This window comes from Haemaphysalis longicornis, unplaced genomic scaffold (genome assembly GCF_048455015.1).
Source record: "Haemaphysalis longicornis isolate Haplotype H1 unplaced genomic scaffold, Haemaphysalis longicornis Haplotype H1 scaffold_7, whole genome shotgun sequence".
NCBI lineage: Eukaryota > Metazoa > Arthropoda > Arachnida > Ixodida > Ixodidae > Haemaphysalis > Haemaphysalis longicornis.
The window spans coordinates 66,292,935-66,364,823 of record NW_027526422.1 but is presented as its reverse complement, the minus strand read 5'-3'; the positions used below and the strand labels follow the sequence as shown (position 1 = coordinate 66,364,823).

The 71,889-nt window shown below is 46.0% G+C and overlaps 1 protein-coding gene and 1 pseudogene across 3 annotated transcripts in view; one reads left to right on the top strand and one right to left on the bottom strand.

Annotated features, from left to right (window-relative positions):
- Positions 1-9,260, top strand: part of LOC144144422 (uncharacterized) — a 21,200-nt pseudogene extending 11,940 nt beyond the window's left edge. The window contains exons 8-14 of the transcript XR_013317249.1: positions 287-359; positions 2,256-2,301; positions 3,940-3,959; positions 4,758-4,830; positions 6,380-6,483; positions 8,201-8,257; positions 9,084-9,260. The product of XR_013317249.1 is annotated as an uncharacterized LOC144144422 (transcript). The remainder of the gene's footprint in view (positions 1-286; positions 360-2,255; positions 2,302-3,939; positions 3,960-4,757; positions 4,831-6,379; positions 6,484-8,200; positions 8,258-9,083) is intronic.
- An 11,473-nt stretch (positions 9,261-20,733) lies between these two features.
- Hira (histone cell cycle regulator-like protein) lies at positions 20,734-68,211 on the bottom strand. 2 transcript variants are annotated; one of them, XM_077677639.1, is made up of 23 exons: positions 68,043-68,211; positions 67,202-67,264; positions 64,307-64,508; positions 60,927-61,021; positions 58,451-58,546; positions 50,961-51,043; positions 50,788-50,865; positions 50,098-50,265; positions 47,913-47,960; positions 47,746-47,802; positions 46,781-46,851; positions 40,534-40,639; positions 38,631-38,945; positions 36,264-36,352; positions 33,006-33,162; positions 30,312-30,412; positions 29,697-29,868; positions 26,585-26,704; positions 25,783-25,946; positions 23,894-24,355; positions 22,787-22,950; positions 21,730-21,815; positions 20,734-21,008 (listed from the first exon to the last, which is right to left on the bottom strand). In XM_077677639.1, exons 1-23 carry the CDS (start codon positions 68,077-68,079, stop codon positions 20,874-20,876), a joined length of 3,069 nt encoding a protein of 1,022 aa, XP_077533765.1. In that variant the 5' UTR covers positions 68,080-68,211; the 3' UTR covers positions 20,734-20,873. The 2 variants fall into 2 exon arrangements, with proteins under 2 accessions (XP_077533765.1, XP_077533766.1); XM_077677640.1 differs by having other exon boundaries at positions 36,264-36,334.
- Between the last annotated feature and the right edge of the window lie 3,678 nt (positions 68,212-71,889).

Sequence of the window (71,889 nt, the reverse complement as noted above, 5' to 3'; positions counted from 1 at the left end):
CCTTTCTTGGTGACAAGTTATTCCCTCTCTCTCGCGACCCCGCGCGAAAGTCAATCTGTCACTGAAACTAAGTGTAGCACCCAAGTTGCGTAAGAAAAATGCATGTTATAAATAGTTGCCTGATAAAATGAAGGACATACGGGCCTTGATAGCTTATATTGCCAGCTGTCAGTTCTCTCTCTCTCCATATCTATCTATCTATCTATCTATCTATCTATCTATCTATCTATCTATCTATCTATCTATCTATCTATCGTTCTCTCTCTCTCTCTCTCTCTCTTTGCAGAAAGCTGCAAGAATGCTCTCACGACCAATAACACGTACGACAAGTGTAATCACATTTGCGGATTACCCTGCGAGTAAGTTGAAAAGGTTTTGTTATGACTCAAACATGCGGCACGCGAAATCACCGCTTAGGGCCTTAGTGTTTCTTTCTTGGCCTCTGGGTGACCGAAATTTCTACTCCCGAACAGTATCGCCTGTTTAGAACTTTTCAAGCAACGGTGAACTCCACCAACAACAGACTATGCGCACTATTCGGCTGGCATGTGCGTAGAAAGGATATGGTCTATAGACACAATGGGCTTTATTCTCTCGGCTACATCGATGAAAGACCGCTCGATTAGGTGTCGGGAAGGAAAACAATGCGCCCTACCGCATAGCCGCTGCTCTGCGCACCTTTCCAAAGGGAGATATTTTCAGCTGCTTCCCCTCGACACCTTTTAGATGCGAAGCAGCTTATGGTCGCGTATGTTCCCTCCGTCGTTGTGCGGCCGCCGTTGTGCAGCGTCCACACCCCCACTGCGCATGCGCATCCTCCTCCCCATTCTCTCCTCTCTGAAGCTCCTCTCCTCTCCGGGATTGCGCAACGAATGGCAACACCTGCGGCTCCGCTCGATAATGCGAAGCAGCTTAGGGTTAGAGGCGCGACGGTAGCCGCTGCATATTCCGCTGCGGGCGCCACTGTAGCTCCGCGGTATAAATAACGCGCGCGCGCGGTCCGCTCCCCTAATTCTCCTCCTGCTTCGCATACTACGCAGGGTTCCCCTACGGGAAGATGGTGAAATTTTTTTTGAATAATACGAAAGACAACGACATTTCCGGAAAAACATGTGCATTTTCACCTCACCCTTTTCACGTTCCTTGGAATGTGAGCCCCACATAGACGAAAGAGGTGCCAGCGCAGACAATGTTGAGATCTAATATGAGACTGAAACCCGCCGAGATTTCGCTTTGTTGGTTGGTCAAAAAACGTTCGTCGAGACCCCGAGGGCGTTTTGTATTACGCGGAAGCTTTCGTTCGCTCTTCATGCGGCACCAAATGAGCGTTACTCCGGAGGAACACAATATTGAGTACACCCGCTGAATGTTCATTGAATCGAATATTGGTTGCTATAAAGAACGAAATTCGCTAGATGGGTTTTGGTAGAGCAGTTTTTCAAGGACAGCGTTTAAGCGAATACTTTCGTGTTACACTTACGCGAGATCTTTTACGCTCCCATGGCCTTAACCCGAAAAAACATTCGAGTTGAGGAATGCAAATACAGTCGAACATCGTTATAAATGAGTAGTATCGGCACAGCAAATTAGTTCTTTATATCCAATATTCGTTGTAACAGTAGAGGTAAAAATCGGCTCTAACAAATCGAAAATCTGGCTCACGCAAAAATACTTGATACAAAAATGCATTTTTACAGGCTTCGAATCCGCTATAAAAAAGGTAACCCTTATTTTTCTCCTTGCTGAATTTCAACCTCTATGAACCGGAACATGAGTACGTGAAATTACAACAGAACAAAGTTCACTTGACAAACCAGGCCTGCGTCCTTATTTATTTGATAAAGGATGTGATCTTCGTCTGGTGCCTATCTCCCACCACAGCGGAGGATGAAGTTTTTCACAGTGTTCCCGAACAAAGGGGCCTTTATACTTCTGCAGTTTCCGAATACAGTTATTATTTTTTTTTTCAAGTAGCTTCTCAGACTCCTGGTCAAATATTTCTTGGTTATATCCGAAACCGCGCGCGGCTCTCACGGTTTCAGTTTCGTTATAAAAGAATAAGTGTCATTGAAATAAAGCGTGACTAACCAAAGTTTCTATTTAGTTTGCTATAGCCGATAATTCGCTACATCAGTGTTCGTTATAACGTTATAACGAGGTTCAACTGTATCACTCAGCGATGCTGAATGTTGACGACTCTGCGCTGCATGCAGTTGCTCTTGCTGCTCGCCTCTGATTTTCTTTTTCTTTTCCAGGCAGATTCTCTACGACGTCCGCATATCTGGAATTTCGGACGAACAGGTGCGGATTTCCTGTACCCATCTCCCCCCCCCCCCCCAACATACAAAAATATAAATAAAACGCTACCAACAACAGTATAAAGCGCAGAGAGACGTTATGGAATTGAAGGATTAAACGTTGCGTGAGTCTGCACGGGCAGCCAATGGACTTGGATGAAGCCATACGGGATTTTCTAGACAACACGGAATTCAACCGTGCCGGGCTGCGTTCAGGGCCGAGCGTGACATGAAAAAGGACGAAAATGGAACTCAATATATGAACTGCAGCCAGAAGCGTTACTGTTGGAGGCTTATTAAAGGTACTGAGAACTAACCATTATCGTCTGAAAAATCCTGCAAGGAAAACGACGCCGCTTAACCGCACTTCGCTAGTCCTCCGAAACTCAGTCGGCACAAGTGATTATACTTTGCATTTTTAGATGCGACGCATCTCTTGCTCTGAGGCATGTCCCTCCTGCGTCGGCGCCGGCGGCGTCCGCACGCCACCTGCGCATGCGCGACCCTCCTCCGCGCTTCTCTCCGACAGCTGTGCGCAACACTCTCACTCCGTCTCATTATCATAAACAACAGCTGCGTGCGCGCGCTCCGCTCGCTTCGCTCCGCTCCCGTAGCGCAAGCGCGCGCATGCGCGACTCTCCTCCGCTGTATCCTCTCCTTCAGGCGCTGTGAATAAATTGAACCCCCCGATGCGTCGCATCACACCAGGGTTCCCTCGCGGGAAGATGGGCGTAATTTTTAAATGCAGAGCATTTCTTTAACTCACGATGTCACCCGGCGTTGGCGTGCCTCGGCGTCCCAACAGCCGTTCCAGGTGCGCCCTCTCCCCCACTCCTCCTCTCCCGCATCACGCAACCCTCCTCGCTCTCAACAACAGGTCCGCGCCCCTCCCCCTACACTATATAAAAAAATAATACTTACCGGCGCCTGGTTTCGATCCCACGACCCTGCGGGCGGAACGCAAGGTACATGGTGCTCTACCCACTGCGCCACTAAGCCGACACAGAATGGAAGGCTACGAACGCGCCTTATATCCTTGACTCATTCAAACTACGTCAAGAAGATACTGATACAACGCATTCACTACCTGTGGACGGAACGCGAGGTACATGGTGCTCTTCCCACTGCGCCACAAAACCGACACACAAGGGGAGGCTACGAACGCGCCTTATATCCTTGACTCATTCAAACTACGTCAAGAAGCTGCTGATACAACGCATTCACTACCACCAACTCCCCAAACACTAAACGTTAACGCAATACACCCACCCCCCATGCGACGCATTTACTCGAGTCCCCCTCGCGGGGAGATGGGCCCTTTAGTTTTTTTGTCTGTTCCTACGTCTACAATGAAAATTCCCAAAAGGGACAGCGAGTCACGACGTTTTCTAATGATCCACCTGGTTCGTGCATGCTAAGCTCACTTTTCTTAAGTGAGTGAGTGAGTGAGTGAGTGAGTGAGTGAGTGAGTGAGTGAGTGAGTGAGTGAGTGAGTGAGTGAGTGAGTGAGTGAGTGAGTGAGTGAGTGAGTGAGTGAGTGAGTGAGTGAGTGAGTGAGTTGGCGCCTGCGCCAATACAGTTGCGCTGATTTCTCGCACGGAAAGCCCGAATCGGGCTCAAATATATTTCGCGAGCGTAAAAGTTCGCGACGCGCTAATCTGTGTGCTTTTTTTTATTATTTTCAGGGGCCCCAACAGACCAGAAGGCAAGGAAGAAAACAAAGGGACCTTTCACTCAGGCCTCGTTACTAAAATCGATGCGTGCAATCACCCCCCTCCCGCCTCTCACAAAGACCTCTCCTTTAACCCACATCACATAATATCGCCACAAAAAACAGTGGACTGGAATAACAATATTAATTCGTTATTACGTACTAGTTTCATACTTGATAATGTGCAGTTATTTGTATCATAATCAGTGACGTTCCGTAGAGGCAAAAAAAAAAAAACAAGAAAGTAAAGAAGGCCGTGTCAAGAGTGCCGTCCAACGGTATTATAAGCACTGCACTATATCGACGACCACCGGCATTTTGTGACAAAATTGCCGCGCCTGGCACTACATCGCCCCAGATAACGTAAAGCTAGGCAACCTAACCTAAACATAACACAAGATAACCTAACGCACACAAAAAAATCAGTTAAAATACCAAAACTAACCTAAGGTATAAAAATTCCAGTTTAGAGAGAAAAAAAAGGCAAAAGCTGGTCTCGAACCTCCGTCCTTTGGATTACGAAGCTAAGACTGATCCTGTACACTGCAACGAAATACGTTTTGACGGTGCTAGCCTAGTATTAATAATTCGAATGTCGTCGGACGGCACTCTATACACTGGGAATAAGGAAACGCGAGCACTGGCTCAGTTAGGCACTTGTTATGGCCCGGCTTCCTTCTTGCCTTCCTCGCTCGATGCATTTATCAGTCTCCCTTGCGTCCTCTTTTTCGTCCCTCCTTGGAGTGCAGGGAGACGTTCACGCTGAAGCTACGCTTCCGGTCGGACATCGAGGAACTGGTGTTATACCAACCATCACTAACAGTTGAGTGCATTCGACTGTTGAGTACGCTTAAACTCACCCAATATGGTGCTTTTCGCACCTTGTTTTTAAACAGAAGTTCAGTACATTTTCGTGCTATTCTTTCTTTTTTTCCCGGTAAATGTTTCGTCAGGCAGTCACATTCTGGATGTCCTTTGCGAATGTTGTGGTCCTTACGTCGAACATGACCTGTCCTTTCATCTTTTTCTAATACTTTCTTGATTACGGGAGCTAATGCGTTTATTTGGTTACGCGAGCCAATGCGTTTTAAAAGATAAAAAGCAGCGTTTTTTTTTTTTTTTCAAATAACACAGCCTGAAATCCCACTCTGGTTGAACTGTTATTTCTTATGATTTTCGGGGTGTTTGGGCTGTCGTGATTGTCACGTCATTTATCCAGGAAGGGTTTAGTAGGTTTATTGGTGTTACGTTTTTTTTTTTTTTTGCCAGACAAGCTAATTAAGTGGAAGCGAATGAATGCATCACTGATTTAATTAGGGACGAATTACATAAAAAAAGTAGAACGACAGCAGCCGTTTACTTGGTACACTTCAGCAGGCCACAGGAAAGGTAATTGGTCGTATCAACGCCTCACGTCCAAAGAGTAACGTTTTCCCGGTCTTGGACCTGAAACAAAACTAGCAAAGTCAAGTTGCCCTCCAGCGCTCAGCCTTATTACTGCGCCGATGTGGACTGCGCAAAACAATTCCTGTTGTACCCTTCGCCGTAAGAATTCCCTCAAAATAAACTTTCCTAAGCTGATACGCAGCCATTCGGAATCAATTTCGACCAGCACGTTACTCGCTTCTTGCCATAGATTGGGGGCAGCGTGTGGTCAAAAAACCCCCAATTGCCACGGCAGTCTTTTAACTGCGGATATTGGACCAAGATTGGACAAAACGAGCATACACACTGAGGGAGATTGACCAAGATTGTCCCTACCAAAAAAACTCCAGCGTTCGCCGTAATCGTGGCAAAACTTGCTCAGAACGAGAAAGATATGTCATAGCGTACGCCCACCAAGGTGATGTCCAATGATTATCAATTCCAGAAAATTGAAGAAAGCTTACACTTACAGCAACAATGACAGACTAAACGTCGTTGCAGCAGTAAAGAAGCAAATCGGCTGCGATCGTGGACTTAAACTGTCGTGATGGTCGTGAAGGTTGCGTACAGCTCCAGCATTCGCCTTAATTGTGGAAACACTTGCTCAGAATGAGAAAGATACGTCATAGAGTACGCCCCTCCAAGGCGATGTCCAATGATGACCACTCCAAAAAAAAAAAAAAACTGAAGGAAGCTCACACTTAAAGCAACAATGATGGAGCAAAGGTAGTTGCGGCAGCGAAGAAGAAGCAAATCATTGAGAGTATTGATAAGGTGGCGGCTACCGCTACATACTCGCTGAAGTGCCTTCGCAGTTTTCGGTTTAGGGCCTCTCGAACCAAACTAATCTATCTATCTATCTCTTGCATTCAGCGATATTCCCGGGAATAAAAGAATGGTTCACATTCATTACAATAATGTTATTATCTGCGTACTTCCCTTGCAGAGGATCGAACTGTTGGCGTACGCCGGAGGCTACCTGGGCATCTGGTTGGGGGTGTCTGCCCTCGCCTTCCTCCTGGACTTACACGGGACTGTCAAGAGGCACAAGTGAGTGTCTGACTTCGTTCCCCTCACGTCTAGGTCACGACAGTGAACGACCCAGTCTATTTATCGTGGCCATGCAGGCAAAATACAAGCTCGCGGTTCATTAAAAGGGATGTTTTGTAGCCATAACAACAGTAGCAGTTTTATTGCGTACTTCTAACAAATGATCGAGATAATACAGAAATGAAATAATCGAGATAACTGAAATTCGAAATAACCGAAATTGGGGATAAAGAAGCGAACCGCGATCAGAAAAACGAAAGCAGGTTCAAAAGTGTGAGAATGAACCTAAACTTTTAATTCTTATTTGTGATCCAGTTATAAACTTTGTTTCTATTCCTTTCTTCCCCAAATTTGCTTCTTTATGACGTGTTTTTGTGAAACTTGAGTAAAACCATGTATCATTCCAGCTGTACTTATGTGCCTTGTCTGATGTGCCTTGTAACGGCGTCCTGCGCATTTGTCAAGCTGTTCAAGCAGCTTTTAGCCAGGCAATCGTCCAGTTTATTCTGGGGAAAATAAACCTGAATTGAAATTGAATTGAATTGAAAGTGGCGACTCCCCAGCCACTCTACCGGCGATTTTCTATTACGTCACAGAATCTCGTTTGTGCGATTTATAGCCTCCGACCTAACTTACCGCCAAAAAATGTGATCGGGAGATTGTTGTGGGGCCTCTAGTTCCGCTTGATTGTATCACTAGAATGCGAACGCTGACCAAAAAAACGGATTCAGTGCCGGCCTATAACACGTTACTCATGCCCATATTACGTCACTGTGGCGCGAAATTTGAAAATTATTCAATATTTCTTCCGTTTTTTCGGGTAAAAAACGTCTTTCGTTGCTGCAATAGAGCTGAGTGAGCTACCAAAGTCTAGTTCCTCCAAATTGAACAACGTCGTATGTTGTCTTCATGGCCCCTTTCAGACTTTTACGGCCAACAGCCGTTAATACTTAGTAGTAAAATAGCTACAGATTTGAAAACTTGAAAAGATAAATTCTCAATGCCGCCTGGTCTCACTAACTCCAATACTGTCGTATGTCCGTACATTTTACCTCGTGGATAGCTTAAGAGGAATACAAGTTATGCTGCCCATTGGATAAATTATTGTGCCAATTAACTTATGATGTTGTCATTGCACTTACCCGAGCTTTGCAAATGCTGCAGCCGCAGTACACGGGTTGAACACAAAATGTATCTTAATATAACAGCTTTCTCCAGTTGGAACGCCTTCGAAAAAAAGCAATTACAGTGAATCGATATTGGTCGCTGTACAATACACAAGATAACTTCTGAAAATATTAGGATATTTTCCCGTTTTCATGATTATAAAAAAATTTGCTCTTTCCACTCATTAATATACTTTTCTTTCAAATGGCACAAGTTTCGTCCCATTTGGTTTAGTGGTTGCAGGAAACTCTGGATTTTGCGCACCAGGTTACGAATGAGAAGAAGTGACCAGCCGAAACTAACCCCTGTATTCTGGAACCCTGGTCCACGCCAGTAGCCAGTCAAGGAGATCCTTGAAAGCCATTTTCGCATAGAAAGGCATTGCGGTATCCTTTACAGTCGGGTAGAGGAAACACATGAATTGGAGGACAGACTCGAAATACGGCTCAATGTCAAGGAATTAAGTCTCACGGTTATAATTATTAGCGTGGTCAAGAGTTCCCAAGTGTCTACCATGTTGGCATGAAAAATGTTTATGCTACCTCCGCAGGAAGGAAATTGGGAAACTTCTTGGTGACGCCTGGGCTAAGAAGTTGCGAAGCTTCGGGTAAGTTCTCGTGGCCTTTGTGCTACGTTTAAATTATCACTGAATTATCGATTCCATGTCAAGTGCCCCTCTTTTTTGCGTACAGTCAAATATCTACGTTTTAGTCAAGCACAGCCCAGCTTTTACTCCATAAAAAAAAGTCCAGCTTTTGACATTCTCGATACACAAAGCCAACCTCGAAAGTGCCGAGTTAGGACCACCATCTAAGCTATAGGCTGGACGTGGAAGGCTGCACGTACGCTTTACGACATCTCGCAGAAATATATTAGCTAAAGAAGCATCGAGCAATGCGATTTTGTTAGCATTGGCTTCGCAGGCTTTCCAGATCTTTATCTTGTATACGCGAAATAAATGACCCAAGGCTGGCGTACCTCGCAGTGAAGCTTTCAGCGTCCAGGGAAGACAAAGCAGAGACGAAGAACTGTAAGTGTGGATGCGGGTTTTTCGTGATAGATGTTAACTTTATACGGGCATGGAACAGAATTAGTCCTAAAAAAACAGCCAAATCTCAGGCAAAGTACAATGGTAGTGTACATATAATCTGGATATAGAAACTCGTAGTGTGCGGAATAACGGGAATTAATTAGAAGGTCGAAATTATTGTGGGTTTAATACTGCTTGCACACTGCTACTTCCAGAATTGAAGCATTTGCTGCCACGCTTGCACTGGTGAAGAACCCATTGCTCGAACTGGTAGTCAAGGGTACCCTAATGATACCAGCTTCGTGTTAGCGCACTTGTACATTAAAAATGATACAGTGCGCATTTTCTTATGTACTGAGGACTCTTGTCTGTATCACAACACATTTCTCCCCTCTCATTCCAGGCCGAAGCAGCAGCGGTGGACAGATCGCGTCATTGCCATCCGCTGAAGGGAAAAAAAGCGACGTGCAAACAGTGCAAGTTTGCACACACTGTACAATGAGGGCGAAGACGGAGCACGGCATTTAAAGTCGCGTTACGTATCAACAAATTTGCACTGCCTGCATGGAAGAACTAGCTTTCACGCGAATTGACATTAAAGATAGCAGTATGTTCATTCCTATAGTTCAGTTTACTTTTTGTATTTAATCAGCAGAGGTAATACGTCATTACGAAGAAACAGTGGTGAGGCGAAGTAGGCCCATTAAGAAACAAACACAAATGCATTCCCCGCATTCTTTTTTCGCGCTTCGTGTAGAAGTGGACAAACGGTCTTTAGCACAATGCGCACCCGCTTGTTTACGCCCTGAGCACTCGCTACCGTACTACTACATGCCGACAGTTGAGCAGAAAAAAAAATTGACTCCAATCCACTATGTGAAGGTGTTTGGAAAGCACAGCTTTAAACGACACCCACAGCAATCGCCCATGCGACGTCACTTGAATTCACACATGTGGCTCTACAGAGTGAAACCAGAGATTTTTCCAGCCGATACCTGCAATTCACAGGGGTGGCATCCCGAACGCAGCAGCGTCGGCCACGGCCGGGCTAGAGCGGCGGACGCCGCCGCAGTAGCCCGGCCGTGCGTCGGCAGAAAGAAAAAGGAGAGGAGCGTCTTTGGAAGGGTGAGACAGCGAAACCTATCCATCCTGGTGCGCTGGCTCGGGGCTACACCACTGCGAGACACAAGCGCAGACAGCGAAACAATTCGGCATGTGGGCTTAGTGAATCCCATTTATAACGATTTAAACTACTTAGTTTAGTAAGTTTGAGAATTGCGATAAAGCTGAGGGAACATTTATAATCGCTATTTATCAGAACCAGTTGCTTCTTTTGCCTTTTGTAATCCCTCTTAAAACACAACCGAATTGGTACTCACCAATTTAGAAAACTGTGTCCCATTCGTGGCAAGCAGTGCACAAAATGTAGCGTTTCTCTAGCGGCCAGATGTCTGTATGTGGTCACATTTTATTCTCCCGCCCTGCAAACCAATCTTTAACGTATCGTTGCCGTACGAGCACTTGATTCCGTCGGGTTCGGGTTACTCAGGAGGTGCTGTCGAACAAGTTAATCAAGCCGTGCGAAGGAAGCGCGAAATTGACGCAAAACTGCGCCAAAAAGGCCCAAAAGAATCGTCGCTAAAGCAGACGACAAAGCCGTCCCGCCGACTCGCCGGCCAGTGTGAGCAGGCAGCTGCGCGCGGGGAACGCTGGGTAACCATTTGACGCGGCTTATACACAGTGCTCCGTGAGTGAAAACCTCCGTCCCCCTCTCCAGCCGCGTTGGGAGTTTGTTATCACGCACGCCACGAAGGAACAGTTGGCTGGTAGAGGTAGAAAGCTTTGCTCTAAAAAACATTCTTGGAACGCGTCGCAACAGCACCAACCTTCAGAATGGCGCGTTTAGGCTGTTCCGTCGCGCACTGATTATCCGAAAGCATCACTCATCAGTTGACTGTACGGTACACGAAAGTGTTGAATAGTTGTAGTTGCAGAAAGCCACATGGATGTGCGACGGCCGCCGCTAGTATAGCTAGACCCCCCCCTGTAATGTAGGAGGCCAGCGACGGTCCGAGCCAATGGCACATACCGTAATTACCCGATTCTAACGCGCCCCCGATTCTAACGCGCACCCGATTTTCCTGGCAAAGAAACGAAAAACTTGCACCTCCGATTGTAACGCGCACGAAACTTTGTGACCCAGACAAACGAATGCGAGAGAAATGGGCGATTTATTTCCCGAAGTAATCTCACTCATCTCACTCCTCGTCGCTTTCCGCTGACCACATTATCTCGTCCTCAGTGCCGTCAAGAGCGTTCGCGATGCCATACTTCTGAACGAACGTTCAACCATGGTCAATGGGATCGTGACCCACGCCTCGCACGCCCATCCCGCGAGCTTCTCCAGGGGCGCACGCTTCGGCCGACCGCTCGTTTTGAACGCGTGAGAGCCGCTGCTGCCATTGCTGTTATCAAGCGCGCAAGTGGAACGATTTGACGATTTGTGTGAACGTCGATAGAAAAGCCTAGGCGCCTATGCTTCCTGCGTCCGAAAAATCGTTGCTAAAAGCTTTGTCGCCGTCTTGAGATGGCGATGGCGATGGGTGGGACGAAATTTTCGCTGTTTCGGCAGTTTCGGTTTCGTATCCGATTCTAACGCGCATGCGATTTTTAGGCGTATTTTTCCGGAAAAAAGGTGCGCGTTAGAATCGGGTAATTACGGTAGTTCCTTTCGGGCGCCACGCGGCCAAGCCGGGCCGTCGGCGCAGGCTCGTTCTGCCAACCAGGGGTTTATCCGGAATTTCGATTTTGGGGGGAAGGGGGGGTGGGGGAGGAGGGGATGTCGAAATCCTCCTGGGGGGTGTTGGGGACTACTAGGGGGGGGGGGGTGCGTTTGAATCCCTGGGCCTGGAACTCTTGGTCGTAGAATCTTTTTTGGGGGTTGTCGAATTCATTCTGTGGTTAAAGGAAGGGGGGTTGGGCGGGTGTTAAAGAGGAAGGTATAAATCACTGGCCAAGAATCGGGGCTTCGAGGAGCTGATGCGCCCGCTTCACAAAATTCTTGAATTATTAACTGGAAACGCGAAATCGGACCCACAAATACGTAATTCGTACCGTTAGACAAAAACCATCCGAACAAACGACACAAACACAGTGCAGCAGATAAGTCAGTCGAAGTAATTCGCCCCATAAGACGAAGAAACGAAAGCGAAAGATCCGTTCACACTTGCGACGAACCGACGCGATTAATGGCGCGGCGACAAAAATTGGTCAAGACCAAACGACAAAAACGATAGCCGGAGAAGCGACACAAATATCGTCGCTTTCGCTCGCTTTCGTCGCAATTGTGAACGAGCCTTAAGAAAGGGACGCAAATACACATTTATGTGCGGATACGAGGCGGTACGTTTTTCGCATCACGCTTTTGGTGGCGTACTCACCAAAAGAATGCTAACGCATTGAAAATATTTTTACCGTTTAGGCAGAGTAGAAGTGCGGAAAGGGTAAGGTGATGGCTCGTACTTACCACGTGGAAATATATGTCAGAACATTCATGGGTATCGCAAATGACGTGCATTGATTAGCGTTGTTCGCGAGCTAGGTCCCTGTGGCAGCTGATTTGAGCAGACAACACATGGAGGAGACGAATCACCGCAGTCACGTGATATCTCGCTTGTTTACGAAATGAGCTTGAGTTATGTATTTTATAGTCTCTCAGTTTAAATATAATTCCTTTAACACCTTGGATATTGCATAAGTTTTCTTGATATTTAAGCGGCACTTGTATCACGTGACTTCCGGTCTGTAAGCGACTTTAGACCGGAAGTAAAGACCAAAATTTTATGCCTGACTTGGAGAAACGCGGGTCGCCCGAGCAAGTGAAACTGAGCGGCGTCGCCGAAGGCGCCGTAGGAGATTTTTCCCTTGCGTTGCGCTAACAGCCTCTTATCCGGGAAGTACTGCCGCTTTGGCTGTTCCGAGCGAGGCGAAACGAAGATCGCATGCTCAGGAAGCACCCTCACGAGTTGCATGCTGAATTTGACTTCCGACGCGCTCGGACCACGACCGGCTTTGCACGAACGCGCAGCCACTGCCAGTAAACATTCACAAGCACAAAGCGGCCTACGGGTGCGTGGTGTTTGCCACATTTGCCGGCTTGCTGTGTCTATGTCGTTTGGCATTCTGCTGGGAGTTACCGCTCCACCTTTGTGTTTATCATACCAGTGTAACGAGGGTCCTATCAGCTAAGAGGTGTTGCGAAAAATGAAGTTTGGTACCGTATCGCTCGCGTGCTCATTTGCGTACGTTCGTCTTATCGCTGCCCCCCCCCCGTCTTGGAGCATTGTATGTATGTGCCTCATTGTCGTGATGACGTTTGTGGTATGTTTTTGTCTCCTTCAGTGCATTGGAAAACAAGGTGCAGAACCACCAATTTTAGGAACGCGCGTGGGAAGAACGGATCATTGTTGGCCTCTCAGGTACTACACGGACTGGTTATCCTAGGACTACTCAATCCGTGCGATAGGTAGTATATTCGTGAAAAACGAATGCGCCATTACGCCTGTGAGGGACCGTAGTGCTGGACTGACTGCAGCCTTGACAATAAACGTTTCGTTACCTAGAGTAGCACCTGAGCGGCAAAGTTGAAAGGATAAAATGATCAGTTCCAAGTGCGGTGTTTCGTGAAATAAAATAATAGGTGCGATGTCGTACTCTGTCATCTGCACGGCGGCGTGAACTTCGACGGATCCGCAAGCTTAATAAATAAAAATGTCTTTGCCACTGCAGTCGAGGGGTTTATCGAGAATTTGGATTTGGGGGAGGGGAGGGGTGGGGGGAGTTTTCCTAGGGGAGTGTTGGGGGTGTGTGTATAAATGTTTGGGTAGGGTACTGGTGGTTGTGGAATTTTTTGGTGGGGTGTGAAGTCCTCGTGTGTGTGGGGGGGGGGGGGGGAGGGGGGGGTAATTGCCTGCTGCCAATTACCGCCGCATTTCGCCGCCGCCAGCAGGCGCCCCCCCCGTCGCGCACGTGCGCTTCGTGACACTAGTGTATACATACAGGGGGAGGTCACAAAGGAAAAGTTCTCCTTGCCATTTCACACTCTGGTAAGGAGAACTTTTCCCTAGCAAGAAGATTACACAACATTCACAACTCACCACTGTCCCTTCAACAAGCAATACCTTAGCATAGAAAACCACAGAACTCGTGCATGAGCATGACTTGTGGATCTGATAGCGAATGAATACACAAATACATATGAATCTCTTTATTTTACAGAAGGAGGCGCAACGGTTCTACATTTAAAAGAAAGGATATGGGAAGGGGAGGAGTTGATGGCATTCCACAAGAACATGGAATGTCCTCAGCACTAGGACAGGTTAAAAGAAAGTGAATCGTAACAAAAAAAAAAAAAAAACGTCATGTTTACAATGTGGCGGTGCTATAAATACAGATGGTTCATTGAACAGCATGAAAAGAGAGGGCAACTTGACACTTAAAAAAAGAAAAAGAGGGGGGCGTTTCTGTACAAGGTGACGTTGGCAGCTTTTGAGCCTCTCGGGTGCTGCAGACACGTATTCACAAAACGCACCGAGATTGTTGCATCATGGGTGTTGCTGCTGGGTTTACACTCTCTCTAACCAAGGACTGAAGTTTCCAGACAGGACAATTTCCAGTCTAATAACAATCATCATCATCATCGGCTTCATAGTGTCCTTTGAAGAATGAAGGCCTCTTCCAACGGCTTCCAGCCACTCCTGTTGCGAGTTTGCAGAGTCCATTCTTTCCCCTAAATTTTCTCAGTTCATCCTTCCAATCACAAACAAGTAGACCAACTTGACTGTCTCTACAGGAAGGCCTGGACTGTACATTAGCACATCACAAATCGCATTATCCTTTCTAGTTTTTTTTACAGCAGTAGTGTTGCAAATGCAACATTGTGGCGGACAAACTACAATAAAGGAAAAGAATTTGACACATCAAGACTCTCAGCTTGCAGCGACAACACTTCTGCAATCATGCAATCGAGCTCACCGTTGCACATCGAGCTATGAGCTAACAAGTTAAACACGCCTAGAAACATGCTAAAACTGAAAAGTAACCACTAGCACTGGGACCATGCACATAGCAATTACTATACAATGTAGAAAGTGCACATGGTTGTTCTTATGCAGATTTGCCCCGTATTAACAATGCAGCGTCTTATATTACACCTCAAATAACCACAGTACGCCAAAAACTTTGAAGACACTCCCCGCTTCCAAAGTTGCTACAACTCAAACTGTCTCCACTGGGCGCAGCTGCCAATGTGGCAGAGATATGTACACAGCCGTGCAAGAAAAAAGCACTTGGCAAAGCAAGTGGTACATTCAAGATTTACAGAATGCAGCGAATTCATTTACAACACTAAAACAAGAAATACACAACAGACCCAAAGCATATGTACAAGCAACCACATTGTTTCGGTGCCATTCCCAAACTCGCGTTTCATTTCAAATTTCCTGAACCGCTCAAATGGCTTCGGCACACGGGCTAGAAAGCGTGACGACGAAACTGAAAAACTAGAAAAATGGTTTCTACTGCAAATGTGGCGCTACCTTTACTTCACAGCTGGAATGATTGCCTGTGTTCAGGTGGAACTCGACTACACCTAATGGATTCATCTACGCTGCTTGCCAAGTTATTTCAGGTCAAATAAACTTCCCTACAGCATCTCATCCTCACTGGATGTAAGACAGCGTAGTTTCCTTGTAACAAGCACACAGGGAAACCATGAATCCGTTTGTTATTTCGCTACAGCTATATTTAAATAGAGAATGGGAAAGAATGCACAATTAGTTTCTTTTGCTTTCAGTTTGGCAAAATATTCAAGAACTTATTTTCAGTAGGTTTTCTCCACTTCCATGCCAGATAACTGTGCTCTTTCTACCTCTGCAGCATTCTTGGGTGAAACAAGGTGTTTAATGCAAAATAAATGTGCCCTCCAATGGAGAAGTCGCCTGTGATACACTCTAGAAACGCGTAGTGCCCTTGTAGATACAAAGCCACTTCATGAGAGACTAAATGACTATACATTTTGTTTCCTCCAGTGTTTTACGTCACTGTTTTGAGAACACCGACAGCGTTGTTTTTGCATGCCTAGTCTCATGAAGCATTCATAATTTTTTCTTGTTACGCATTTATCTTGAAGAGAGGCTTGCCTTCTTCGCAGAGCAAGAAGCACGAGCTTGTTGTGGACTCTACTTGCGTAATGCGCAACATGCTTGCTGTCATTGGCAGTTGCATTTTGTTTGTTCACTCATTTCGCCTAACAACCATGTTCACCAGTCTCTAGGGAGGAATTTGACACGTTCCACGTGCTTTTTAAATTCATTACATCTGTGCGAGCGATCGCTTTTCTCTGTTAAAAGTGCACAAGAAACTGAAAATAACATAAAACTTGTTCCTCAGATTCGAAATTTCATTCACTACTGCATTCGCTCCCAGATAATGCAGCTACAAACATAACATATACGCCTCGAGCTTCGCGATCGCTGCGCCGCCTGCCGCCGCTTCTCCGCGGCGTTGACGGGATTTGCGCTGCGTGGCTGATAGGGGCTCGTGCAGTGTTTTGGTTCTGTTTCGCTTCTTTTCGCCTTTCCGCGCCCTAAAAAGACTTGTTATGGTGACGTCTATAGGCGAAGAGTACGTTTAGGTCACTTAAAAAGCAGCTGCGTCTTCGTAGAGCACGCGATCGCCTGCAAGAGCTACCCGGGGATGCGGTTCTGCGCGCTTCGTCGCCGCTCTTCCGGAAGTCGGCGACGGCAGCAACATCTCACCCATGTCATCTCCAAAACATCAGGCACAATTGAATTCTGCTGTCGCCTCGTTTAGACCTGATACTGGCACAATGAGAGGTTGGTTTTATTTTGCAGCGTGGACAACGAATGCGGCTTCGTTTCGAATATACGTCGCAGAAAAATATGTTTCGGGGATTCGGGGATGTGATTACCCAATCCCGCACAATAACGTATGCCTTTTATAAGAATATAAACCATGTGAAGATGTTAAGTATATTCCAAGCCTGTGCGTCGTTAAATATGTGCCCACACACGCCATATAGCAAGAACCAAGGAAAGTTAATGAAACCGCGGAAAAATAAATGCTGTGCAAGTGCGGAATTAAGAAACATAATAGCTCTAACGGAAATGAAAAAAGTGCAGCTTCTGACATGCTAAAGACGTTCGTCTAAACATAAGCCAGGTAGGGTTCACTAGACCAACTATACGCGAAATGCGCTGCTATTGCGCGAGACATGGGGGGGGGGGGGGGTAGGGGAGGGGGACGCTATGTACAAATGTGGAGCGGAATCAAGCAATGAACGTTTTAGTAATCCCCCACACAAATCTCTCGTTCCCTTTCCTTTTGATTTTCTACTTCAACGACGAGCTGATCGTACGGCGGACGCATTTTTGGAAGTGTACAGGGTAGGCTGTTCAACAAACGATGAAAGGTGTCGTTGGAAAAGTGTGGTATGTGATAAGGCCCTCTGATTTCAGTTTATGGTTTATTCTGCAGGCTCCCTGTGCCATATGACGATATTTCGAAGAAGCATTTAGTCGGGGACGCGGATTATATTCTAAGCCCGTCTCCGCGCTGCTCGCAGAGGATATATGTAGAAGATGAGTGTTTGCGGGCGCTCTCCTCACGACAAGACGACTCTGTCGTGTGCTGATCCCCGAGTATAATTACGCATTGTCCATCATACGTTTGTTGAATATTCCCGAAATTAACAGACTGGCTTGTAAATGGTGGTGATCAATATCTGAGGTATAATATTGGCAAACGTAACTGGCGTGCTGTCAGGTATGAGTTCGCCGCTTATTATGTAAGCGCCCAAAACCCATTTAAATCGTAGTGTATAGCCGTAGCATGAACACCTGAGGAACCGGTGGTTACGGAGACACGGCTAGTAAATTCAGGTCAGTGTAACTACAATCGGCTCCATCATACGCCGGTTCCGCGACGCGGGCGTGTGACACACACCTGGCGCTTATACAGACCGAATATACCACACTAAGATCGCGTCAGAAACATTTACACTCTCGTAAACACCACCTATTTGCGAACAGAGTGACTGCTCCACATAAACATGGTTTTCAAGCGCCCGCAAATGGTAAAGCTCAGTCGTGAACGTGCCGCAAAAGCACCGGCGGCACTGGGGAGGGGGGCGCGGACTCCCGCGGCTGCTTTCGAAACGGGCCGCTAGGGGGATTTCAGTGGCGCCCCTACAGGCCGCGCTCGAGGCGTATAGGGTAAATGTTTGGGATTTCGGGGGAAAAAAAGAAATGAGAAGAAATTGTGGGATTGTCATCTGACCTAGACACAAAATAGGCGTTTTTTTTTTTAATGGGATTTCATTTTTGATGGTTTGCAAATAACGGTTTGCAAATAACGCGAGCACCCGCTAAGTATAGTAATTTAAACAAGTTGCTAGCCCACCTGTCGTGTGAGACCGTCTACTACGTTTGCATATTTACCCGTACCCTGATCATATAACACCCGGTCATATGACGCTTTTGCGCGGTCCCTTGAAAGTCCTATTAATGGACTTTCATCATAACGAGGGTTTCGTGTATTTTAACAGCACTAGCCGAAAAATAACTTAAAATGCATTGAAGAAAATTACATAAAAACAAAAAAGCTTTGCATTATATTAACGCAAATATGGTAACCTCACCATAAATATGCCACCAATGTACTGATCTAACAATTCTAAAAGCGTGGATGAAAATTGCAAAGATTTCTAAAGAACCATCATTCAAAACAAAATTTTTTGAAGAATTCAATTTAAAAGCGCTCTGGTCCGTCATATGCACCGAGGATGTTAATACTTATTTGGCCTTTAAATGTTGCACTTAATTTTTTTCTTGTCCACCTCATTGTACAAAAAGCGAGCATCCAGCACAGCACACGTTTCTGCACAGTACGGGAAAAACTCAGACACTTTTACAAGAGACACTCGGTTATAAAAGACATTCGAGTGAAAGCGGTTTGGTTAGTTTTTCTAGAAAAATGCTCGCCCTGCCAGCAATATGGCATGTAAGAGACCTTGGTTACAAGAGACATGTTTTCTGGGTCCCTTGAGTGTCTCTTGTAATGAGGTTTTTACTGTATACGCACCTCTACCGTTTTCAGCCAATTACCCTCAAAGCCCAACTTTACCTCCCAACTCATACGGCGCCTGCATTCCTAAAAGGATTCGGTTCCGACCTAGAAGATTTGGGGAGTGAATAGTTTGACCTTATTGATGAAATTTCTCAACATGGGGGTTAATTTCATTGTCACCCGGAGGCAAAATTCAGTCATGAGCTCTGCCTTCTGATTCTCTTTTTAAACCACGCATTGATATGCTCGTAGAAACGTTGTGGGGATGTCACCTGTCACTTCATTCCACTGCCAAAAAAGTACATCAATGCCCACGACAACAAAAATCTACTGCTTGTGCTGAAATTTGGCCTGAAGTAGAGGTAAGACATGCATTAATGCAGGGGGAGGCTATGCCGTGATACTGTCCACAACATGTGCGCAAGAGCATAATTCAAATCTCCTTTAGCTAAAGTTCCTTTAGCACCTATAGAGGGGGGAGGGGGGATGCATACCCCATTTTCATGCGGACAAGCCATAGGACATTTCGAAGCCAAACGGTAAGCATTAAAAAATAATAATAATAATAAAAAATCAGCTTCCACAACCGCTAACTAATCTATCACCAGATTCTACCACGCAAACATAGGACACACGCAGCCAATTCTCGAAATTCTGTGCAAAGCCTGAAAAAAGCTGTAAAGTTCTTTCGCAACATATTTGAAAAGTAAACCATAGCGAAAAGTAAACTATAGGAATCAAATAACTATTGGCTAAATGTTATACTAATCTCACTAATGACTGAACTGAACTAAATCTCAATAACGTTTGGTACGTGAACTGAATTACAACCAACAAGATGTGGAAAAAAACAAAACTGAAAGAAAACGGAGAACACTTTTTTGGAGACCCGTTTTCTTTCTGCGGCTAAGGATGATTCTTACCAAGAACACCGGCGATGCAATCATTACTAAAGTAAGCTCGAAAGGAACTAACACAATAACGAGCACATTCTCTGAAAACTGGTTCACAATCGTTCCCAACCCTGACAAAGCAGTCCCACTTAGCACACAAAATAGCCAAGCACAAGCTAACAGAAAAAAAAAAAAAGATCCAGAATTCGCTTTCCCAAAAGCATAAGTATACACAAGAACTCAACCACAAGCACGGCATGGAACAGTCTCTGTGTGTGAAACCGCAATTTTCGAAAAACTGGCAGTCAGTGATGTATTGCTTCTGTTACATTGCATAAGAAATACATTCCTGATGGTAAAAAAATCATTGACCAAGCAAGACAGGCTGCATGCAATACCGCTCAAATTTCTCATGTTTGCATAAAAGGCAGTTCTCGCATTTACTCGGATAATGAATCAATAGTCATCAGTCTCTAGGCAAAAATTCAAGTCGCTAGCAGTTGTCAGCGAAACTGTAAAATGCAGTGAATCTCAATGTTGCCGAGACAAGGCACATAATCAAAAATTAAATTAGGAGAGCGAAGGCAGCCCTGCGATCAAGAAATTCAACGATCAAGAAAATATACACCAAGTCACGAACTAACTACTGGGCTGACTAAGCCATTTCACCAGTAATAAAGGTACGCTCCATTTCATACATATACCCTCAGCTTCACATTTGAAACCCTACACTCCACTTATCATTTCATCCACTTTTAAACGACCGAGTTCACGAATTAGGTAAAGAAAACGTGGATGTAACTAGCATGCCACAGTATTACGAAACAATAATAATAAAATTAGCGCTGCTAGAGCCACAATACCATTTCAAAGCAATCCTGCGAGCACTCTTGCCAACCTCACAAGCAGTACGCAACTACCGTGCCCAATTTTCGCCCATCTTCAGCCACAGGTAACGTCGCTGCCAAGCGACAAAACTCGTCCCATGTTTTCCGCAAGCAGAAGACGTCTCTCGGAAAGGCAACAACACAGCTCGCACACACCTGCCAACACACCTAAATTAAGAGCTTTTTTTTTTGTCCCTAGTTTACACCCACAGGCCCGATGAAATTGTGGTTGTTGACCCACACCGCCTATCGTGGTGGCTGTGTTGTTCAGCCGTTGGGCGGCAGGCTTTCGTCGGTGACCGTGTCGAGCTGCTCCTTGAACTCGGTGAAGAGCCGCTGAAGCCGCAGGTTCGACGCCAGCAGCGGCAGCACCTCTTTCAGGAGCCCCCGCTTGTCGACGCCCTGGCGAAAGTATGCCACAAAAAACGATTTAGTGGCAGTAGTAGTAGTAGTCACCGAGAGTAGCACTCCACTCGAAAGTGACATTTCACTCTTAAAACCGTGCATTTTGTTGGCCGGTATTTATGCTACAAAACGGCGTCGGGATGACCGTCGAGCAAATCAGTTGGTCTGGGTGAGTGGTGGACTTTACACAATTCGCGAATGTTTCACTCACGGACGAGATGAGATGTACAGCCACGATCAAAAGTTTACGGACCAGGGAAATGGCAATTTTAGGTTATTTCTCTTTCTACAGCAGCCCAACAAACTGTCGAGTGCACGTGAGATGTCGTATAAGTACTGAACTAATGAAAACTACTGCGCATAGTACTTTCTAGCTGCCATGCGGAAGAGAAATAACTCAAAATTGCTGCCTTCGCGGTCCATAAACTTTTGATCTTGGATATACACTACTCGACGCCAGAAACACAACACATGTAAACCACGAACTTGTTGCACTTTACAGCAACATGATTATTAGCGCAAAATCATTCAACCATGAAAACAAAAGCGTAGCAATTCCGATTCCCACCACACAGCAGTGGTTACAAGCACTAAAGCTGACACAAGTTGAGGAGAATCCCTAGAATTCTAACAAGACGAGAACGCGAAAGTGACGCCACTCCTAGTATTTTTTTGTCAACCTAACCAAGCAACGCTTTCGCATTGATCAGCTACGTACCAGTATAGCGGGCTCCCAAGACTGTGAGCTCCCACCAAGGGGACCTAGGAGCTGTGTGCATAGGTCTTTCAGCCTGTTCTCCAGTCCTGTAAGGATAGCGGAAGAAGAGTGAAAAAGATCAACAAGCTATGATATGATATGAAAGATATGAACAAGTGAAGGCAGCCGTAACTGAGCACACCTGAACACACGTTCATTGCTCTAGAACATTTTTCTTCCGTCCCATTAATCTGGTTTTAACGAATAGTGGCTGGCTGGGTAAAATTAAAATCTGCCTGTTAATCTTATTGTTATCATTGAGTCAACAACACTGCAAGGGCTGCCGGGATTCAAGAACCTAATGTTCAAAATTACGTTTGTGAATTATATATAGACTGGCATTACATTGGGTGTTCGATTTGCTGCTGCGCGAAAAACTGCAGTGAGCTCCCTGTCTCGTGTACGTCATGGAGGCAGGCTTGAACTTTGTAATTTTCGTGGGCCCTGGAACAGTAGTGCTGACAGTACTTTGGGTACAAAAGTTCTGCTCTGGTTCCTACGAGACTCAGAACTGGACAAATCTCTTTAGATCACAGACAGCGCAAGTTTCTCACGATATGTACTCTTTCAGGCTGTGGTGTTCATCCATTTATTTTTCTTAAATTAGTAATCTTACTTTTTTGTTTCTTTCACCGTTTACTTTGCATTTCGAATCACAGTTTACATTGACTATTTTCTTTTCAAATGTATTCTTTGCGTCCAGACTCTGCTAGCAGCATTCCCTAGTTTCCCGTTTTTAACGTTTCTTGCTTGTCTTCTTCATGCTGTACCCCATAATGTCTAATATTCACCACTCATCATTGTAGTCACCCCCATCTGGCGTAGCAAGCCTTGTCACTAGCAGGGTTGGCTTCACCAGTTCATTAAAGAGCCCTCTCTCTCTCTTGCTCCCTTTCTGCATGGTTAGACATCACGATAAGAATCGTAGTCCACATCCCTCCTCTTCATGCGTACGGACATGCATGTAAGGACAAGTACGCAAGGACACGTACGGACACGTACGCAAGGACACACCCACCTTCGGTGGCAAGGTACCGTGCGAGCGTGAGCGTCCAGAAACGGTACTCGGAGGACGAGCGCAGGGCCAGGGACGAGGCCACCTGGCCGTCCAGGAAACTCAGGGTGCCCGCCTGCTGCAGGGAGGGGCCCGCGTGGAACACAGACTTCGCCCGCTGGGGGACCCTGCGACAGTAGAGGGAGGAAGGGAGAAACAGGCACGATATGATTGACTGATTGGTTGTGGGGTTTAACGCGCCAACGCCACACAGGCGCTGAGGCACATTGTAGCGGAGGGCTCCGGATTAATTTTAACCTCCTGGGAATATTTAAAGTACGCTAAAATCTCGAACACACAGGCATTTTCACTTTTCGCCTCCAACGGAAAAGCAGCTGCCACAGCCGGGAATCGAACCCGCATCCTTGGGCCCAGCAGCATAATGCCTTAGCCACTGAGCCACTGCAGGGAGTACGAAAAGGCAGAAGTCACGTCTTTTATTCGTTGCGAGATTGGGGAGTGCCATAAGTACATGTCAGGAGAAGAATGGATCACCCAGGCAATCTCGCGGGCTGGCGGTCTGACAAGATTAGAATGAAACGCGCTACTTGGCGACCAAAAAGAGAATACACACCACAAGGTGCTGCGTAATGTGTCTTTCCCCTCTGCTTGTCCCATCCTTGGTGCATTACATTCTAAAGAAGAAGGGCCTGGATTCAACAGTGGCTGTGGACAGGGGATGCATAGAGCATTGCATGGTGACAGACCGAATTAGTCGGCAAATAAAATGCTACTTTTCCCCCTTCCTAAGCCGAAAATGGGACACGCCTCCACGTAAATATGGCTGATCACGCTCCTTCGAGAACATTTAGATGAAACTTCATTTTCTGCATGCTGCGTACCCCCTCCCAACAAACAATGCCCCATGACTCTTAATGATGGCGTGACGACAAAGTGGGACAAAGGCTTTGCATAGACAGGTTAGAGGGGACAAATTGAACACATGCACCAGAGAACATGATGACAAATGTGATCATTAGGACGACAGGGTAGTGGGTGCAGCATGTGTGACGATGCGAGTGACACAGCGACAGGAGGGGAGAGTAGGAGCGCTTCCCTTGCCCCGCCCACCTGAACATGTTGTGCTGCAGCGATCCCAGGGGCAGGGTGGCAGCGCGCACGCCGTCGGTGGGCGGCATGGAGGCGTGGTGGTCGGAGCAGTGTGCCACGGCGTCCTCGCCACCTCCGGCCAGCAGCAGCCAGGCGCCCATGTCGCGGCTGAACAGGTACGAGCGGCCCGTGGTGAGCGTGAGCAGGGGCAGCCCGTCCTGGGAGATGGAGGAGGCGCGCAGGGTGGCCCCCGGGGCGTCGCGGAACAGGGGCGCCACCGACTCCTCCCGCACGGTGCACACGCCGCGCGCCAGGTCCCAGACGTGCAGCGAGCCGTGGGTGGTGAGCGCCAGCAGGCAGCTGCCCTGGCAGAGCAGGTGGGCCACGGGCCAGGCCAGCAGCAGCGCGGGCAGCAGCTGGGCCCCCGTCACGCTCGACAGGGCCGTCAGGGTGCGGTCCTCGCACACCACGCACACCACCCGGCTGCGAACAGCATGGGGAGGTGGGAGAGGGTGAACGCTTGATGCGTTAAGAGGGGAACTGTTCCTAAAACAAGTTCTTTTAATTTTTAAGTACACTTTGTAAAACTTGTCAGTCTTGCCGTTTTTCCCCACTGATTTCAAATATGCCATTATTTTTTCTGATGGTTAATTAGTTCCCAAGATAATTAGAGATGATTAGCCAAAAGACAAAACAATGTTGGCCATAAAACTGTAATCTTTGTATTTTCCAATACTATGAACCCTGGTGAATGCAATAATCAAAGCAGTTTTTTGATGCATGCCTTGGAACTAATTTTACAACTCATCAAACTTTGGTGGTACCAGTGACAAGGAACCATTTTCAGTGCCCATTTCAATCAGCAAAGTTTAATGAGCTGTAAAATTAGTTCCTAGCGATCCAACAAAAAACTGCTTCGATTACTGCATTCACCAGGGTTCTTAGCATTGGAAAATAAAAAGATTACAGTTTTATGGCCAACACTGTTTTGTCTACTTTTGGACCAAAAATGGCTAATTTTCTCTATCTTAGGAACTAATTGACCAGCTGAAAAAATAATGACATATTTGAAATCAGTGGTAAAAAACAGCAAGACCTACAAGCTTCAAACAGTTTACTTGAAAATTAAAGGAAGTTATTTTAAGACCAGTGTCAGCCCATAAATTAAAATTAAAATAAACTAAAACATTAATTAAATTTTCAGTTAAATTAATATTTAAACAATATTTTTATTTTTATAAGCCAACATCGAATGAAATTTTTTCTAGAAAGGTGTTTGGACTAGTTCCCATTTTATCTATTTTGAATCGGTTTAAACCTGTAATAGCTTTTCCTTGAAATTTTTAAAATGTTTTTTAATGTCTAGATTAAAGAACAGGAATTAAATGGGAACAAATGCGGAGAGGGTGAACGGTTGACATGTTAATTCGACTCTAGCATGCCTGCTGTGAGTGCGACGTCAAAGGCAACACACAAACATTTCAAAAAAATTCGCATTTGTGATGAAGAATGTCAAAGCGCGAGTGTGACCAGTTCTTGAAATTGCCCAGATTTTTCGCATTCCACATCAGTGCCCTCGCTCAACAGTATTCCCTGCGGTCCACAATGGGCTACCACTAAAACTTCATCAATGATTGTGGAACATGAGCAACGGGTGGTAGTCCAGAATGGCACCACCACCAACTTTACATCTTCATTCCTTCGAGGCAACGCAGCAAACCAAGCAAACTTCAGAGGCATATTTTTTTTTTCCCCGCCGCTTTCTGTCTATCAACCTCTTTGCAAGCTAATCAATAAAAAAAAAAAAAGTGTGCTGAGAACCTGAATGAGCATTTGTTTACACTGCCAATTCCCCATCCCCATCCTCCGCCCCAATCCCCATCACTACCATCGCCGAGCTGCCCGCTCACCTGCTGGCAGCCAGGGCCACACCCCGTCCCGAGACCAGGTGTTCCCAAAAGACGGACTCCTCTTCGCTGCAGCGCACCTTGCTGACCGTCCGCGATCCGGGCACCGGAATGTCCGTCTGGAGCTGGATGCTCCGCATCACCTTGGAGTCCTCACCATGTGGAACCTGAGCACGCAATATGTTGATGGAGGAGGGATAGCCGAGCTTCCCTAATGTCGGGCATATTTTTATTGATGATTAGGTGCACACACACAGCATTCCAAGTCCCTTCGCTTCCCTGATACCAAATACACTTTGTACAAGTTGACATTAACTCTGTTACAAAACGCTACTTCTTCGGATCAACTCCATATCAACCCATCTTACAAAGACGCGACTTCTACCCATCACCGACAATTGTGCAAAATAAATACTAACACTATTTTTTGTGTGTCAATAGCATGGGACTTGAGAGTACACTCTGATGAATCGCCAAGATTTCAAAGCTGGGCTGAGAGAAGCACCAACAATATAACCAAAGTCCCTTGGTCTTGTCACACGCGTTACAAAACAGTATTCAAGAACGCTGCACGTAAAGTTCGCTCATTAAACAGTTAATTATTTTATCTTAACAAATAACTACACAAAAATGGAATGGGAGTATCCACACCACCTTCCATTACTATTTACATTCTCAAGAAAAAAAAACCTGCCACTTTTATTTAGTCTTTGGTCTCAACTATGTAAAACGTCCCCGTATATCGTAGCACGCATAGACGTCAACATGCAGAGGACCATTTCGAGACCGAGTGGCCGCACCCTACCTTGACAGTGACCGGCATGCTCTGCTTGAGTGCGGGAAACATGGCCTGGTGGCGAGGCGGTGCACTGGCCGGCACAGACTGCTGGGCTCTGGAAGACTTGGCCGCACTCTCCTTCTGTGCCTGGATTGGAGGGTACATACAGCAAGGGCGTCATTTGAGAAGCGGGCTCAAGGCATCAAGGAGCATAGCATGCAAACTCGATCAACTGGTTTATGCACCAAGGAGAGAAAAAGAACTGCGCAATTTGGGAATCTTGAGTCCACACCAACTGCTTGGTGAACATTTTTATTCACAAGGGGAGACGAATTCGCAGAAAGAAAGAAAGGATGTACAAGTGCACAAAGCGACAGAAGTAAATAGGACAATGTTGTGCTTTGTTCAAGAACATCGTACTGAACCATAAAAATTCTGCGAGATTTACAATTTTTTTTAAAAACGAGATCCACCACTCGGGAAAGGTATTCGCTGACAGCCTGGCAACAGCAGCCAAAGTCAACCAGAGACAACTTTTTCCAAGCCAAATACTAAGCAATCCTCTTTCGCCATAAGCGAAACCCATTAGTGGGGCATAAACAAATGTACCTCGTCACAGGAACCGGTTCAAAAAAAAATTCAGCATATCTCTGCCCGACTGCTGCCACAAAGGAGAGCAACGAACTGAACTGCTCGGGCGTGTACCCTCAGAAAGGTCTTTCAGTGTTTGGAAATCTACCCTGCAAAACTAGGAAGATGTCTAACTGCCCGTGCCTGCCTCAACATGAAAACGGATTGTTTCAGCTAAGGCTAAATGGCAGCTGTGCCTTCAACTATTTGATTTGAAAACAAAAGAGAGAGCATTGGGAAGCAGCATCTTCGAGACAAGAATTAAGAGAGGAGACACCAATGGCAGGTGCAGTGTCAAATTCTCTTATCAATTGCCCCTGCTGCAGCATAGTTGCAATGGAGGCATGCATTGAACAGCACAGCAAAAAAAATTAAAGCCGTTCCACTCAATGTGAAAGCTGTCGGAAGTGCAGAGCAGTGATTCGTCATAACGGGCTGTAGCGCCGTAATCCGCTCACTGCTACCACTCAATGCAATTCGAACTTCCCGCCTTCGCAGTGCTCGCGCACCCCCTGCCTGAAACTGCACCAGTGGGAGTTCTGTTCTTTTTGTGCTTGCTTTTCCTCCCGCATGTGTCGGCGCTGCATTGCCACTTTTTTTCGCTTACTACCATAAAAACCAAACAAACAAACGTTCCAAACCAAATGAACGCGGGCACTGCCAGTTAATTACGTATATGTTGCCTCGAATACAGTTAAACCTTGATATAACGAAGTCGTACTTGCAGGCGAAAATTTCGTTAAATCGAGAATTTCGCAAAATCGAGGTTTCGATTTTACAGTTTATTTAAACCAGTTATTCAGGTTTCAAAACCTTGCCCAACGCTCAGAAACAACTGATATGTAGTTACCTCTCCACTTAAAGCAGAATTTGTACTAAAACTGGCCGCGAAAATTGCGTGAATTAAGAGCTTCAACACTTAGGCAATGGAATTCGGATAGCCGACAGTAGTTCGTGTCGTCGTAAAACCGGTGCTTTTTTCGCAACGCCTCATTAAATATGATAGCAGACTAGGTTTCTACTTTTTCTTTTTTTCATTTCGGTCACTACTAAACGCCGCTGTTAGTCAACTGAACCCGCGTTCATGCCCCGTGAACTTCACCCCGGCGAGGTGCTGGTTCGAAGTTACGCCTCTTTTCGTCCGTTCAGTGGTAGGCTTAGGCGTGGCGTTGAGGAGTGCGGCGGGCCAACAGCGGAAGGGTACTATAAAGCTTTCGAAAGACTTTTTTTCATGCACAAAGGCTCTGCAGTACGGGCGCGTGATGCAAGCACGACACTCGAGATAAAGCCATGATTGAGAGTTGAGCGGAGTAAACACGGACCGCTTCACTTTGTGGAGCAGCGCTTACGTGCTCCCGCTAAAGCGGAAAGCTTACATTAAATACCTTCTGGCAAACTTTGATTAAGCAATTACTTTTATGCCCGCTGAGCCTTAAAGAAACCGATTTCTCTGCATCGCAGCTGTCTAATGAACACATTTTGACCACGTTCGGAGAGCAATTTATTGCCACCAGCACTCGATGTTCAAGCCGTAGTGAAGAAGTTCGTAAGCAGTGCTTGGCGTTTCTTGACCAGGGTGGGCTTTACGTGACGCTCCTAGCTGACAGCGCTAACAAGGCTCGCTCTTAAACATTTGCGTGCGCCTGTGTGCCTCCGCAGAACGTCGATGGCATCCATCACTTCGTGGCCTTCGGTTTCACCGACACTTCGTCAGGCTCTAGTTCGGAACATTTTTCTTTCCCTTGGAGTGCTCATGCTGCTTATAAGACTCATCTAATTTGGGACGAACAAAATATTAATGTGGTTATCAGCGAGCACAACCGTGAGCAGCAGCACCGTGAGCAAGGACGCGTAGAACAAAATACTTGAAGTAGGCTTCGGCAGCCTAAGCATAGAGGGCGCTGGCGTAGGCAACGATGGAGACGTTAAAATTGTGGCCGCACTATTAAACCGTCCATGACCGCTAGCGGTTTTTGAGCAGCTTTCATCGCTTTTAATTGTTGTCAACTGCATAATTCACCGCTTTTCTTCCAATTTAGCATTATAAGAGTTAGTGTGAGTGCTGAATGTTTTCAATGTAGGCTCTGAGAGGCAAAATAAAACGTGCCTCGACCGGAATTTTGTTCCTCCTTTCTCGCCATGACTGCGTCAAATCGAAAGCGGCGCACGAAATTACTTCGTAAAATCGAGATAAAAATACATGGATTTAGCAAAATTTTGATAGAAAACTTGAAAAAATTCGTTATGTATACCTACGGTTTTCTTTGCGCTAAACAACGGGGAGATGTATGACAAGCGCCAGCAGTTCATGAGTTTTGAATGCTTATGACTATATAAACCGTTTGGCTTTCGAAGCCTCTGGGTTACGCCGCGACGACAGCTGCTACAACGGAACACCGTGTGGGCATACTTGGGTCCAGCATGCGAGCTACAACAACAACGTGAGCCCCTAAAGTGCTCTGCACTTAAAACAAAAGGCGGTAGTGCCGCATCACGTGGGCAAACTTACCTGCTGCTGCTGCTGCTGCTGTTGAAGCTGCTGCTGCTGAAGTGTGCGGTCCAGCGGCGGCCGGCCACGCTTCTTCTCAGGCGGCCTCGCCACGGCCGGTGTCGTTTCTGTCGCTTTCCGCTTGCCCACGGGTAGCGACTCATTAGCCGTCCTGGCTGCAGGCTTGTCGGATCTGAAGAAAACAGGGTTCAAGGTTAGTAAAATTTCAAATTAGAATTCTGCGGGTTTAACGTGCTGAAGATATGCATGGGCTATGAGGCGCATTGCAGTCGAGGGCTCCAGATTAATTTCGACCACCCAGGCACCTTAAAGAAGCGCCGAAATCTTGGCACACAGGCACTTTTGCTTTTCCCCTCCATCAAAAGAGCAGCCCAGGAACATGTGACTCTTGCTTTTTAAGTCATGACAAATGACACGTAGGACAAAGTGTTGTGGTTCGGTAATAGCTGCAAGAAGCTGCGTGCCTTCGCAAGGAAACAGTATAACACCAGGAACAATAGCGGAAACACCGGCACTATAATTAAATGCATGAGGATGCATCGAAACTGAGCAAACTTGTATAGAACTACATTTTTCCACGCGTTAAATGCAGTTAGGCACAAGACAGCCTCTTACACTTCCGAAGATGGCGTGACAGATGGGAGGCCACTCGGTGGGGCACTCGCTGCCGTGTCTTTCTCTTGAGCTTGGGCTGTGGTGGCTGCTGGCGCTTCTTCCTGGAAAAAGCACAGGCCTCAACATTTAATTTCTTCATATTGACTCGTATTACCTAATTAACTTCGTAGTACGTACACGACCTCTGCACTGACACAAAAATATTCATCAAAGGGATGCTTTGCCCCTGCAAAAAAGGGGGGCAAAGCAGAATCAGCCACAGTGCCCAGGCGATGAGATTAAGGTCCCTACTTTCACACTGCCTTTTCTTTAACGGTGTGCAGCAAATGACACGTTAAGCATTTATTAATAGCTGCATTATGCCACTGAGCTCCGCAATTCTTTTTGTGGCAATTGAATAAAAATATCGAGCAAAAGCTTGTTTGTCTGGTCCAGCTAACACCTGCAATGCCCTGCTTGCTTGCTGTAATTTGATGCTATCCCAGTTTTCAATTTTTTTTTGGTTTTCATCTATTCCAAGGCTGATATCAACTCTCTTTAATTGTGCACAGTTTGTACAGGTCAAATGGCTACACAATCCATTAAATTGTGACCTCACGATGTGTTAGTGTTGTCTATGCACATTTCCCACGAAAAATACGCTTGTAAATCTGCCCCAAATAGCTTGAAAAATAATTTGAACAGTTTAGGTCCATAGTACCGTAAAAACCGGTCTATAGGTCGAGTTTTTCTTTAAAAAAAATCCACACAAAAGTCAGCCCACGTCTTATATAGTGGTCATTGGCAGAATGTAAATTGTTGTCTGGCAACAATGTGCAAGCATAGTCCGTAATTACCTCCACAAAGTTGCCCTAAGATTAATCAATTAGGCAAGAAGCAAACAAGCAAACAAGATTTTCAGGTCAGCGTGATCAGGAAGGTCTATTCTGTGCAAGGAAGCTATTAGATTGTTACTTTATTCCCTTTAGATATCCAAAAAGAAAGAATTTTTACTTCCTTTTTGACTTGAAACTATTTCTGATTTCAAAAGGAAGATGAAACTTTTCTTGTTCTTCCTTTATGCCTAAAGGATATAATGCAATAATCTAATAGCTTCCTTGCACAGAATAGACCTTCCTGATCCCACTGACAAAATCATGCTCACTTCTTGCCGAATTAGTTAATTATGCTGAATGCAAGTTTCAGGTAATTAGTCTCCTAACTTAAAAGGTATAGAAGGTATCCTTAAAACGATTTCAGTTTTGTTGTTAGAATGGTTCGTTACATAAATGCTCCTAATTTGATTAAATTTGGTCGATAAATAAAAAAGTCATTTTACTTGCCACGTCCCACCTTAACTCTTTCGCTACCGCCAGAAAATTGACAGATTTTTAGAGGTCCAAGAAAACATTTTTTTCTGCAAAAAAATTGTTTAGGCAGTAATTACAGGAACACAAAATGCAGATTATTTAATGGCCTTTCCAATAACACCAGTTTTATAGTTGTGAAAAACCATATCAAAATCAAAATTTTTGTCAAGTTGTCAAAAAAAATGATAAAAAAGGAGTTGAGCTTTATTATCATCTTCTTACTCGCAATTGTAGCCTTGCTTGCGAAACTGAGGTACGATGCGCTAGAATCGTGCCCTGCGAACTTTGGCCGAGTAGCAGTTGCGCGATAGAAAATATCAGCACAACAAGCCTCCTTCATTGCTGCGCCACCTAACATATTTCAAATGAAACAGTGCAAAAACTTATCGGAGACTTCGTCCGAATAGACAGTTCAACTAAGCAGCAACATTAGACACCCGGATATACCCTCGTATCGAAACGAAACTGGAAGGTGAACAGCTTGCAGTGTAAGGCCGGTTTGAAGCGCTGTCCTCGGCAGAACAGATATCTGGCGACTGGGTGTGATCTTTTGAGAGAGAGAGAGAGAAAACATTTTAATGAGCTCAAGTGTGACTTGCATCTGAAGTTCTATCGCAGAAATCGGGTTAGGGTGGGGGGAAATCAGGAGCGGCGTGCTTTGTTCGATGATCAGTCGCGGACGCTCAAGGCGCCATGGCAGGTAGCCTTGAAGTTGGGTAACTGCGTAGTAGCGCTAAATATGAATTTTGCGATGCAGAAAAGAAACCGAAACTGTTGTAAACTGTTCGCGAATGGTCCTGGGGTAAGTAGAACTACCGCAGAACATCTAACAATGTGTGCAAAGTCAATAAAGCTGCATAAAATCATAAAGTAGCTTTGCAAACAGGCACTGCTTGACATTTTCAGCCGATTTCTGGGATTATTACTGTCAGAGCGTGAACCTAACGATTGAAAATCATTTGCTGGTTCACCATTCACGCCCTGATAGCAAAAAACAAATGCTGGTGCAGAGTACTTACGAGTGGCACGCATACTTCGTTGGTAGCAGTGACGCACGATGACCCCGCCCCTTTTCCACACCCGGGTGATTCAAATGCGTGTCAAAAATCACGTTTTTGTTGCAAAAACGAAAACAAAACTGATTTTGAAAGGCCATTTTTTGATCTAACTCCAAACAGCTTTACTTGTTCGAGCAACGCCTGGAACGCTATGAAAAGGCGGTCCCAAAGTATCGATCAAATTGACAGATTTCGAATAGGCGCAGTAGCGAAAGAGTTAAACTGAGGGAAAAGTACAGCGCAACTCAGCCTCACTGAGCAAGTCTAAACTCTGGGCTTGTACTGACCTTGACGATCGGCGTCCTCTCAGATGACTTGTCGCAGAGGTCGGTGCCGGGAACGCTGGAAGACTCGTCCCGTTTCTCGATGACAATCCGGCTCTTGCTCTCGGTGGACGAGCTGAAGTTTGGCAGTGCTTGGCTGTTGAATGGCACTGGGACATCCCTGAAACAGAGCCAGTACACGCCATGCTTTTAAGGGGGAAGATGGGTCTTTGAGGTTGATTACGGCCAAAGACCCATTTTCTGAAAAATAGCATTTTTGGCATCCATGGCCATTTTTTAATCAGTCTGCAAATTTTATCCTCAAAACGCACGGTATTTTACTGTAAATAGCGCTTCGAGGTGCACTCTACAGCTGAGTTTGAGCAGAATTCAATGGTAAAACGGCACTTTTCTTACAATGCGAAGCAGCTGTTTTGCCGACGAATACCTTGGCACCCAGAGCAGGTACGACTGTAAATTTGTTTTGTTCTGATACCCAAATGTGTGGAGAATACAATGCTGGAAACAAATTTTCAAGTGGAGGCTCCGGAAAAATATTATTATGTTCAAATGACATCATCTGTGAGCCATTCCTGCACAGCGCAGGAGGAGTGAAGTTCAATGTGTTGCAAAACGACCAGAAATAGCTAAATCAAGAAAGTTCTAACGTTGTCTTTTTTAGTCATTTGTCTGCCTAGCCACATGGTGATCGCCATTCTGTATGAAGTGGTTATTTTGTAATTGTGACCCCAAAAAATTGAAATTAATCCCTAATCATCCAGAAGAATATTCAATTTACTAATCATCCAGAAGAATATTCAACTTGCAAAAAATCTAACTGCAGATTTGAAATCAGCACAAAAAATTCCATAATGCTGTACAGATTCACTCAAATCGGTCCATAAATAAACAAATAGTTCTAAGACCAGTATGCCCCCTTAAAAGGGCCCTGCAACACTCTTTGAGCAGTGCTAGTAGACCTGTGCGACACTTAGCTTACACTAGCAGAAATACCTGAGCCAAGTATTACACAAGCACGGGAAGCGGTGAGCGCGCAAATCGCTGTGAAACACGTGGAAAAACCAACCGTGCTCTCTACAGTTCTCCTCATCATGAACCCCTGGCATGGCCGAAACGACGTCATTGCGGCCATGGCTGTCCGATCGGCTGTCACTGGTCAACTTCGCGGCTAATTTCTCGCATTTCCTGTGACGACCGCTGTCGTCGGTGATGTGTACGAACCTCTTCTATGCCTGAACCTATATGCACAGTTTTGCCGTTTCTTTTGTGTTTTCAGTGCACACAGAGCTTGAGTGATGAGCTCCCTTTCAACCAGACCACTCGACGACAAACGTTTACTGGTTCGAAAACGCCCTACCAGCCCGAGCGTGCACTTGCTAGCAGGCACCCATGCCTGCTTTTTGTGGCACCAGACCGGAAATAGACCCCTCCAAGTTGCGGGGAAAAGGAGAAAACTCCCTGGCCTGTGATATAACGAAGGCCGCAGAAGAGAATGCCGCGAGCCACCCCCCTCTCCTGGAGAGAGCGCGCAGCTTTCGTTGCGTTGTCCGCGGTTGAGTTGAGAGGGAACGATTATGCGCGATTTCTCATCGCGTGTAGTTTCAGTGAAAGTGAACGGATTTTCATAATTCTTGCGGGAGAAGATTGTTGGGACAATAGGCTTTACCCCAAAATACCTTCCTGAGTGTGGATGGTAAGTGCTGCAGGGCCCCTTTAATGTTAAAATCTTTTTTAGTGGGACTGATGGTGTCTTGTAAAAAACCTAATTGATTTGAAAAGCTCTGATAAGGTCTCTCAACACACGACACGTGTGTGAAACCGGGTTTCCATCGTGTCGAAACGGTTACTTGAAAATCGCGAAGAAGGAACCGTTTTAGATAAGACAATACACGCATTGGTCACGATGTCATAAACCACATATTGATATACATTTAGATTATTCATAGAAGAGTTTACTTTGTGCGCGAAAAATCATCGCATGGGTTTGTTCTCGGCTTCTGATTTTGGTCTTTGGAGGCCCGACGGTTGATTGGACGCACTTATAGCTAAGGTTGGATGCACTTTTAGCGAAGGTTTTGTCACACTTTTGATGCAGTTTTCGTGATTGAGAGAAAGCTTTCGCACTTCTCTCAACGTACTTTAGGAGAGGAGGTTTTTCAAACTCAATTTCCCGAAGCCTAATTTCCAAAGTTCTTCGAAATTCAAACTGCACTGCACCTGAGCTTGCCCAGGCGATGAGATTAAGGTCCCTACTTTCACACTGCCTTTTCTTTAACGGTGTGCAGCAAATGACACGTTAAGCATTTATTAATAGCTGCATTATGCCACTGAGCTCCGCAATTCTTTTTGTGGCAATTGAATAAAAATATCGAGCAAAAGCTTATTTGTCTGGTCCAGCTAACACCTGCAATGCCTTGCTTGCTTGCTGTAATTGGATGCTAACCCAGTTTTCAAATTTTGGGGGGGTTTTCACCTATTCCAAGGCTGATATCAAATCTCTTTTTAATTGTGTACAGTTTGTACAGGTCAAATGGCTCCACAATCCATTAAATTGTGACCTCACGATATGTTAGTGTTGTCTATGTACATTTCCCGCGATAAATACACTTGTAAATCTGCCCCAAAAAGCTTGAAAACTAATTTGAACAGTTTAGGCTCATCAAGTAATTAGACAACATGTATGACTCGCTCTGATGTCTCCTTAATAGTACTAAAAAAAAAAAAAAAAAAAAGAAGACGGGAGGCGCCGGGTGTTTAGCATGAAAACGATTACTGTCTTTCTAAAACCTGTACTTGGAGAGTTTTGCATTGTATACTGTATTTTCGCACTTATAACCCGCACCCCCACTCCACGTCAACTAATAAAAAAATATATATCCCCGCGTATTGCCCAAACAGATGTACCAAAGCTAATATTCAAGCAACATTACACATTTGTTTATGCAAAAAAACTCACCCAGTTGACTACTTAATCAGATGACTTCCCGGATGCATTTTTTCAGGTTGGTATATTGTCTAGCTTTGTGTGCAAAATAAGCGTTGTCAATGGGATAACAGCGGCTTAGTCGCTATTACTGCTGTAGGCTCATCACGGCCCAACGCGCATTGCAGTGAAGCTCCACCAAAGGAAATACCCCACATATAATTCACACCTCTACTTCACCCCTGAAATTTTCGCATTTTTGGTGTGGGTTATAAATGCGAAAATACGGTAATAATAAAAAATCCCTCAATAATTGAGCGGCAACACTGGTGGCTCACCCAACTTCGGGATCTGGAGGGATGAAGAGGGGGGTGATCCTGCGGCGTCCGTCAGGCATCCTCGTTTCAATCTGTTTGTCGATAGGGCCCTGTCAAACAGAGCAAAGCAGTTCCTCATTAAAAGTTCACCATACTTTCCCCCCATTTTGCTTCCCGCTTGAGAAAGCACCCACTTCAAACACAAAAGGAGAGGGCAATAAATAAAGAAGGCAGTGTGACGTGCCACTCAAGAAAGGTGGGAGTGTAAGTACCAAGTCCCTCGAACCATCCTTAAAATTTGCAAATCTATCAGCGAGCTCCTTTGCGAAGGACGCAACAGAAAGTGGCGACATTTTTCAAAGAGGCAAATGCAGTTAATTGGTAGCTGAATGCTGCACAGCATAGAGTTTCATACTAATATATACTAGAGGGAAATTTGGCGCTGCATTGACGGGCCACTGTGGGCGGCGCCATTGCAGCTGGCGATGTTCCTCGCCTCCTTGGCTTGGTCAGCAGAATGGCTTCTTTTTCGTCTTGAAGCCAAAATGAATAAAAAGAGGTAACATTGGTTTTTTTTTTGTTTATCTTGCATGAAGCTTCCAAATATTTCCTGACAAATACACCTTTCTGGAGCTTTAATTTTGTAATAATAAAACAAATTCGATTAATCTTCTGCAGTAATATTGATGCATTTTTGCAGCCAAAGCCAGAGCCAACTTTTCAGCTTGTTCTTGGGCCATGCCAAGGACAAGTTGAACGTGCCTGCTTGGTAGATGACGGAACGCTCGCTGAAGCGCGGCTCTCCTAGACAGTGGCACCAATTTTCCCTCTAGTGTATATATGTACGAAACTGTATTCTGCACAGCTCCTCAGCCTGTCCTGCTGTGAAAAAGCTATTCAACAACATGCTGGTAAAAGCGCCCCCACAACCTTCCATTCGGTCTAGCTAGCAGGGAGCCAGAAATCTGTCACGTGTCAACTAGGAAGTGCTTGCTGTGACTAGGTAATGGACAAAAAAAAAAAAAAAAAAAAGTGAAGAATCCCCAAGGCATCTGCAACCACAGACAAAGATAGAATACTTTTGGGGAGTATCTAAATGGTCACTAAGCCGAGGCACAAGTTTTCTAACACCCCGGTTCAAATGTACAGAGGATTTACAAGAAATTTAGGGTTCTATAATGATGCCAAACAACCAAGCTAAAAAGCCTGTTTAGAGACCATTTCAGGGTGGTGGTCATACATACACCGTCAAGCTTTGCCTCAGTCTTTAATTGAAAAAAAAAAAAAAAACAAAGAAGAATCAAGCTTAATTTTTTTTTTCCAAATGAATTGGCGTAGCAACATCGAATATGATAGGGGAAGATGGGTGCACCAACAATTTCCTTGAACCAAATGGACAATTCCAACTATTGCTGACTTGAATGCTCATCAACACTGTATGTATCTCTCGCCATACATACAAATTTTTATCTTTTTGCAGTAATTAACGCACTGTTTACGGCCGACTTATTCTCCAGAATGCTTGCCTTATTAAAAATGAACTCTTGTTCCCAATTGCTGCCTTTCACCTCTGCTTATCTAACACCCTTATCTAGCACATAAATAAATATGTACACAAATGTATGTACTATTATGAGCAATATGAAAGGGAACACAGGAACGCGTGGCAAACAGCCTCAAAACAGACTCGGAATGATACGCGGATGGCGCTGCGAAAATCAAAGGGGGAAGGAGGGCGCTCTTCCACTCACGGTTGGCACTCCCAACACGCTGGAATTTCTAGAAAGCAGCATCTTGCGTCATTTCGCCGATAATATGGTATCGCCCGACAGCCTATAAGTCGCACGGCGGGAATGGGAACAGTTGTTAGAACAGCGTCCCCCTTTCCACTTTGTTTCCGACGGCGGCCGCTGCGTGTCACGCATAACTGGGTCTGAGGGTGTTTTCTATGTGTTCGTGTGTTCCCTTTCATATTGTTCATTATAGTACACTTCTCTTTTACATGTTCTTCAAGTTACGTGCGCTGCCCGTCCTCGTCCAAAGAGGAGCCAAATTTCAAGAAACGCTGTCAGAAAAATGAAGTCTGGAAAGTGCTGTTACAACTTCTTCCATTAAAAAAAAGAAAGAAAGAAGCAGAATGTGAAGCTGAAATGCAGCAGAAAGCCCAGTCAGGCATACTGCCACTACCATCATCAGCAGCAAGCAAGTGAAGAGACTGAGAACGCTTGGGTTAGCGCTTGGCGTCACGAACTCTGCGCTGCTGCTTCGAGCTTACAGCTACAAAACCTCATCTGTAGGCTCCATTTCTCGAAGCCCCAAGTGTCATAGGTGAAAACATAAGGGGTGGCAGTACAACAGTTGGGGAGCGCACGTGTTTCCCTTGTTCACCTTGATGTGCGGCATGGGGCGGCTGCTGTTGCTGTTGGTGTTGACCGGCCGCACCACCGAGTTGGCTGCATTGCCGGTGGCCGCGTTGCTGGTGGCTGCGTTGCTGGCCGCCGGGCTCGCACCGGTCGAGGCCACCCCGTTCACCTCCTTGGTGGTGGAGGCTGCCACCTTCTGCTGCTGTTGCTGCTGCTGCCTGGAGTACTGCTCCTGGGCTCTGAGCACCTCGGGGTCCTCAATGAGGGTGGATCCCGACGGCCGCTGCTGGGAACCGGGCCCCGAGAGGCTCTTGCCGTACAGCTTCTGGTGCCACATATTCTGGAAATGGGGGAACAGGGAGGGGGCGTAAATATAATAACAGGGCAACAAGCAAAAGAAAGACTCATGCACTCAGTGGCAATCAACAGACCAGGGACGGAACTCTGAGTTTGTCTATTTCAAAAATTTTCATTTTGCGTCTACTTCAGGCGTGATGTAGGTGCGCTTGCGAGGCCTCCAATTAATGATGTGCGCGAAACTGACGCCTCGCCTTTGATTGTGCTGCGTCACACCTGATCGCCTGCTTTCGGCCAGTCAGGGTTCGCTGGAAATGGACACTTTGAAGCGGACGTGAAATGGACAAAACTGAGAATTCCGGTCCAGTTCTAACTCTGGCAGCACCCACAGGGATCAATCACGATTCAGAAAAAACTTACACAAGGAATGATGGGGTGTGGATTGAATGAGAGTTTCAATGACTAGAATGCGCAGTGCACAAGATGAGGACAAAAGACAAGAGAGGGCACAGCACAGGCACTGTCTCGTGCACCCTCTCTTGTCCTTGTCTTTTGGGCTGTGCATTCTAGTTGAATATGAAACACCGACACGCCCAAGCTTCCATTCAATCATGTTAGAGAGATCAACTGACCATATCTACAGTTGATTACAAGTTAAGATTGATTGATTGTCTGGTTTAACATGCCGAAGCTGCACCTGGGCCATGAGGCCCGCCGTAGTGGCGGGCTCCAGATTAATATCGACCACCTGGGGACCTTTAACGTGCGCCGAAATCTCGACACAGAAGCATTTTCACGTTTCGCCACCACCATAAAAGCAGCCATTACAGCCGGAATCAAACCAATGTCCTTGGTCTCAGCAGCACAAATTACAAGCTAACAAGAGCAAGGAAAGACCCTCCTCCCTCTAATTACTGCCACCGCATACTTTTCCGCAATGTGCCCCTATTAGCCCAGCACTCAAGCTCCTTTTTTTAAGCATGAAGCGTAGAAACAAACCGTAAAATGAATTGTCACAAATTGATGCACTGCAAATACGGCAATCACTCCAACGCTTTCTAACTGAAATATGCGGAGCAGATTGCATCATAAAAGCCACAGAAAAACAAAAAAACACAAAAGAGGGCATCTATCGAATTTACATTTCACCCCACATTCCTCTAAAGGTTAGATATCTAAACAAAACAACAAAAGCTGGATGGTACTATATGACAAAAATTGGAGCAAAATTCGACACCCAAGGCAGCTGTGCGACGATATTCCCTCAAGTGAAAGGCTCTGCATTACAGTGCAGCCTACTTACAACAAACCCCGAATGAGACCTCAGACACAAGATATCTCAATTCCTCATTTCTATTAACATTTGGATTACAAGCAAGCTTCAGCAACCGCCCTCGCTCTCCACGGGAACATGGTTGCCAAACTGTGAGACTGTTCTTATTCGATTTTTGTCACAATTTTCCAGGCACTGCAATTTTCAAACAGGCTGCCCTTTTCTTGCATGAGTGAAGCTCATTTTCAAATGGATACAACAGGACGAAAATGGAACTGTGATAAGCACCAGTTCGAAGCCCCCCCCCCCCCCCCCCCCCAAAAAAAAAAGAGAAAGAAAAATGCCTTCCGTTTCTCACCCGCTCCTCAGGGCTGATGGGCCTCCCAATCTCCTCCTCAGTGAAGTCAATGTAGGCCACCGTGCCATCCCAGGAACAAACTAGTAGCTGGGTGCCCTCTTGACTCCTGCCAAAGGGATGGCGTGTGAATTCGTTTGCTTTGATAGGCACAAACACAGTTCACACACTTCAAAAGGATGAATCATCAAGAAAATATAAGGCCCCGTTATCTTTGGTACGTGACCATGTGCATCACCCCCCTACTTCAGGTGCAGCTCTCAGGCTCTTGAAGTTTAAAAAAAAGAAAAATTACCATTTCTGCCCCATTCTAACGCATCCCCTATTGTGCAACGCGCAGGTAAGTTTACTTATGAAAATTCGAAAAAAATACTTTGACGGCTATTCGACCGCACAGATGTAAAATACATGACCCAACATACCTGGCAGAAGATTTTATTTGACGCACACAACTTTGGCAGCGAAAATTCCTTGTGCTTCATTAACTTCCCCATCCAGTTCTGGCTGGCATTATAAATAATGTGGGGACCATTCAAAGCCGATTTCTGTTTTGAGCCAGATTGTAATGCGCACGAAAACTATAAGGCTACTTTTATCAAAAAAGGGTACGCGTTAGAATCGTGCAACTACGGTAAGCTTGTTTTGTGTTATGTCACTGGCTAGCGTATTTTCTTTCTTTTTTTTTTTTTGAAGTTCAAAATTGGTCCGAATGAATTACTAGGCCCTGCAATTCAACGTTTCTTTTTTTGCGCAGAACTATTCGTGTTCACTTATTTTTGGCCTAAAGTCCGTGCTACATAATGAGGTTTTCTTTTGCTAATCCACAGCTACCAACTATCCCCCATTCCAGAATTCACGCTGCGATTTTCTCAATTGTGAAATGCATTTCCGAGCCATTCATTCCTACCGCACGTGCACAGATCGCCGAAAGTTTGTTTATGGCAAACATTCGGCATTTCTTGCACTTGCGAGGAGGGGCTGCTCCAAATTCGCAAGTGAATATACACCAAAAGAGGACAGTTAATTCTCCAGCTACTGCTGCTACACACTGTTATGAACCTGGAGCATAGAACCAACAAACTGAGGTAATGAAAACAGTGGTATGGTTTGTCTTAATTGCGAAGTACCCTGCCCCGGTTAAATGGTGAGCAAATGTACTACAAAATCCCCTCACAAGTTTTGTACATGAACAAATCTTTACATTAACGGTTGTCCCCACTCTTCGCAGCTTTTCAACCATACAATGTCTTGTACCAGCTTTTTTTTTTCTCAATTTGTGTGGAATCAGTTCAATTTTCTTTCAATGTTTAAACTGCTAACGTCTTCTCCACGACGTGGACACTTTCTCTTTAAATAGAAAATTGGGCAGCTTTGTAATTGACCCACATGCCCTGCTTTCATCTCCCCTCAGCAGAGGTCGGCAAACTCACTCATGAGTCCACTCACTCAGACTCATTTGGACTCAAACTCACGCGTGAGTTTGAGTTTGAGTGAGCGCGAGGCTAGTGTGGCATGGTGAGTTTGAGCTTCAGTGAGTTTGAGCCGAGTGATCACGACTGAGTTTGAGTCCGATTGAGTTTGAGTCCATTTTGAGTTCTGAGTACATTTTGAGTTTGAGTCCATTTTGAGTTCTGAGTACATTTTGAGTTTGAGTCCATTTTGAGTTCTGAGTACATTTTGAGTTTGAGTACATTTTGAGTTTGAGTCCATTTTGAGTTCTGAGTACATTTTGAGTTTGAATCCATTTTGAGTTCTGAGTACATTTTGAGTTTGAGTCCATTTTGAGTTCTGAGTACAATTTGAGTTTGAGTCCATTTTGAGTTCTGAGTACATTTTGAGTTTGAGTCCATTTTGAGTTCTGAGTACACTTTGAGTTTGAGTCCATTTTGAGTTCTGAGTACATTTTGACTTTGAGTCCATTTTGAGTTTGAGTTCATTTTGAGTTCTGAGTACAATTTGAGTTTGAGCTCATTTTGAGTTCTGAGTACATTTTGAGTTTGAGTCCATTTTGAGTTTGAGTCCATTTTGAGTTCTGGGTACATTTTGAGTTTGAGTCCATTTTGAGTTCTGAGTACATTTTGAGTTTGAGCACATTTTGAGTTTGATTACATATTGAGTTTTGAGTACATTTTGAGTTCTGAGTAAATAGGAGTTTTAAGTCCATTTGGAGTTTGAGTACATATGAGTAGCCTAGCAGGCACCTATGGTTGGCTGTTAAGTTTCATGCGTCACTGTGGGCTCGGAATTCAAGTTACCTGCGGGTATGGCACCAATCGCGATCTGCATGATCGGTTGCGAGGGAGGTGGTGTCTGATTTTTTTTAGTTTCTTGTTGAATTTTTATGGCCATAAGCACTTGCTGTATACCTAATTTTCGCGGCTGGGCGCGTGAGTGATAATTGACCGGTGAGGTCATAAAAAAGGGTTGTCTTAACTTTTCCTCCTGACGGCTCCACTAAGAGCGTGGGAAAGGGTGGTGGGAAAGCACACGGCGGCGCTGCCGTGCTGGTTGTTCGCCTGCTACTGTTAACGGCTTGATATACTAGGGGTCACAAAGGAAGAGGTGAGAGCCGGGGGGAAATGGGGGCGGGGGCTGTCCTTTCTACTGTTTCAAATGAATTAGCTGAATTGACTGGGCAGCGCCCCTTAAAGGGGCCCTGAAAGGCATTTTGAGCACACTAAATGAAGTAGCGCAATCGTTAGATTGGGTCGTCAAGGTCATCTGGGCCAAGTATTACTCTTTTACGCGCAGCGGAAAGCTCACACTTTTGTTGCAAAGTTTGTCGCTTTTTTCTCACCCTTTCCTTCGTGTTTTTGGACGCCGCCATCTTCACATGTCTACATCATCGATTCCCCGATGTTCGTCATGAGCTAGACATCCTACTATTGGGCGGCTTTTTCACGCACTTCCGGCAAAGAGATGAGTCGTCTGCTCAGTGTCGACTCGCTGGCTGATCTGCCAGCGTAGTGCCGGAGTGCTTGGACATTTTACGACAAACGAAACAAGTGTAAACAAACGCTTAACCGTTCGTATTGAATGCAACACGGCCATAACACGACATGGATACTCTCTTACCGGAGTACGTTCCATAAAGAAAGCGTTGAAGCCCCGTGGCACTTCTTTCGTGCAATCGCAGAGAACGCCCTGAGCCAAATGCCCGGGTTTGACGGATACATTTTTTTCCACTTCAAAACAATCCAGAGATGCGTTTCGAACAAACACAACGTCACAACATGCGTTGCAAGTCTGAACCGCGATTGACAGACGATGGGTTGCCTCCTCCTGCCCGTCGTAAATTCGGCACTCACCTCGCGCGCGGTTTGCGGGGACGAACAGCAAGTCACTTAACTCTGGCGCGCAAGCCGAGATGGCTTTTAGCCACGCACACTGGACATACCCCATGCGAGGTTGAGTCGTACGTCACTCGAGAAAGATAATCCAGACCATGGGAAGCACTATCCACCCGCAGAAGCACAACGTCGCATTTCATCGCGAAACAAAGGCGTCCACAACACACACACCATCGCCTCCTGTAATGCCAAACGCATCTCACACTTCCTAATGAGAGTGAGTGGTACGACTGCAGTGCCCACATGTCGCGAGGTGGGGCTCCGAGCTGAACCGGGATCACGCAAGCGTAACTGACCTCTGGGGCGGTTTGTGCCTTGTTGCCAAGGCAACCGATGTTTGAGATCGTCAAAGAAAGGCGCTCGCTCCAGCGCTAGAAAGCTCAGAGCCGCGGGGGAGCATGTTTTGCCAACGTTGCCGCTCTCTACCACGCGTCGCCCCAAGCTGAACTGGTCACATGATTGAAGCGTTTTGTGCACGGGTTCTGGATCGGTTTAAAATGTCTTTTTCACATGGCACCGGCAGGAATTACCACCACCGCAAAATAAGACCCGGCACCAGCGGGGCCACATCTGATACGGCGCTTTTTGGATAAACAGTGCGCGGTGCATGAAAGGGACCGAGCGCAAGATCCTCCCCAGCGGCTGCGAGTTCGCCGCCGATTAAAAGTCACGTGCTGCACTGCAGCAACGCACACCGCGAAAGGGCAAGGCCAGGCCACCGCACACACGCGGCCAGATTTTTCGTTCGCTTGCTTATCCATCCTTGAGCGGAGTGCGGGGTTCATGGTGTCAACAAAACTTGCCCGTAGCAGACGGCAGTCGGAGGAGCGTAATGCGGAAGTACGTCACCGCTGACTAGCGCAGCATCATGGGAGGGAGTGATCGCGCGCCGTAAACAGTTGAAAAGAGGAGGAAACGCGGCGCGACGATAATGCGCGGTTTTTGATTTACGATTTCTCAGCTAATACTCATCGCTTTAACAAAATTCTTGCGGGAGGAGATTGCTAATACATTGTCTTATTTGGTTACATGTACATCCATGCATCGGCGGAAGGTATTTCAGGACCCCTTTAAGACAGAATAATGACCACATTAGATTGGGTGAAAAGTGAAACTGATGAGGCTAAGGCGTGTAAGGTATCAAATGAAAGGTCCGGATTAACGGAATCACGCGGGGTAAATAAAAAAAATGCTTCCTGATTGTAGTCATCAGGCAGTCATAATGAGTCATAGATTGGGTTAAAATTCAAAATGACGCTGCGAGGGCATGTGGGGAATCAAATTCAAGGTCTCGATGTGGGGAATCATTCGGGACGAACATGAGATATGGATATATCATGACGTAGTCATGGTAAATCAAAGATTCGGTTAAAATTCAGGTTCATGACGCTAGGGCGTATCAAATTAAAGGTCTCGATGAGGGTAATCACGTGCTTCCTGATTATTATCATGACATAGTCAAAATGGGTCATAAATTAGGTTAAAATTCACAATGATGCCACTGGGTGTCCGGGGTATCAAATTGAAGGTTCCGATAAGGAAAATCACGTGGGACAAAAATGTGGTAGGGCTATATCATGAGATAGTCATGGTTAGTCATTGATTGGTTTAACGTTCAAATTGATTCCGCTAGGATGTGATGGGTATCAAATCAATGGTCTTGATGAGCCGAATCACGTGGGAGAAATACAAAAATGCTTCCTGGTTATAAGATTGTCATGGCGAGTCTTATATTGGGGTAAAATTCGAAGTGACCCCGCTAGGGAGTGTAGGGTATCAAATTTACGGTCTTGAAGAGGGGAATCACGTGGTACAAATAAAAAAAAGGCTTCGTAGTTCGAATCATGAGATGGTCATTATGAGTCATAGATGGGGTTAAATTCAAGGTGAGGCCGCTGAAGCATGTGGGGCGTCAAATTGAAGGTTCCAGTTAGGGGAATCATGTCGGACACCTAAATAATGCGTCCTGGTTACAGTCATGAGTCATGGTTAGTTCGACTGGTATGAATTCCATATGACCCTGCTAGGGTGTGTGGGGTATCAAATTAAAGGTCTCGTCGAGGTGGTCACGTGGGACAAATATGAAAATGCTTTCTGGTTATAATTATGAGGATATCGCAAAAGGTATACAGCAAAAGGTACACACTCTCACTCTCACTCTCACTCACACTCTCACTCACACTCTCACTCACAATCACACTCTCACTCACACTCTCACTCTCACTCCCACTCACTCACACTCTCACTCAGTCACACTCACACTCTCACTCTCACTCACACTCTCACTCACACTCTCACTCTCACTCTCTGACTGTCTCAATCTCTGTGAGGCCATGTGAGTTCTGAATTCATTTTGAGTTCTCAGCCCATTTTGAGTTCTGAGTTCATTTTGAGTTTTGAGTACATTTTGAGTTTTGAGTTCATTTTGAGTTTGAGTACATTTTGAGTTTTGAGTCCATTTTGAGTTTGAGTACATTTTGAGTTTTGAGTCCATTTTGAGTTTGAGTACACTTTGAGTTTGAGTACATTTTGAGTTTTGAGTACATTTTGAGTTTTGAGTACATTTTGAGTTTTGATTACATTTTGAGTTTGAGTACATTTTGAGTTGTGAGTACATTTTGAGTTTTGAGTCCGAGTGAGTTCTGAGTTTTGAGCTCAATGTGAGTTTGAGTTTGAGTGAGCGCAGATGTGCTGCTCAGCATTGAGTCTGAGTTTGAGTGAGTGGTGATTCGAAAAAAAAAAATTGTGAGTGAGTTTGAGTGAGCCGCGCCAACTTTGCCGAGGTGTGCCCCTCAGTGCCATATTGTGACACTGGTGGCACATTACACCCCTCCCACCTTACCCTCCCTTACACCAGCCATGCACTAGGGCTACAACTGTTACTCAACAAGTGTACATACCAAGATATGTCGAGAACGGAGTTTGAGAACAGGTCGTGCACCACTACGAGTGGCCGTTTTAGGCAAGTCAGCTGCAACAACAAAAAAGGACAGAATGCATCAGGGAATCAGACAGCCCTTTTTCAAGACATCACCCAGTAAGAAAGACAACCTTAAAGGGACCCCGCAGCACTTACCATCGATTACTCGGAATGTATTTTGGGGTAAAGTCTATTGTCCCAGCAATCTCCTCCCGCAACAATTATGAAAATTCGTTCACTATCACCGAAACTACGCACGATGAGAAATTGAGCATAACTGTTCTTTACTAACTTGAGCGCAGAATATGTGACGAAAGCTGCCCGCTCTCTCCTGGAGAGGGGGGCAGCTCGCGGCGTTCTCTTTGGCGGCCTTCGATATATCACAGGCCGGGGAGTTTTCTCCTTTTCTCGGGTGCCACAAAAAAGCAGGCATGGCTGCCTGCTCGCACATGCGCGCTCAGGCTGGTAGGGCGTTTTTGAAGCAATAAACGTTTGTTGTCGAGTGGTCTCATTGAAAAGGGAGTATTTGAGTTCGTCGCTCAAACTCCGTGCGCACTCAAAACACAAAAGTAACGCCAGAACTGTGCGTACAGATTTAGGCATAGAGGAGGTTGGTACACAACGCCGGTAGCGGCGGATCGTCACAGGAAATGTGAGAAATAAGCCGCGAAGTTGACCAGCGACAGCCAATAGGACAGCCATGGTCGCAATGACATTTAGGCCGTGCTAGGGGCGCACAATGAGGAAAACTGAAGACAGCGCGGTTGGTTTTTCCGCGCCTTTCAGAGCAATTTGCGCGCTCACCGCTTCACGTGCTCGTGTAATATATGGCTCAGGTATTCCTGGCAGTGTAATTTAAACGTCGCGCAGGTTTATTTTCACTGCTTAAAGAGTGTTGCGGGATCCTTCTAAGATCGGGACAAAACAGAATGCGAAAGTTCTCACCCAGACTGATAGAGACCTGTCCCGGCTTCCGATGGCACAACAGCAGAAATTCTGTGCCTGGGATCAACAAGAAGAAGCTCGTAAGCGGTTTGCAACGATCCCGTCGCCTATGCCACGTGGGACAAATGCAAATGCCCGTAAAAAGGCAAATGAAAAAAAATCATTACCTTGCTGTTGTCCTTGTTCAGCTTTGACCGAATGTGTGGGTTGAATCTCTGAAAGACGAACATGAATAACAATAGTCACATCAGCTTAAAAAAAAAAAAAAGCTGTTGGTCGACACACGCAGAGACGCATAGGCTGGTCAAAATAAGATCCCTCTCACTCAGTGCGGCTAGCCTGCTAACGTACACTGGTAACTCAGTAATGCCAATACTCAATAACTTGGCCTGATTACCACTGTATTTGATGCTCCCACAACATGCTCAACCACGTCACAGCGTGTCTGTCCTCGGGTACAGCTTAAAGTAGTGACACGAAATTTTTGTGTTGTGTTTTGGGTGCCTACCAGCCCACTAATCATGGAATGTCACATGAGACAGTAGATAGCAGCAAAAACAATCGTTTACGGCGTCGTTTATTTGTGCCAGTTTCGGTTTCAACAAAACGAACGCCTGGCGGCCGCCATGGCAGGAGGGAGCCCGTGACGTCACTATTCTTGTTGCACAACCGCCGGTCTGGATGCGCGCACAAGCGAGTTCGCGCGCGCGCCCAGATAGGTTGATGTGTCCACCCTCCCGCCGCGCCCAGTCAGCATGACGTCAGTCCCAAAACCATGACGTGTACACACGGCGTAGCAGAGCGCACCAACCGCAGCCAGTGCGTTGGCAACGTCGTGGGAGTCTTGACGTCGACAGTTTGGGGAAAGGAGCAGATGATGTCATATTGGCCTGCTCTGGGCTTTCTCGTGCGGGCAAAGATTAAAATGGATTTAAAATATGTCATACTGAACTGTCACAGTTGAAACGTGCTGGGAGATATCTCCTGATAAAAAGGAAGTATTTTGCATAGTTATCTCAGCTTTGAAATGTCGTGTCACTACTCCTTTAAGAACGGCAACGAGAGTTGCCGCTGTGCCTCATCACCGCAGCCAGATGTAACTCCACGCGACGCAAGTAGTGCGTTACTGGGAACATTTTGAACATGGCATGAGCCGTTTCCCCGATTTTTGGGACTTCATATGCTTATAAACGACTGCAGCAATGGCAAACAAACTATGTGGGAAAAGACAGAAGATGTCACGCATTCATAGCAATCTCCTTTCAAAACGTGCGTGCCCGTTAACATCCGGGTCCGTCACTTAGGCGGAGTGATACTGTACACGAGCTACTGCCCTTCTTAACTTGTTCCCGAGTATAGCGGTGTGTCATTTGGCACGCGAGGGGATCACCTAAAGGTGTTTTTCCCACTCCTTTTTGTGGAATGCACTAAAGCAGCAAGTGCGAAAAAGGGAGTAAATGTGAGCTCACCATGCACACGACTCCCATAAAATGTGTTTCTTTGACCCCCTTCACACGTGTGTGCACTAAAGGAGCAAGCACAAAAAAACTGAAGGCCCTTCCGGCTCGTGAATGTGGATGACCAGCAGTGCCGTAAAGTCACTGTCAGTAATGGTCGACGATCCCGATGGCTTTGATGTTGCTGATATACATCGATGGACATATTCGCAATCGCACACACATTCTCGGATAATGTCAAATCGATGCATTTACGCCGCTGGGTGGTCAGGTTGGGCTGGATCGGTGCGGCCCCACAAGCCAAATGCTTCCAACACGACGCACGTAAACCACGCCCTTTTCGGTCCACAACACATCCACACTGGAATCACTGGGTAGTGCCAGTGCAACTAACCTACAGTCCTAGGACAGTCCGAGGGCACCCACGCACTTCTGAAGGTTTCTAAATGCAAAAGCGCTATGCTGAACTGAACGCCTGCGACGCTTTGCTCCCACCCCCAACTCCCAAAAGTCCTGGTTCTACTGCGGTCCGACACTATTTGCTTCACAATCCACTGCAACCTTACGAGTTCAGACAGCTTCAATCTGTCTCCTGCACCCACTGCTCGTTTCGCCTCATTACTACCGAGTTAAAACGCGTGCTAGCGAATGCCTCACCCTACGGAACGCCTCGCGCTTCAAAGACAGGCGCAGCCTCACGAGTTTTGGTGTGTGCACACCGCGAAAGAGTAGGACCAACTTTATTTCGTCAATAATCATTTGATTGTGAGTTCCATAATGGGCTGCTGAAAGACATTAAGATCTAGCCTAATGAAGCTCCGCTGTAACAGGGATTAAATGGGAAAAAAAAAAAAAAAACGAGGGAGTGAATGTGCGAGAGAGATAGAAGGCTCACCACACAGGTGACCGCCTTGCGGTGCCCCACGAAGTCCTTGTTGGTCCTCCAGTTGTCTCGCTCCACGATCTGGGCCGTGGGGCCCGCATTGTTCATGGCGTGCGCAGACACCAGGTACTGTCCGTCGGGGGACCAGCTCAGGCGCAGGATGTGCGTCGTTCCCCCACACTGCAATGGCAACGGGATGTTTGTTGAGAAAATACACCCCCCCCCCCTCTGTCAGGCCGCACACTTAGGATCACCCCCCATCCCACCCCCTCGCCTCTCCACAGTTACAGTGTACTAGAACAGAGAGATGTGTCATTCGGAGCCAATTAGGGGGGTCCCTTTTGCGATGAAAATTTCTGCTCAGGAACTCCTGTTGTAAGCAGCGCCCCTGGCAGCCGCTGTTGAGTTGGTTTTAGAAGCTTTGTTTGTTAAACTCATCTTTATCTATTACCCTGAATAGCCTTCTTTCTTTATTTCATGATTAAAGTTTTATAAAACCCGTCAAATAACTGCTTAGTTTGATTTAAAAACTTATAGGTGGCGCTGGCTGCAACAGGAATTCTCAGGGGAACGCACGCGCTCCATACAATTCTTCCATCGCAAAAGGGACCCTTGCTCTCCATTGGCTTTCCCCCCACATGACACACCTTACCTTCTAGTACACAGTACCATAGTGCAAGCGAACGATGATGAAACGCTCACCTCAAGGAAGGGATCGGTGATCATGCATTCCTGCTGCCAGTCGTGCGTTCTCCACACCCGCAAGCTCTTGTCGTCGGACTGAAAGGGGGGAAGGACAAAATGAAGCGACACAAAGGCCAGCACGGAGTGCGAACTCCAGGGAAGGGGGGGGGGGGGGGGGCGCGAAACCTTACCTGAGATGCCACATACTTCCCCACGGGGTCCCAGGACACACCTTTCACCAAGCCGGTGTGCCCTTTCAGCACAGCCAGGATTTCTGCAAGGAACAGAAAAAAGAAAAAAAATTCCCATTAAAAAAAAATAATGCTCACACACGCAATGCAGTTCAATCTGAATAGGCTTTTAAAGGAGCCATGAAGACAAAATACAAGTTGGGTTTATTAGAAAGACTGCTTAGTCCCGATAACAATGATACCAACATCATCGCAATCTTCGAACAAATAACAGAGATATGAAAGAAAACGTGTGAAGCAGTATGTATGTATGTTTGTGGTTTATTGGCGCAAGGGTTTCTAAGACCAAAGAGCGCCAGAACTATGTTATGTGGTCTTTCAATAGTCATGTTTGTGCTTAAAATATGTATGAAATGAGTATGATACATCTTAAAAAACTGTATATATGGGTGTAGAGGGCCCGTCCACTAAAGCATGAAGATGTTCATAAAGGTGGCTGAAATGGATTATGGGTGCAACGTGATGCACCTCGAGCCAAAGAGCATGCGACGAGAGTGGGCCTCCCGTGCGGACAAAGGGAGCATGAGGGCCTCACTCACTGCTCGTAGGCTCTGAGGTCACGCACTGTACGAGATGAGTTTTAAAAACTTGATGTCTGCAAGATAACTTAAAAGACTTTTGTTTGTAAACATAGGTTCATCTCCTAAAAACAGTGAAGGATGTAGTGGAATGTTGTAGGTATATATTTTCGGGAAATGCCGTTTTCTGGCTTCATTGCAGAATCTGCACTCAATTAATACATGGAGGACGGTGAGTCGTTCCCCACACTTGTTACAAACAGGTGGGAGTGTTCCATTCAAAAGATATGCGTGTGTAGCGTAAGTGTGGCCTATTCGCAGTCTGCAAATGGATACTTCAATGAATCTGTTTTGTTTTTCTGTTGTGTATCTTCCTAGGTTTGGTTTTACTGAGTGGAGCTTGTTGTCTGTGTGTGTGTCCCACATGTGCTGCCAGCATTTACGGATTCCCTTCCGGATTACTGGTTTCAGATCGAGGTGAGGGACCTGTGCTACATCAACACCACTACGTAGGGCCGCCAAAGTGGCGTTCTGGTCAGCAATTTCATTGCCCAGAATGCCACTGTGTCCAGGGATCCAGCAAACAAGTATTTTTAGCTTTGACTTATAGGCAGTTATAAGAGCTTTAAAAAGGCGGTTTAGAATAACGTTTTTTGTGGGCTTAAAGGAATCCAATGCAGTTACTACGCTTAGGGAGTCTGTGTAGATGACTGATTGTTGTATTTTGTTCTGTGTAATGTGTTCCACTGTGATTAGAATACCATAGGCTTCTGCTGTAAAGATGCTACAATTTCTGTTCAATGTCCTTGTGCTGGCAAAGTCCGGGCCATGTGCAGCACAGGACACAGAAGAAGAAGACTTGGAAGCATCTGTGTAAAAAGAGGCGCATGGATATCTGTGTTGTAAACTTAAGAAATGCTGTAAAATCAATTCGCGGGGTGCACGACGCTTGTCAATTTGTTTAAAGGATGTGTCACAATGAATAGTTGACATGTCCCAAGGTGGGACTGTATCGGCGATACAGGTTTTTATGCCATCATCTAAAGACCATCATGGTTTTTATGCCATCATCTCCTCTGCAAGGCCTTTGACACGCAAGGCTACAGGGGCAGGGATCGACGGGCGCGCTAAATACAAATGGGCGGATGAGATGTCATTCACAATAGAATTGCATGGGTGATTCGTCATAGACATTGTCCTAATAGCATAGAGGAGTGCTGTATAAGTACGCTGGTGCTCTAGGCACCAGTGGTCGCATTCTACATAAAGACTCTGGATTGGACTTGTCCTGAAGGCTCCAGAGGCAAGGCGTAGGCCCAAATGTAGTACTGGGTCTAACATTTTTAAGGCAGTTTTAGACGCGGACCCGTATGTTACACTTCCATAGTCTATACGTGACCTAACTAAACTCACAAAGAGACGTAGAAGGCAGTCTTTATCAGCACCATAAGACTGATGTGACAACACTTTTAAAATGTTAATGGTTTTTAGGCATTTTTGTTTGAGTTTCTTTAAGTGCTGTACGTACGTTAGTTTTCCGTCAAGTACAACACCTAAAAACTTGTGTCCTTTCTTGACAGCAATTCGTTCTCCGTTCAGTGTGACATCGGGTTCTCGACGAATTCCACGCTGTCTTGTGAATAACACACATGTACTTTTGTGAGGATTCAATTTAAAACCATTTTCTTCCGTCCATTTTGCAAGCCTGTTCACACCTAACTGTATCTGCCTTTCACATATGGACTGATTGCATGACCTAAAGCTTATTTGGACGTCGTCAACATACATTGAGTAGGAGATTGAGGGTGGCAACGATTTCCCAAGTGAATTCATTTTAATTATAAACAGAGTACAGCTTAATACTCCACCCTGGGGAACCCCATTTTCTTGTATGTATGTTCTTGATACCACTGTCCCTACTCTTACCCTAAATGTCCGCTCCGACAAATAACTTTCAATAGTGTTTAGCATATGTCCAGACACACCGAATGCCTTGAGATCAAGCAGTATGCCGTAACGCCAAGTTGTATCGTATGCTTTTTCTAAGTCAAAGAAAACAGAAAGACAGTGCTGTTTGTGGATAAAAGCATCTTTGACATACGACTCAAAGGCAACTAGCTGGTCAGTTGTGCTTCGACCTGATCGGAAACCAGCCTGACAACTGTCCCGGATGCCGTTATATTCAAGAAAATGGATTAGCCTCTTATTTACCATTTTTTCAAAAACCTTTCCTAAGCAACTTGTCAGAGCTATTGGTCGGTAACTGGCAGGTAGTGAGGCATCTTTCCCTGGTTTTAATACGGCAACTACAACTGCTTCTCTCCAAGCTCTCGGAAAGTATCCCGCCGCCCATATTTTGTTGAACAAGTGCAAGAGTGTTCGGAGAGTTTCTGGGTGCAGATGTTGTATCATTGTGTATGATATACTATCTGCCCCAGGCGCTGAAGCCTTACATGTTCCCAAGGCGACCAAAAGCTCTGTTATGGAAAATTCCGTGTTGTATGGTTCGTCAGATCTTTTGTTATCACGAATCGGTTTCTTCTCCATAGATGTTTTGTGTCGTAAGAAAGCATTCGTGTAATGAGCAGAACTCGATACATATGAAAAGTATTTCGCAAGTGTGTTTGCCTGGTCCTCTAGGGTATCGCCTGTACTGTTGACCAAAGGTAGGGTGTGTGTTTTCCGTCCATTAAACTTTTTAATTCTGTTCCATACTTTGCCTGCATCTGTGTACGAGTTGATAGAAGTCACGAGAGAGCGCCAGCTATCTCTTTTTGCTTGCTGGCGAATGCGTCTTCCTTGTGCTTTTGCACGTTTGAAGCAAATCAAGTTTTGCGTAGTGGGGTACCTGCGAAGGACACCCCACGCCTTATTTTGAGCCTGCCGTGCAAGCCTACACTCTTCATTCCACCACGGCCTCCTAGTGTTAGGTGTGGCACCAGATGTTTGCGGAATTGAGCCCTCGGCAGCATGAAGAATGTGTGCAGTCACCAGTTCACAGGCTTCGTCAATGCCCAAATAGCTTAAGGACGTGTATGAAAGCCGAGATAATTGTTTAAATTTTAACCAATCAGCACCAGATTCCTTAAACTTTTTATGGCAGATGGAACTGTTACGGGCTTTATCAATGCCTTTCAAGATGACAGGGAAGTGGTCGCTCCCATAGGGGTTGTCGTCCACTTCCCATTCAACAGCCGGAAAGAGGACAGAAGAGCCGATCGCCAAGTCTATGTGTGAGTATGTATTGTGTGTAGTGTTGTAGTATGTCGGCTCTTTTTTGTTAAAGAGACAAGCTCCGGATGAGAAGAGGAATTTTTCTATCAAGCGGCCCCGGGAATCTGTGCGTTCAGATCCCCATAGTGGGCTGTGTGCATTCAGGTCACCTACGAGTAGGAACGGTTCCGGCAGCTCATCTATGAGAGACTCAAATTCAGAGCTAGATAAACGATATTCAGGGGGAATGTATAGTGAGCAAATTGTTGTTAATCTGTTGAAAATAATTGCCCGGATTGCAACCGCTTCTAGGGCGGTACGCAATTGAAGAGATTGGCAAGGGATAGATTTTTGCGTAACTATAGCTACGCCACCAGAGCAGTGCGTGCAGCTATCTCTGTCTCTCCTAAATACTGAGTATTGGTTCAGGAAATTGGTGTGCTTAGGTTTCAAGTGTGTCTCCTGTAAACATAGGATGGCTGATTGCGTTTTGTGTAGGATTTCATATATATCATCTAGGTTTTTAATAAGGCCCCGGCAGTTCCACTGTGTAATTATTTGTGCTACCATAAATGTTTAGGGAGGAGATTTTACCTGGTGTAGATGAGGACTCGGGCTGGATGTGTACCATCTATCAGTTCTGACTTGGGCCTGTGACACGGGTGGCTGGTGGCTTTTTGCCTCGCCCCGCCATGGTGCGCTGTTCTCTTTCCGCCTTTGGCACTGGCAGAGACGGTGTTACCTCCATGTCATCATCTGAGTGGTGTGACAGTGACGAGATGGAGTCCTTGCGGGCTCCGCCTCGGGATATGTTCGAAGTGGAGGCAGGAGCCCCTGCCGTCCCCGACTGTTTGTTGGACACAGAAGTGGTCGTGGGACCGACCACATCTACGTCCATGGCCGCCTGAAGTCTGGCAGCCGGTAGAGGAGGATTGACGGCAGAGCCGTCACTCCTCACACTCGCAGCTAACACAACACTTGCGGGCGCCACAGGTGTCGTGTCGGATGGTTGGGCTGCTTTGGGCAGCACCTGGGGGGGCTGGGACGGCACCAAGTCTGCTTCGCAGTACTGGGTGGCCGCCGTGACTAGACGCCGCTCCGCCCCCCGGCGAGCTGCATCGGCATACCTTTGCGAAAACATTGAGTGTTTCTGTCGTGCTTCTTGATAGGTAATGTTCTGGGTGACCTTCATGTTTATGATTTCTTTCTCGGCTTTGAATTTAGCACATGACCGAGAGTATGCAGCGTGGGGTTGTTCACAGTTGGCACATTTCAATACGTTAGAAGCACAGTTCTCTGAAGGGTCATGATGTCCTGCGCACTTGGCACATGTCAGTTTTCCGCGGCAGGTGGTAGTACTGTGCCCATACCGCTGGCACTTGAAGCAGCGGCGTGGGTTGGGTATGTAAGGTCGTACGTTGCAATGAAGGAAGCCTGCAGTGACAGACTCCGGTAGGACACTTCGGTCAAAAGTTAGGATCACATGTTTCGTTTTTACTTCTTTGCCATCGCGTCTGATCATTATTCTTCTTACCGCAGTAACGCCCTGGTCACGCATGCCCTCAAGGAGGTCAGACTCACTTTCATTGAGCAGGTCCATCTCAGATATGACGCCCTGCGAGCTGTTAAGGCTCCGGTGTGGCGTTACAGCTACTTCAAGGCCAAGTAGGTCGGTCTGGTTCAAGAGACTATCAGATTGTTTTTTAGTAGATAGTTCTACAAGCACGTCCCCCGATGTCAGCTTCTTTGCCTTGTAGTTCACGCCAACTACACTCTCAATGAACTTGGCAATTAAGAAGACCGACTTGCAGGTAACTGGAGATTCCTTGTTCTTAGATTGTATCACTAAGAAGCGAGGAAAGTTGTCCGGGGTGTTAAATTTCATGTTGGGCAGAGGTTTGAAAATTACATCGGTGCGGGCCCTTTTTGGGGCCCGATCATTTGGAAGAGAGGATTTCGAAAGTACCATGCGGCATAGTATAAAGCAGGGAACTGGGGTACTTTCTTCTTTGACGTTACCCTGATGGTCAAAGAGGTCCCGGAGCTCCCAGCCTGATAGACAGACAGGGAGCCCATCGGCCGGAGCTTGACCAGGGCTCCGACGGCCACCGTTCACGGCTTCTAACCCTTCACCTTTCAACTTCTCGCCACGGTAGGTAACAGCTTAAGTATGGGGGGCTCGGGGTACGCGGTGTCGCCACTCACCGTCACCAAGATTACTCAAGGTGCCCCGTGCGGGGGTGTGAAGCAGTCGCGACGCCCTAGCCAATTTCCCCCAAATTTTCTATGACGTCACGGAACCTTGTTTGTGCGATTGGCAGCCGCCTAACTGACCTGTTGCGACGACACATGACTGGATGTCTGTAACGGGGCCTCTAGTTCCATTTGACCGCATCTCTTGAATGCTAACGTGCAGTTAACGCACTGAAAATTGTGTTTTGTTGTTGGCCTGTATGAAGTCATTCTTGCTCATAACACGTCACTGTGCCGCAAAATTTGAAAGTTTTTCAATACTTCTTGCTTTTTTTCTCATTAAAAAACATCTTTTGTGGCTGTAATGAAGCTGAGTAAGATACTGAATCCTAGTTCTTTGAAATTAAACGAAGTTGTATTTTCTCTTCATGGCTCCTTTAAGAGTGTTATTTTAATGTCCCTCTATCGACAACAAGCAGCTCAACAGACGACCTAGTGTCAAGCTTTGTTAAGTCTCGTCTAATCAAAACTCCTGCTGGAAACTGAATCTACCATTTCTACTCCCTGCTGTCTACCAGCAGCACTTAGGCTTAAGCGATAACTGGAAGCTCCGAACGAAAACTACGCATTAAAGGTGCCACGCAGACAAAACACAAGTTTGATTCATTCGAAAGACTGCCTCTTGAGAATCATACCGACACCACTTTTAATGCACACTTCGCTCAAATTAGCTATATAATTAGGAAAAAAGGGAACAGCCATGTGACCTACTAGCCTATTTTCCTGCAACAGAACCTACGATGTCATAAGCCCAGCTGTTGTGATTGGCTGAGGCCAGCAAAAGCAAACGCAAATGAGGCACGGCTTATAAGCTAGAGAAGGAGCTATTTGCGCTTAAATGTAATGCATATTCATCTTACAGCAGTAAGAATGGTGGGGTAAACAATGAAAGTTACGAAAATCACGCGCAAACATAGAAGTACCAACTCGCGCTGCTGTTGGTACTGTACGCACTATGCTTTTTTTAGCTGCACAGCAGGCCGGCGTTTTGGAGTTGTCTTACATAGACAGCAGTGGCCGATTGGCGAAAGCAACATTGTCTTACATGAGAGCCTGTTTGTCGAGTGTACCCTATCTGTCACAAAACGATTACTTTCTACCGTAACAAAAACAAGCCAGGAGCAAATACAGTCAAAGCAAAACACCAGGGGGGGGGGGGGGGGTTCGAGCGGTGTACATCCCCACCACAGGTGCTCTAAATACATGAGGCAATGCTGCCTAGTTTTCGAAAACCCTTATCAGGCATGACAAGCACACGAATCTCTTTCTCTCATCAGCAGCATGAAATCTCGGCACCATGCCACACTACTGACAGGAATCAAACTCAACAACAAACACAAACAAGCACCTGTTTCAAAAATGATCCTTTGGAATTCTGGCTGTCTCAAGTAATCCCACCCCCCCCCCCCCTAAAATGAGCCCGCATTGTCAAGAGCAGAGGCTTACCTTGCCACCTCTTGGTATTCCAGATGACGACAGTGTTGTCGACACTACAAGAGGCGAGCCACGCATCATACGGTGACCAGGCTAGGTCCAGGACATCTATGTGCGACCAGATGAAAGGGAGTTAAAAATAATTAAGTCTTCACTCCAAATTAAATAAAAGTAACTGAGTAATTGCATTGAGTACGTAAATGTTACAGGCACTCTAAAAACCAGATTTCAAAGCCTCCTATGACCCACTGAGCTTTGAAAACAGCTTCGTGTAAGCATTGTCTCCTCCGCCGGTCTTCAAATGGAAAGTTCAAACAAGCATGAATTGTAAGCAATCCCAGCTGAACTTTAGGAAAGGACAAATGACTTGTCATAACATACTCCAATAAACAAACCTATCACGCCAACAATAGCATCATCTTTCACCCCCTTTACACACACTTTGTTAACACGCAAAGAACACGTTTTCAAGGCAAAATTCTGTTGTATGCTTTATTAGACGATTTGCTCAAATAACTAAAGACGAAATGATTACGTCAGCAGTAGTTGCTAACCTTGCACAATAAACATAACACGGTCCCTCATGCCATGTGAGTGCTAGTTGAAAGACACTTTATTATGATAAATAAAAATCTGGATTGGTTTCCTTGCATTCGTATCCCATTTATCAGCGGCAGCAACTAAAATGTTTCTCTTTTCTGGTGACCACTTTCAAGCTGTTTGATGATACCACAATGTAGCCTAATTCGTCGAACCAAGTAAAGTCGCAAACATAAGTTCCAACTCAGCTGTTCATTATGGAGATCCGGTAACAAAACATCCCAAAGACTGATCAAAACCATGTGCTTGGTGCTCAAAGGTTTTCATATTAGCATCCTTTGCAGCACCTATTTTAACATCCAAGCAATCACAGTGCCCCCACAAAAAAAACTTGCACCTCGGAGACAATACATCAAGCTCAATGGCAAGCCCTTCGGAGTGTGTTTTTGTTTCTAGCTTGCCAACCTGTATCAATCAAAGCTTCACTTCGTTTCCAGCAGCGAAAACTCTTCAATGGGTAAAAGCATAAAAAGAAAAAAAAAAAAATGCACCATAGCCCTTTCTTTTTTTTTTTAATTGTTGCCCACTGGACACATTGTGGCATCACAGTAGCATTCAAAACGCATTAAGCGACAGACTTTGACCCGGACTTGACAATGGAGCCGGAGTGGGCTTTATTACTCCTAATGCGCCTGCTATGGCGAAGGAAAGCTAGTTTATCACTATGCAAGTGGGCTCAATTTGTTGCCGACTCCTTTCGACCGTGGACTTCGGCAAACGCAGCGAGAAATGCAAGCTCCAGCTGTATAGACGTACTGCGATATGCCATTCGTGGATTGCGATCTCAGTGGGACCGCAGGAACTCGCCTTAAAGGGGCCATGAAGACAAAATAAAAGTTTTGTTCATTAGAAAGACTGCTTTGTACTGATAACAATGACACCAATTTAATAGCAAAGTCCAAACAAATAATGAAGATATAGAAGAAAGCATATGAAGCAGTGGCGACTCCCAAGTCACTTTCCGGCAACTTTTCTATGACGCCACAGAATCTTGCTTGGCGACTGGCAGCCGCCGAAGTAACACATCGCTAAGACACAGGACTGGACGGTTGCAGCGGGTCCTCTACTTCCGTTTGATCCCATTACTTGAATGTTGCAGTTAACATACCTAATTAGTGCTGGCCAATATATCTCACTTGTGCCTATATTTTCTTGCGTGTTCTTTAAATTTTTTTCAATGTTTCTTGCATTTTCTTTTGTTAAACACCTTTCTTGGCTAAAATGGAGCTGAGTGAGGTACTGCAGCCCAGTTCTTCCAACTAAAACAATGTTGTATAGTGCACAGCACTTTATGGGCTCGCCTTGTCGTCGTAGCTTGCTCGCTGGACACAAGTAGAGCCATAGAGCGTTCCGTCGTCGCGGCATAACCCAGAGGCTTCGAAAGCCAAGCGGTTTATATAGTCATAAGCATTCGAAACTCGAGAACTGCTAGCGCTTGTCACCCATTGTTTAGCGCAAAGAAAACTGCAAGTACATTTGAGACAAAATATACATAACTAACCGCCAGCACCCGCATTCATTCAGTTCGGAACGCTTGTTGAGTTGGTTTTTACGATAGTAAGCGAAAAAAAATGGCAGTGCAACGCCGGCATGTGCGGGAGGGAAAGCAAGCACAAAAAGAACCGAACTCCCGCTGGTGCAGTTTCAGGCAGGAGGTGTGCGAGCACTGCGAAGGTGGGAAATTTGAATTGCATTGGGTGGTAGCAGTGAGCGAATAACGGCGCTACAGCCCATTATGGCGAATCACCGCTCTGCATTTCCAACAGCTTTCACACTGAGTGGAACGGCTTCAATTTTTTTTTTTTTTTGTCTTCATGGCCCCTGTACAGGTGATAAAAACAATCCCTCAGTACGGTTCATGAAGCACCCTCCCAATGCAAATGCTTACCTCCAGAGTGGCCCCTGAGGGTGCTGACACACTTCCAGTGTTCCACGTTGGTTTTGCCTCCCCCGCCAAACATTCCTGAAGAACTCATACCATACCTGCGGGATGGTCAAAGAGAAAGAGACGCTACTTGCCAGTATTCACCTTTTGCAAACAAAGAACTTCAGGATTAAATGATCTCGCGTGGCACCAGTGAAAACTCAACCAGAAATGAACTCGGCCAACCTCAACATTTTATGCAATGATAAAAACACTGCTAGCCATAAGCCCCCTACGAAAGCTGTACAGTAATCTCTCGTCCACTTGCGCAACATACCCTGGTAGATGCCAACACTTTGATCCTAGCTTCGAGACTTGCCTTTCAAAAAAATTTCACTCCCTTTGATTGCATGTGTAGATCTTCGATTGTCAGCTTCAATTGCTAGAAACAAACGTGGTCAACGGCTCAGCCGAGCTACATCACCATCACCAGCCTATTCAGATCCACTGCAGAATGAAGAAATCTTCCACTGACCACAAACATAGACGTACCGTACTTACCCGATTCTAACGTGCACTTTTTTTCCAGAAAAATAGGTCGAAAAATTGCATGCGCACTAGAATCTGATACGAAACCGAAACTGCCGAAACAGCAGAAATTTCGTCCCACCCATTGCCATCACCATCTCATGATGGCGCCAAAGCTTTTAGCAACGATTTTTCGGACGCAGGAAGCATAGGCTCTTGGCTTTTCTATCGGCGTTCACACAAATCGTCAAATCGTTCCACTTGCGCGCTTGATAACAGCAATGGCAGCAGTGGCTCCCACGCGTTCAAAACGAGCAGTCGGCTGAAGCGTGCGCCTCTGGAGAAGCTCGTGGGATGGGCGTGCGGGGCGTGGGCATCGCGAACGCGCTTGATGGCACCGAGGACGAGATGTTGTGGTCAGTGGAAAGCGAAGAGGAGTGAGATGAGTGAGATTACGTCGGGAAAAAAATCGCCCGTTCCTCTCGCATTCGTTTTTTTTGCTCACAAAGTTACGTGCACGTTACAATCGGAGGTGCAAGATTTTCGTTTTTTTTGCCAGGAAAATAGGGTGCGCGTTAGAATCGGGGAAGCATTAAAACCGGTTAATTACGGTAATAAATTAATATGGCTGACATTGTGTAACCGCAAGGCTTGTAAACTGCTTTTATAAAGCTCGTGCACAAGGAGCCGTTTTTCTCTCGTTATTTTTAACATCAAAACGCAGATTCCAGAACGGTGAGCCTCTAGAGCGGCAAGCAGAATAATACAAAAATCAGTCTGCCTTCATATCCCTCCAAGCAATACCATATTTACTCGCGTAATGAACCCTCCCCCCACTTGTCTTCTTGAGAAGTTACTTATTTGTCACTTTGAATAAAAAATGCAGCGGGAGTATGTTTTTATCTCAACTGAAATTTAATTATGCTCCAACCAATACATAGACAAAACCTGACGTTTCGAAGCCGGCCCGGCTTCTTCATCAGGGGTGACTGGGGCCACACTGCAGCTGCGTCTTATAGTATTTCACTGTTGCTGCCCTCGCACAAGGCCCTTCGCTGCGGCACGTAATCCATGTGTGTACACCGAAGGGAGAGTACCAAGCAAGCGATTAAGGTTCCCAGGGGTTCGTTGGATATCTCAGCATGGTTGCTGATGCTGTAGACCACCGCAGTAACTTGATATCACGCTACACTATGCGCAGAAACGTTAAAAATGCATTCCAACAAACAGAAATCTGAACAGTACAGGAGACTTGAGCGCAAATGCCGTGGCTCACAATTTAAAAATGGCGCGCTTGCAGAGCACCATCTGCTGAACGCAAAACAAACATTCTTGTGCCATAAAAATGTTGCTGCGTGCGAACAAAGCCCAAAATGTACTCCGCACTCCTTTCTCGTTCTTTGCTGCTCTGGCTGGTTCTGGTAGCGTGCAAACAGAGCACTAAACGTACTCCGCACTCCTCTGCTCTAGCTGTTCCGCGACCATTACAATCCATGGTTTTGTTCAGCTGTGTTCCGATCTTTTTTTGTGCTCCTGGTGCATGCCGTACGACGGGCCAGTACATGAGTTACACAGCCAGACTTAAACTGAAGGTGGTCAAGCATGCATTGATGCACATGGAAACCATGCGGCTGGGCGGTGCTTCGGTGTTGACCCACTGCGTGTACGCTACGGGCGAAAACGGGGTTTTTGGGCGGTGAACAGGGATCACCGTGAGTTTTGTGGGCCCAAAGAAGGGAAGTTTAAGGGTGTGGGAAAAGAAGTTTTGGAGTGCCTTGGTGGCACGGAAGATGGTGCGCAGTGGGCCGACAACAAATATGAGGCGGCAAGCGTCTTCAAAGGAGGACAGCTCCATGGCAAGTAGGAGGACAATAGCATATTGGGAATAAAAAAGAATTTAGATAACAGAATTACCTATGTGTTTTTATGAAAATGGCAAAGCTCTGACAGCGCTTCTCTTAGCAACGTTATTAAATAAAATTTCGACTTTTAAAACTTGAAATTTTTTCCTGCATAATGAACCCTCCCCCCAAATTCATGCCGGATAAAAAAAAAAAGAAAAAGTGGGTTCACTACGCAAGTAAATACGGCATATCTAAGCAATGCTGGAGGCATTTCACGGGGTTGATAAGGAAATAAATTCTAGTGACAGAAGAAGTGTCCGCTAATATCGTCAAGTTTTTCCATGAACGCAGTTCCGTCACACGCTACGCAAACAGTACATTTTTCGAAGAAATGCTTTGTGCTTGTGAAAAAAGACATCCTCCTCGCGAGGGGCACGATCAAATGCACAGCATTTCCGAGGGGGTGCGCCGGCAAGTCGTATCTCTTGATCGCGGGACCCGTGTCGCCATCTTTTGGAAGCGCGGGACAACTTGTGGCGCTTTCGAAACAAACGAAAAATGAGTGAAGGATATAAGGCGCGTTCGGTGCATCGAAATCTGTGTCGGTTTCGTGGCTCGGTCGGTTGTGCGCCGGGCACCTTGCGTTCCGCCCGCGGCGTCATGGGTTCGAAACCGGGCGCCGGAAACTGTTATTTCTTCCTGGCTGCGGACTACGACAGGGCGCGCATGCGGACTACGACAAGGCGCGCATGCGGACTACGACAGCGCACGCCAACGCCGCGTGACATTGTGAGTTACTAAAATGCTATGCATTTAAAAACTGGTGCTGAAAGCCATAGTGTTTCTCTCTCACTGACGCTCGTTAACGCAGAGACCATAATGAGAAGCAAGAGCTCTCTCCTCCCGAGAAACCGCCATATTTCAACCCACTCCTTGTTCATTCACTTATGAAGAACAGAACGCAAAGGAGGCTCCCAACCCTCCTCATCACGCGTCAGAGATGCAGAGGTACCCCCGCAGAAGTCCACCCACCGTCCGATCGCCCAGATCATGATGACCTTGTCGTCGCCGCCAGAGGCCAGGTGCCGGCCGTCGGCGGACCAGCGCACACAGTTGACGCAGGCCAGGTGGTTGTCCATCTGACAAAGCAGCTTGGGCACTGATTCGCTCAACTCATCCTCCTCCCGCGCCACAGGCGCCATGTTCCACACGCAGATCTGGCCCGCATCCGCACCTGTAGCCGACAGAATCCGACACAAGCCGTCAAAGTGTGTTGGCAGGCAGAGACCCCGCTGGCTTTGTGGCATCAGGTCAATGCACGGAGGTGAAACACGCGCATGGCCTCCTGGCTAGAATATCTGGGCATACACTATTATAGAACACTTAAATGTGAGAAGCAATACCGCAGAGCTTGGTGGAAAAAAAAAAATAATGAGCCATTCAACTCTACGAAGGTGGATGACCAGCCAAGCTTTTTAGCTCGGCATAGAGATAACATGGAGCTCAGGTGGAAGGTAAGAGCAAATTTCTGTTTCTCATGAGCTTTGACGGCAGTCATACCTAAGGAAGGCACCTACAGTTAAAGCCGTTCTCTACTGTGCATCTGTGATTCACAGTTGGCCATGCCGCAAGGTGCTTTTGTACCCACTTCCATCCTGCACCCGGACCATTTCATCCTGTACGCTAAGTAGCATCAGAGAAAAAAAATGCTTTCTCAGCACGTTCAGGACATGTGCCGCTCTCAATCCCAAGTCCCGAGCTGCTTTCGTGAGGAGGACGAACATTCCAGTGTGTTCTATAACTCTGCAGTCGCCATCGAAATCATAGGCCATTGGAAACATGCGGGGGGACACACCAAAACATTAGTTTTTCCACACCTTGCGCTTCAAAGGCACGAAAGAGCTTTGGGAGTTTTCGTTCTCAGATGCAAAAAATACACGAAACCCTATCCATATAAGCTACGCTTTAAAAAAAAAAGCGATAAGGGGACACGCACTCGATTCATGAGCTTCGTTCAGTGCAGCCGCATGCGTTCACATGCCTCTATCCGAGCCTCCAGCCGGCTGGGATTGCTATGTTGCCCACTTAGCCAGCTGCAATGTCCATTTTGCCTGGCCATAATGGAATGGCCACTCTTTTCTCTATCTCGGTGTCAAAACCTTGGATTTTCGCTGCTTGCTTACGGCACACTGGCATCTCTTTCAAGCATCATATTTTGTAACTTTTTCTTTCAGTCCCAAAAGACCGAAATTGCATTTAGAAGAGGATGAAATTTTTACTGCAGTTGGCCTTTCAATGTTCTCTGCAGTGCCGCTGATAAACACTCACTCTTTCCTACACATCTGAAAGCCCTTCAAAAGCCATAGTTACTGCCAGCACAGAGCGGCACTGCATGCTTTGCTCATTGCTGCAGAGACCTCTCCTTGTCTCTCTTTTGCTTATGTTGCGAGTTTTCTTAAAGTGACTATTGAGTGTGTTTATTGCTGACACTCATAGGAAACAGCCAATAAACAGCCACAACAAGTAATGAGTGACATCGTTCAAGCATGCCAAGAATGCCCAGACTGGGAAAATAAAAGGTTAAAATCGTTTAAGCCATTTTTTAAGTTGAAAGATATCTGATGTGTGTATAGCAGTAACATCTCGCTTTGTTACTTCATGGCCACATAATCTAAGTACTGGTTGCGCTCGTTGACTACGTTCTATTTTGAAGTTTTTAGGTCTTTAGGTGCTGAAGACCAGGGCTATAGAGGCATGTTTTATCAGAAGGCTCCAGATGAACTTTGATTGATTGATTGACTGTAGGGTTTAACGCGCCGACACAATGCAAGCGATGAGGTGCGCTGTAGTGGTGGTCTCCAGATTAATTTTGACCACCTGGGGATCTTTAACGTGCGCTGAAATCTCGTACGCACAGGCGTTTTTACTTTTCACCTCCATTAAAAAAGCGGCCGCTGCGGCCGGGAATCGAACCGGCATCCTCGTCAGCAGCACAACGCCTTAGCCACTGAGCCACTGCGGCGGGTCCAGGTGAATTTTGAAAAGCTAGGTATCATTAACATTCACTGAAGTCTCATAACACAGGAGTCTCCTTTTTTTTGCCTCCAGCAGAAAAACGGCCACCGTGTTCAGAATCGAACCCACGTTCTTGCACTCGGCAGCACAACACCTTGATCCCCGAGCCACCGCTGCGAGTTGTTGAGGACATTTTAAAAGTACTTTAGATTTTCAAAAATATTGAAAAAAGTGTTGCCGGGGACTTTTAACAAAAGTGGGAACATTTTCACGTGACAGCAAGTTCTTTTACAGCACACACTGTTAAACACCAGCAATGAAACCACAAATTACAGCATCCCTTTAACAACTAAAAATGCTCATATTCCGCCATCTATATACTAGCAGATGCCGTATTTCTGACAGTCCTCACAGCATAGCAAACATGTTTCTAGGGGCCCTCTTCCCTCTTTCACAATAATGTTTATGATGATGATTATCATCATCTTATAAATATAGCTTGCAGGCCTCATCCTGCATCTTTCAGCAAAGCTACAAGTTGTTCTTGTTAGTTGATTATAGACCCTGATAATTATACAAGTACCCTTCTATCCATAGTTTATCATAGTTTAACTACAGCTAAATAAATTATGCCAGTGCTGCAATTGCCTTCACTTTTTTTTTTTTTTTTGCGCTGCTCCCTGCATTACGTGCGAACAAACTATTTTGCTACGAACTCTGCCATAAAGTACAAGGGTTAAGGCCCTTACCAAAAAGCTAGGCTAAGCAGACTTTTTTTTTTTCCAGCCATTGATAGACCCTCCATTGCCTAATCTCGAACCTCCGCACAAATGAAATGAATACCACAGCTGAATTTTTTTGTTCGGCAGAAGATGAAAAACGAACTCACGAAAGATGCGTTTAACATCTTACCTTGACCGCCAGTAGCAAATCTGGAGCCATCAGGATGGATGTCAACCGAGAATATTGGGTGACCTAGAATACGAAATTCACGTTTGCATTACGGACGTCTCAGAACAGAACATGCTTAACTTTGCAAATGAGGCCGCACAACACGTCTCAGAATATCGTTCAACGCCACCGCAGAGACTGATCGCATACAGATAGCACAATAACTTTGAGGACATGTTTTGGCGCCTAGACGTTCGAAATTCGCGAACAAGCTGAATGAAAACTCCGACAATCGCCGATCATTTCAACGTTGCCTTGAACACTATCAGGAAGTGGTAAAGTTGCGACACTAACTACCAAACTTCAATCAGCAATAGTAACAGCACGCGAACACTAAGCTCATTGCTAAGGACGTCCCATTGCTAAAGCAAAGTGTAGGCGGTTTTTTGCAGAAAGTTAAGAGAAGCCTTCAGTTGCATCACTTTCGCTAGACAAGATAAGTTGCAAATGTTTTTGGAAAGCGTTTAGCGACTGTTTTCTAAGGCCCATTTCTTTTGACCTTGCAAGCATTGATTACGAAAGTATCAACGAAACGAGTTCCTTTCGCGGCAACGTGAGATGTAGACGCTAGTTACGATCGGTTAAGAAACGGTGCACTGTCTTATTGCAAAGAAACCGGTGGCTAACGGCGTATTTAACCTTCCTTTTGCCGCAAACGTCACTCGGCGCAACAATGGATGGAAGAAAAACGTAGCCGATACGGTCCTTTTTCCCTTTGTGTCATGCCAGCCCGGGACCGGTCAGCGCTCCATTGATAAACACGCGTGTAAGCCTAACAATGTTCGTGACTCGGGGAACGTACCGTCATGGGTCACCCAACTGGGCTTTAGAAGCTTCATTGTGGCTTCCTCCGCTTCACCACAGCCAAATATGAGAACCGGGCGAGGCCGAAGTCGCTCGCCGGAGGAGCATTTGTCACATGCACAGTCCTTCTCTGGCGTCTGTGCTCGCTTCCATGGTTATGAATGCAACACAGTGTTGCCGAACACGCGTCCAGACGCCGCCGCTGCTAGCGGCGAACCGAACGGGACAAACCCCACCAAAACCGAAACAACTCAACCGAGGCGCTTTGGGTGCGTAAAACTTGCGCATACGTTCGACGCAGTTTAGAGGAGAGTTTATCCCATTCGCGGGTAGCCCTGAGTATGGATTATTCGCATATTTGGTCGCTCGAACTCTCGATTCTGAAACGTAAGGTCGTCGCGAAATTGCACCACATCAAGTTGGCCTGTCCGCGTGGTTCCCGACTCGTTGGCACTGAGTGGCCTTGGCCTTCCGCGGACGGGGCCCGCGATCGGGCAAGGTCTGGGAAGCACTCGGAAAAGCACCGGAAAACATATTGTTACGTCCACTTGAGACCGTTTTACGATGGGTAGTCAGAATATAAAATATTGCCTGTAGATAACGCACAGGCATGCGCGGTGCTGAACATAAATTTGGGGATTTCCGTTCGGCCACGCGCGCGTATTTAGAGGCGCCAAAAGGTGAAAATAGACGCCACACAATTAAAAGCGCATTTGAGGCTGCGTTGTTGTGGCTCTCCAACAGTCGAGGTACAGCCTGTTTATTTACGGCGAGTTTTTTTTTTTTTTTTACATATATACATAATAAAGGGAGGATTAGCCGAGATACAGAGGGCTGCTCGGGGGTTTTTTTTTTTTCGACGTTTGTTTTCTTTTAAGTACGTACCCGACAAAATTAATTACCTAGTTAATAAAAAAGTAGACAGAGATTCATGCAAGCAACAAGCTGAACTCCTATCATTACATATATACAGCATCATTAATTCCGTCATGTGACCCGCTGCGGTGGCTCAGTGGCTATGGTGTTGTGCTGCTTGAACCCAAGGATGCGGGTTCGATTCCCGGCCGCGGCAGCAGCTTTTCTGATGGAGGTGAAGAGCGAAAACGCCCGTGCGTTCGAGATTTCGGCGCATGTTAAAGATCCCAGGGGGTCAAAATCGATCCGGAGCACTCCACTACGGCGTGCCTCCTGTGTAGCGTCGGCTCGGTAAACCCCACAGTCAATCAATTCGGTCCTGTGTATCGCTTTTTATTCATCCTTGCTTCATTTCCTTTTTTGTTCGTTCGTTCGTTCGTTAGTTCATTTGTTTGTTTGTTCATTTGTTTCTGTTTGTCCGTTCCTTTGCTTCTGTTTGTTTGTTTGTTTGTTTGTTTGTTTGTTTGTTTGTTTGTTTGTTTGTTTGTTTGTTTGTTTGTTTGTTTGTTTGTTAACAATTGCTCATGCTTGCTTGCCTTTGACGCCTGTCAGGATTGCTAATCGTACGCGTGTAGCTAACGGCGCGCGGCCCTTCCGCATTATTTCTGGCGTGTTTTCGGGAAGAGCCATCCGGTTATGGTCGCCACTTTTCACGTGATGCAAGGAGAGTGCTACCGCTTGGCTGCTCGTCCCTGGGGGCTGCCCTGGGTGTTTCCCGCCCTTCCGCGATATCGGCGGCTACCGCTGTCGCTATAGAGGTCAAGGGTGGCTGGAGGGCGGACGCGCAGTCAAACGCTTTACGGTGAAAAGAAATGGCCAGGAGAAGAAGGAATGAATGTTTATTCAGATCTCTATATATAAAAAATAGATTTAGAGGATCTGGGTGGCCTTCTTTGTCCAAGTAACCAGGTGCTTTCGCTGCTCAGGTGGCCCGCTAAGTCAGGCTTCGCTGGTTTTTGGGGTCTGAGGTGCATGGTCAGCGCGTAATTCCACTGCTCAGGGGTGGGTGGTGCGAGTGAAGAGGGGTGATGGGTGAGGAAGAACGCAAAAAATTAAATCCGTTACACTCAATGTGAAAGCTGTCGGAAGTGCAGAGCAGTGATTCGCCATAATGGGCTGTGGCCCCGTTATCCACTCACTGCTACCACCCAATGCAAATCAAATTTCCCGCCTTCGCAGTGCTCGCGCGACCTGCCTGAAACTGCGCCAGTGGGGGTTCTATCCTTTCTGTACTTGTTTTTCCTTCCTCACGTGCCGGCGTTGCCCTGCCACTTTCTTTTTTTTTCCCCTTTTTTTTTTGCTTACTATCGGAAAAACCAACCCAACGAGCGTTCCTAACTAAATGAACGCGGGCGCTGTCGGTTAATTACGTATATTTTGCCTCAAAAGTACGTTCTGGAGGTCATTTTTGTGTGAAATACATTGGGGGGTACGCACACCGTGTGATTTTGTTACTTCGCGTTTACCTTTCTACTGGGCTTTAGTTCTTGAATATTGAAGGTTGGAGGGAAATCACTCACGCATATGCAATGCATGCATGTATCAATGTAAGCACGTGCCGCGAAGCATTTTTTCTACCCCATGGTGTGACGCTTTAAAGAAAAAAAAATTTGAAAGGAATTGTACCCTTCGAATTTCAGATGTATCTCTGGCAATTTTGGCTTGGTGAGTGAGTGAGTGAGTGAGTGAGTGAGTGAGTGAGTGAGTGAGTGAGTGAGTGAGTGAGTGAGTGAGTGAGTGAGTGAGTGAGTGAGTGAGTGAGTGAGTGAGTGAGTGAGTGAGTGAGTGAGTGAGTGAGTGAGTGAGTGAGTGAGTGAGTGAGTGAGTGAGTGAGTGTCAGTATAGTCAGTCAGTCAGTCAGTCATAACATGAAGTATGTATATTATGCGATTAGAAGACGCTCGAGGAATCGAGGACGCAACATCGACCGGCCCTAAATGCCTACAATTTGACTTCTTTAAATATTTACTGTTAACTTAAAGTTTATTTATTTTATTTTCAATTTTCTAGGGGACATTCTTTTTTATCACGCAAACGAAAAAAAAAATAAAACTCGCAGAACGGCCGTTGTATTGATGTGATTTAACGGTCGCTTACTGTACTAGCTATCATGTACTAGCTATTTTGTATCAACCACTTGTCAAAACCGTCACCCGTGGATCAATGCGGTGATATCAGAGGTGTTTATCTGCCGCTACTCCACATCGAATGTAGCACTGATAGATGAATTTTTCCCATTCCAGGAGCTCACCATTCATAAATATCAATATCTTTTGCTCACTGGGCACTGGGGGTCTTGCGTCACTCGACAGGGGAAACTGGAATCGGGTCGATTCTGAGAACGCTCAAACAAGCAACTGATATTGGTTCGAACCAGCTATTTGAGCCTTTCAGCAATGTTTGTAATTTAATTGAGGAGATAGCGCTGGAGTGGCTCGAATGCTTCTTTGAAAACTGAAATGACTATCCACCATAAATGTCTCGGTCCAGAAAAAGTTGTAAAAGTATAATCAATTGCTTTTCTTAATGGCCGGCGTAAGCCATGCAACAGAGGCCCTCTGGGAAAGTTCACTGTAGTTGCCCTGCATCAACGAAGTATTTTAGCTATGGTTATGAAGCTACGCGAGGAGAGATGATATTCGTAGGGCTGCGAAGATGCGAGTTCAGCTGGTCCTGTGGGTATATAGTTTTATTCGTGCGGTGACCTGCAACGGTGGAATTTAACGACCAGACACCCAACCGCGCAAGGAGTTTTTCAGGGTTACCTCTTAAGCCCGACGTTGTTCAGCGCAGGTCACATACGCCTCGAAACCGTCCAGCCATGAGGCGTCACTTTTTTTGTTATCCATATACACGAACAATGCTTGTACGCCGGACTTCAGGGGAGAAACCACCGAAACAACTGCGCCAAACTCATAGAGCAACCAGCG

Coding starts and splice junctions, on each gene's coding strand:
- Hira (XM_077677639.1), bottom strand. CDS start 68,079: ATGAAGCTTCTAAAGCCCAGTTGGGTGACCCATGACG. Junction 58,547..60,926: donor CCTCAGGGGCCACTCTGGAG/GTAAGCATTTGC, acceptor GGTCGCACATAG/ATGTCCTGGACCTAGCCTGG. Junction 24,356..25,782: donor GTGGCCCTGGCTGCCAGCAG/GTGAGCGGGCAG, acceptor TGCTGTTCGCAG/CCGGGTGGTGTGCGTGGTGT.